This window comes from Haliotis cracherodii, unplaced genomic scaffold (genome assembly GCF_022045235.1).
Source record: "Haliotis cracherodii isolate W230 unplaced genomic scaffold, xgHalCrac1.p SCAF_1, whole genome shotgun sequence".
Lineage (NCBI taxonomy): Eukaryota > Metazoa > Mollusca > Gastropoda > Lepetellida > Haliotidae > Haliotis > Haliotis cracherodii.
In genome coordinates this window covers 5370744-5442832 of record NW_027266264.1, presented here as the reverse complement: position 1 = coordinate 5442832, position 72089 = coordinate 5370744, and the positions used below count along the sequence as shown (strand labels likewise).

General features: G+C 40.1%; 1 protein-coding gene across 1 annotated transcript; it reads right to left on the bottom strand.

Annotated features, from left to right (window-relative positions):
- Positions 1-21332: 21332 nt before the first annotated feature.
- LOC139459127 (calpain-2 catalytic subunit-like) lies at positions 21333-64368 on the bottom strand. The gene is made up of 11 exons (XM_071240581.1): positions 64039-64368; positions 46317-46439; positions 45986-46117; positions 38724-38917; positions 37884-38052; positions 37047-37210; positions 28646-28818; positions 28255-28368; positions 26452-26573; positions 24194-24411; positions 21333-24074 (listed from the first exon to the last, which is right to left on the bottom strand). The coding sequence occupies exons 1-11, from the start codon at positions 64174-64176 to the stop codon at positions 24041-24043; spliced, it is 1581 nt and encodes a 526-aa protein (XP_071096682.1). The 5' UTR covers positions 64177-64368; the 3' UTR covers positions 21333-24040.
- Positions 64369-72089: the final 7721 nt, after the last annotated feature.

Here is a 72089-nt window from a genome sequence, read left to right as displayed (position 1 = left end):
ATTGTGTAATATAAGATTTCAGAGACTATATGTTAGTCTAGCAAACACCCAGTCTCGCTCAATCTCACACTCATTTACAGTCACAGTGTCATTGCTACATCACAGTGGGCGTGGAGTCGATACAACAATACACTCATACAACAATACACTTTGTAGAGACAGGCATCCAATTGAGAGGATTGTAATTATCATTATTGAGTTGTCACATTACATCCTCAAGCACAATGGCCATACACAGTGCAGTGTTACATGACAATGCGATTTCTGGACAACAGCCTCCTTTCTCAATCAGGTCAGTACAACATCCCTTCAATAGAAATGCACTTTATTTAATGTTAGTGGTGAAAGGCATTATTTCCCTTAAGGCCAAAAATTACGAAACGTCGAGCGAATAATTGTTGTACCAGAACTTGTGTCGAAACCCACGAACACGATGGCAATTCCTTTTCCTAGAAATGGTAATTAATGCTACTGTTCGAGTGAATAACATGACTTGGTAACAATAAGTCATTGTTGTATGTAACGCTTTACATGTATATCCGGAGTTCTCGATACAATAACATCTGCCATCTCAACCTCACGTCGATGGCATTCGATTCTGAAAATGTTTACATACTCTTCAATACGTTAAACATGTGTCTTACATATTCATACCTCTTTCTCACAAACCAATGAACATTCAATTTCTTTTCATTTTTATGGTTTTGTTATTCGACAAAACCATTTGCAAAGCCACAACAAATCTCTGCTAAAAGCAGAGTCGATTTTACTATTCCGATAGTGTCATGAGTGAATTACTATCAATTAGTGATGATACATGGATGCTATCAATGAGGAGGTCCAGCATTTCACATATTGTTTTCTCATGCATCAACCAAGTCTGGGAGCCTGACCACCCAATCCCGTTGGTCGCCTCTTACGACTAGCATAGTCGCCTCTCACCGCAAGCATGGGTCGCTGAAGACCTATTCTACCCCGGGTCTTCACGGGATTTGGTGGTACATTTGTTGGACCCAGCATATATGTCTCTTTTTACGAATTATTGGGCTTTGGAATCACTCACCCACGAAGATGATATTATGCTATGTCTACCGAATGTACAAATATCGTTTTAAGATACCACCATTTATGTGTATGTGCTGTTGATGTATGTGTCATGGTCCACTATAAACGGTCGATGTTGTACGAAAAAACGAGAGAAACCGTTGATGAGTAACAGTAATTAATGACTCCCGTAAAACACACCGACTACAGTACATACCATACTGAGGATAAGAAGGGTGACAAGAAAACTACTATAAAGACATGAATATTTTGAAGCGAATCCATAAGAATGAGTGAGTATTGTTTTACGCCGCTTTTAGCAATATGCCAGCAATTTCACGGAGGGGGACACCAGAAATGAGCTTCACACATTGTACCCACGGGGGGAATCGAACCCGGGCCTTCGGCGTGAAGAGTGAACGCTTAAACTACTAGGCTACCCCACCGCCCGAATCCATAAGACATACAAGGGTTTATTGATAAGGTGTAAGCCTGACATACAACTTCGTAATAGTGAAATCATGTACAGTGTACGAGTCAACTATTTCATGAGCATGTGTTTGTGAATCACTATCAAATAGTAATGACGCCAGGTGTTCTCTTTTCACATTGTACTCATTTAGTTGACAAAAATACAGTGTTAAAAAGCAATTCGGAACATGTATATTTTCAACTGTTTTCGAAAGTATCAACTACAGATAAGTAAAATCATTCTGTCAAACACCTCAAAGGTAATGGTTTTAAGAGAATAACTTTCAGCAAAACAATTGAATAAATAGTAACGTTCTGAGCAGCAAAAGTCTTTTAATGCTGTTGCATTTCTATGTTGACATGTTTTTGTCCTACTCTGACTAAAGCGACTCTAAAGAAGGTCATATCTTTCGTAATTTGTCGTAATTGGAAAACTCTTGGTGATACACTCTTTGTCATGTTTCTCAATCTAACGGGGGAAAATTGGCCTGCCCTTTTTCCAGGTCAAGACTTCTCCACAAATTACTTTTTCTGTACGTGCTGTAGAACGTCTTCGATAGAGCAACTGTTCGATCCCAATTACGCATTCTGATTACACACCACAAAGAATCACATCCTTTCCGAAGAAAATGGAACGAAAGTGTAGCCAATAGATTGAACTGCTTCTTGTTAGTATGCATGGAATGGCCAGCCGACTGGGAGAACATCTAAAAATTACCATGGTAATAACAATAATAGGTCCGTTGCCCTTTGTTGTATTAAAATGTATTACGGTGTCGCGTACCTTGAGAAGATAAAGAGGGACGTAAATCCCCCATCGGTAAAATTCAATTTCAACGATTACCACAATGAGGGATACTTCACGACCTTTAATTAAACTCTAACTAGACCTGATTATAGGAAGCTTGGTCTTTCAGTTAAAATGCCATTGACCTAAGTCTTGTTTATACTGGCATAGTCTTAATTGTTAAAAACCGAAATAATATCATACCAATAAGCACATATTATTTTTTATAAAAAAAATTCTTAAAACCTACTAAGCTATTAACACGTGTGCTTCGTATATGTTATTAGTAAATTGCTCGTCTTAATTTTTAATAGGAAAGACATTTCTTAAAGGAAGAAATGACTTTTATATTGAATACTGAACGAGCTCCCGTTATGCGAAATTTTATGAAACGACTGAATAGTTCTGGTATCTGACGAGCGTAACGCTCGTCAGATACCATAACTATTCAGGAGTCAGACACCAGAACTCTTCACGCCCGTCATCTTTACACGGACGGGGAATAAAAATCATTCCGAAATTTCTTGGAGGAAAGAAGTCACTGCTTAGGGGGTGGGCGCGTCTATAGGCTAATAGGCTGATCCTGTGACATTGTCGGGCGGGGAACAGATATGGGAATCGGAAACTTAAAATCTTACCTCAGCGCAAGGCTTGTTATACTGTTTTACATTATGTATTTCTATAACTGTGAACTGTTTGGTTTACGTGCACAAGACGAACATATAAATTAAAGACTGATCAGTTTACTATTGGTGTGAACGAAAACGCCTCTGTTCACTTTAAGGGGCGATTTTTGAAGACTGTTAGTGGTGCCATTGACAGCAAATCCACGCCGAAATCTATCAGTACGCAGATCAATTTACCGAATGTCTAATAAGGAAGAAACTCTCTGTTTTTCGTCCCAGCTCGGGTGGCCCAGTCGTCTAGGGCGCCGCAATTCGCTGTGCAGAGTTGCGTCCCTTGGGCACGCCAGAAAGCTATGATTGTGTTTCTAGGTTTTCAGCACCATGCCCGTGCTCGTGGGTTTCACCGACGTGATAAACGTCTGCGACCTGCATCACTTGGGGCTTTCCTCCCACATTAAGCTGACACGCCATGATATGACTGGAATAATGTCAAAAGCGGCGTTAACCCCACCTCACTCACTCGTCACAGTATAGTCCTGACATGTTTAAGTATTTACATGTTTTACCCGTTTGCGGGAAAACGGTTTTGAAGAGTATACAATCACCTCCCGGAACGGTCACAGATCCTTCGCCCTCCATGCATGTAAACGCCCGGGTGATAAACTGCTTCAGGAAGTTTCTAACTACGTACAACCCCCAAAACCGACTGTTACCAATTATGCTAAACCACCAGTTAAGAGCATCCCAGAGTCCACATACAGTGCACCACAGAAAGACAGTGCCAATGTGTGAAGCCCATTTCCGGTGTCCCCCGCCGTGATATTGCTGGAATATTGCTAAAAGCGGCGTAAAACCATACTCACTCACTTTCTTAATCGAATCGGGGACGCGCAAATAAAATCTAGTATATGACACTGGCACAGGTCTTCAGCAACCCATGCTTGCCGTAAAAGGTGACTATGCTTGTCTTTCACTGCAATTTATCACTAAATTGCACTCAAATAAATCTAATCCAGCCTACAAGTGTGTGTTCCACCCTCAATATGAAAACTTGTTTCAAAATCTATCAAACCTGTTTCCACCACTTGGAATCAGAATTCAACCAAACATCACTGCAGCTAAATTGGATTTAAATATAATATCACCTGACCGTCTTCTGTCTTCTCCTCCCTGGCAGATGGTGAAGCCGGAAGTTGACCTCACTCTAACCAATCTAGAAAAGTCGGATACCAATCCTTTGGTATATAAACAATCATATAACCAATTACGCTCAAAATATAATTCTCACAGGTCCATTTTAACAGACGGGTCCAAGGATGGTGGCAAAGTTGCAAGTGCCACCATCATTGGATCCAGAACTGTCTCCTCAAGAATACCAGAAACAAGTTCAATTTTTACTGCTGAGGCCAAAGCTATCTTTACAGCTTTGACCTATATCAATCATCAAAACCAATCTTAAAATTTCATCATTTTCTCCGATTCATTGTCATGCCTTCAGGCACTTAAAAGTGTCTCCTCAAATCATCCTATAATCCTTGACATTTTAGAACTCTACAATGATCTTTCTACTGGCCAATGTGACATCGTCTTTTGCTGGTTACCAAGTCATGTAGGCATAACAGGTAACTCAAAAGCCGATACTGCAGCCAAAGCAGCTCTTGACAAACTGTTATCTCCACTTCTGATCCCTTACAGTGATTTCAAACCAACCATCAAATCTTATACTCGGGATCTCATTCAAAAGAGTTGGGACACCCAAGTAGGAAGCGATAAACTACAGGAATTGAAACTAACAATCGGTCATACCTACTTGGGTTGTCAGTCAAGACTTGACGAGGTCGTTTTACGACGGTGTCGTATTGGCCACAGTCGGTTTAAACACGAATATCTGCTTAAGACAGATGAGGACGTACCTCCTAAATGTATCCCTTGTGATGAAAGGTTCACCGTCAAGCATATATTGCTTGACTGTGTAGACTTTGCGATCGCAAAGGATTCACATTATCAACGTGTAAATCTAAAAGATCTCTTTTCCCGTGTCGGCGGGCATCTCATCATAAATTACTTGAAAGAAATTGGTCTGTATAATAAATTTTAAATATGTATGTAAATATTTAAATGCTTGTTTTTAAATTTGGTGTGATGCTATGAGCAACTGACATTATTAAAGGCTCTGTCCAGGAGGTTAACGTAGCGTAAAAATATTGTCCCCCTGTGTGACACGTAATCCTATAGTAATGGATGTAACTATCATCAACCAGTGTTTTAAGCCAACTCATTGATGAGTATTTTTTAATATTGGCTAGTATTGTGCACAACCATCAGTGACTAAAGTGATGACGTAAATCCTGCTGGGGTATCATGCAGGAAGCAGAGGTAGTGTAAGTCCCCATGATCCCCAGCGAGGTGGCCTATCTTTGGTTACTGATGCCTATAGCCTGTGTTTTAAACTGTATTAATGATATTGTTATGCTCCAATATGTTTCATCAATTGTTTTTAAATATAGAATGCTCCAATATGTTTCATAAATTGTTTTTAAATATGACATTGCATAAATAACAAAATTGTATATATATTAGCTTGGTCTCGTCGCTATATGGTTGAAATAATGCCGATGCGACGTTAAAATTTAACTCACTCACTCACTATGCTTGTCGTAAAAGGCGAATAACGGGATCGGGTGGTCAGGCTCGCTGACTTGGATGATACATGTCATCGATCCCAATTGCGTGGATCGATTATCATGATATCAATCACTGGATTGTCTGGTCCAGGCTCGATTATTTACAGACCGCCGTCACATAGCTGGAATATTGCTGAGTGCGGCGTTAAACAACACAAACCAACCAACCAATCATCTTCAGACAAGAGACGATAACTCTAAATGACTCTCGATGCCGTAAACTGCACGTGATCTTTTACTAGCTCTTCAATCATTTGCTACCACTAAAAATTAATTTACAAAGTCTCTACTGCCACATGGTGTAGTGTCAAAACCATTTTTCTCAGAAACATCCATGTAGTGCTTTCACTGTGAAAGACACTCACATGTTTAGCTTTTGTGAAATATTACACAATATGACACCTAACATTAATTTCTGCAGATGAATTGTTGAAATTTAGTTACATGTTTTATGTTTAACCATTCGTTCTGAATATTTGAATATTAATGGTACATCAACAAATATTGAGTGTCAGTCGTTGTTAACGATATACTCTGTTGATTACTAAAGCAAATTATTAATTGTGTCCGATTTTCTGACACTTCATTCTTGTTACTGAGCTTTAGTACAATTGGTGCAATAGATTCTGAAGAATGGGAAAATTCCTTGTTTCTGCAAAGTCGTCTAATGCGCCGAAGTTGAAGTTGAATCATAATGCTTTGAACAACTTCATAAGTTCAACTTTCTAAAACTTACGGTACTCTAGAATAGCTTCTGTAAAATTTAATGTGAAATTTGATTTTCCTTCAATATATTTATTAGGAAAATAACATGACCACTGAAATGTCAACAATCTTCGGTGCAGTCATATATACAGACATGCATTCCAAGCCTTCTTCATCAGTCCAGTAGTTTCAGAGAATGAGACCTCAAAGTACAAATTTCTTTATATTGAAACATCTTACAGCATGATTTTTATCTAGGTAAACCCTACGAAATCTACATATTGAATTATGTTTTGAAAAGAGATGACATAATAATGTCCTGAAATAGACATTCTCATCCAATGTATTTCACAGAGCTTTTTAACCAGCAAACACCTTTTACAATCTATTCTGATTTCATTTGCAGCCTGCATTGGGGATGCCCTTTTGCATAACTCACTTCAAGTATATCTTTGCAGGTGCAGTGTAATAAAAACTTCGCAGGTGCAGTGTAAAATAAACTTTGCAGGTGCAGTGTAATAAAAACTTTGCAGGTGCAGTGTAAAAAAAACCTTTGCAGGTGCAGTGTAATAAAAACTTTGCAGGTGCAGTGTAATAAAAACTTTGCAGGTGCAGTGTAATAAAATGAAAACATTTGGAATTTGCTTTTCTATTTTCTAACAGGACATCTTCGTAGCTCACCTTACCTGTAAATATGACTTTTCTAACTTCCTCTTCAGAACCGATGGGTGGGTTAAACTGAAGTGTATTGTAGGTGTGTGATACAATATGGACACAGAACAACTACGAAAGAGTGCTGAACGGGGGAAGATTGCTGACTGTTCGATTTCGTAATTTCATCCTTTCTCAAACATATATGGCCTCTGGCAGCTCACCTTAACAAATAATATAGGTAAGAGCATTTTATGACGCATAACTAAGATATTTCTTTCTCTAACAAGCAATAACAAACATTTGAAATCAGGTACAGCGCCCTTTGAAGTGTAATAGGCAATGATAATCAAAAGTATCTATAGCCCTAATTCGCGCAGATGAAAGTGGATCAGAAAATTTCTTGAATATTTGAAAGCATGTAAGGTTCGTTATCCGAAACTTTAAGTATCTAAACTATTTGTTTCAACACAAATATATATTTCTTGTGTGTGGAACTTTTAATCAAACGAGGATGTATACTTTCTTTTGCCCGACAGTGTCTACATGTTTGACAACTTGAAAAATTCAAATGACTGTAGATTGGTATTTATGTCGATGAATACTTCATGGATTTAATATCAAAGGGCAGCAATTGCTTTAAATAAGAACCGAGTTACGTAATACGTATTAGTTCTCATGTAACCATCTCATAATTTTGAACTGCTAATTCTCTCGTCACTTGTTTACAGTTACTTTCTAATATGGCGTTTGCAAAAATGAAATAAGAAAGTAGTATTTCCATGCTTGTTTGGAAGTAAATCGTTATTTAAAAAACAAACAAAAAAACATTTTCCAAACTTCAGTGGGTAGTTTTTCAAATTCCAAATTTCCACATAAACTGATTGATCTATATGAAAAAAAAAAATATTTTAAACACAATAATGGTTAAATTTTGCATTTTCACCATTTTGAATAATAGTGTGAAATATTCTGTCATAAGTTATTAAACATGCAATTACTTTTTAAAATGTAATTACGGCGCAACAAGCTATGTTATTTTTTGTTATCTCATATCAATCGATGTCAGGCAAAATTAGGATTTAAAATCTTTAAGAAATTACTTTTTAGCCAACACAAATCGGAGCAAGCTTTAGAAAGCTTCCGGAAAAGTAATGATGATGATGTATGGTGATAGAATATGTACTTCACGGATATTTAGCAGCTACCAGGCACTGAAGCAGTACCATAGCATAATTTGATGCTCGTTATCATGAACTACAATTGACCCCTTTTCCACGAACAGACGAGGCAGGGGGAATTGGTTCCAACATATAAGAAGTCAGAACGAAATGAAAACTATAATCATGTGAGCCAACCTAATGCTGGTGGAATACCGTCCCCTCGGGAACCTTCGTACCCGAGGATAGAAGATGGATTGGACTTTTAGGACAATTACAGTAATCTAAAGTAAAATACGCATCTTATTCGACACAGTTTGTTGCCGCGGGGAGAACCAGTGTATTGGTTACTGATATTGGAAATGCAACTGACAATGATCACTTTGTAAGTATCGCTCTTGCCTCGTCATGATCTTTGCACAGACTCAAGACCTGAACACATCAATTCGGTTATCACGCTATCTTACTGTCAGTGAAAAGCTATTCAATACCGGGGGGTAATACAAAAAGCTCAATATTGTGGTATTGTGGAGCAGTTTGAAATCTTTAGTGTTATTCGCTTGGTTTTATTCAAGGATAAATTTCGTTTTCTGACAATAACGAATCAAGTTTCTGAAGATTACAGTGTGTCTCAAGTGATGGGACTGAGAGACTATATCACGAACTAAACGCATCTGTTTATATATGTATAGACCCGTGAAGACCCGCGGTGGAATAGGTCTTCAGAACCCAAGCTTGCCATAAAAGGCGTCTATGCTTGTCATTAGAGGCGACTAACGGGATCGGATGATCAGGCTCGCTGACTTGGTTGATGCATGTCATCGTATCCCATTTGCGTGGAGAGCAGTGAAGATCCGGGGTAGAATAGGTCTTCTGCAACCCTTGCTTGACGTAAAAGGCGACTATGCTTGTCGTAAGAGGCGATTAACGGGATCGGGTGGTCAGGCTCGCTGACTTGGTTGATGCATGTCATCGTTCCCAACTGCGTGGATCGATGCTCATGATATTAATCACTGGATTGTCTGGTCTAGACTAGATTATTTACAGACCGCCGTCATATAGCTGGACTATTGCTGAGTGCGGCATTGAGCAACAAACCAACCAACCAACCCAATTGCGTGGATCAATGCTCGTGATGTCAATCACAGACCGCCGTCATATAGCTGGAATAGCGGCGCTAAACAACAAACAAACAAACAAACAAAATTATATATGTGTGTATGTCATGCTACTCGCGGGCTTCGTGGGGATTCCGAGAGGCATAGAGGTTGGACTACCCTGTGAACCGACTAAAAGCAGAACCTCTACTTATTTCCAGAGGCGAACCTCGTCTACATTTTCAGCGGGCATGGTGCAGGGTAGCACATGTGTACAAGGAGGCCAGTCAAAGAGATCTGATAATAAGGGTGTCTTCTAAAAGCATTTCGATAATTGATTAGTTGGTTGGTTGGTTTGTGTATATAAGTTTGTATAGTTTACTTTACTATTATATAGCAAGTTTAAATACTCTCGAGTTTGACCAGGAATAGCATGCATATATATCTTGTTGTTCTGTAGGCTTTGGACAAACAAGGCTAAAATCATATTCATCCTTTATGGTAAATTTTTATACTTTACTAGGCAGTGTTCCTTTGATGTATGCATATGCTTGCATGTTTCAATGGTTAATTTTTCTTTATTACATTATAGTTACAGCTTTTATTTCGTTTATGTTTTATATCAGTATATATACATGTTTATTGTTCTCGAATATACACAGCCCGAATGCTACCTTTCTCCATCAACAAATCTGCCTGAATACAACACACATATTCTGCTGTTTACAATGGATATGTGCTCTCGTGCAGACAAAACCATGCTAATACAACCTTTATTGAAATTTTGCAAGCAGGTGGTACTTTCTATTGGCTTATTGAACCTGAGAAACAATATGCAGTTTCAAATAATTTATACCAAAAAACGCACATGTAATATTTTCATTGATATACACCGGAAACCTTCTGTATTCGCCGTAGTGGTTTGAGGAAACATAATGATTCCAGAATGTTCAGAGAATACGTTCAGTTCTTATGCCCCCTATACATCTTCAACATAATTCAATGTTGATTATAACAAACGTGTCAAATTATTTATATTTTTTCTTCCAAAGGTCTTGTGATGTACAGTGTTGTCCTCAGGTATGCAATGAAAACATGTTTGGAAAAAAACTTATTGGCTTACAAACTAAAGAAATATAATTTCCGACAATTTCAATAACTCTGCGAAAGTCCACAAAAATACAAATTAAGTTAACTGACTCAAGTTAACTGACTCAATGATTCGTGAATCCGTAAATGTGAAGTTATCTGCGAGTTTTGTTGGGAACTCTGTCCTCCGGTTCAACCAGGTTTTATGGTACCCCTCAAAGTCAATATTTTGATGGCAGATGTCAACGTTTTGTGCCGTTTCCCAAAGTAATTCGGTTCCCCACCATATTAACGACATTATATTCAACTTTTGTTCAACTTTCTCAGGTAACCAAGTCACAAAATATTCAATTACCCATTTGACTTTACGCCGCTTTTAGCAATATTCCAGCAATATCACGGCGGGGGACACCAGAAATGGGCTTCACACATTGTACCCATGTCGGGAATCGAACCCGAGTCTTCGGCGTGAAGAGCGAATGCTTTAACCACTAGGCTACCCGATCGCCCCGCCATTGAGGGGGGATACGCTCACTTTGATATTGATAATCTACGTAAAGTAAACATGGAAGAAAAATACTCAATGCAGCTATAACAAGAGGCGAAATTATATACTGTGTGCAGAATTTAAAAAATAACAAAGCTTCTGGTCTTGATAATATAATTGATGAATATATTTCACACACCACTGATGTCTTTTTGATATGTATATCAAACTTTTGAACATGGTTTTTGATACTGGTACATTTCCAGAAAAATGGTTGGTAGGTGTTATCAAACCCATTTTAAAGGGTAAAGGTGACCCACAAAACCCTGAAAACTACAGACCTATCACCCTGCTAAGCTGTTTTGGTAATATTTTTACGGCAGTTTTAAATAACCGTTTGCAAACATTCATCGAAACGAATTCCATACTGTCGGAAGCTCAGGCAGGTGATCACATCTTTGCTCTATATAACCTCATGGAATTATTACAAGCTTGGAAAAAGAAATTCTTTTGTGCGTTTGTAGATTTTCAGAAAGCATTTGACGTAGTTTGGCGGTCAGAACTTTGGCAAAAACTATTACAAAATAACATATCTGAAAACTGTTTTAATGTTATTTATAATATGTACCAGATTATCAAATCATGTGTTTCCTGTAATGGTAATTTACAGGTTTCTTTTCATGAAAATCTGGAGTAAGACAAGGAGAAAACCTGTTGCCTGTCCTGTTTGCAATATTTTTAAATGACCTCGAAGCATCTCTTGTACAGGATTTATGTAGAGGTGTCCAGTTGAAACCAGATGAATTCTATGATGGAATCGGAAACATTCTCACAATGTTTGTATTACTGTACGCTGATGATGCACAATAGCTTATGATCTAAAACATATGTTAAATTCATTTCATAAAGACTCATTTCATAATTATTCTATACACTGGAGGCTTAAGGTTAATACTACCAAAACGAAAATATTAATATTTGGTGGATCAAAAACTGATTATAAACATAATTTCAAAATTGGTCTTGATGGTTTGGATAAAGTTTATTCCTATCAACCTAGGTGTTATCTTTCAACAACAAAATCAAAATTCACTTTAACAAAGAAAAAGCTTATAGAACAAGTAAGGAAAGCTATGTTCTATGTTTTATGCCAAGGACAGAAGTTAACTTTGTCACTTAAATGTCAACTGCGGCTTTTTGACAGTATGGTTGTACCAGTTCTTCTCTACGGATGCGAAGTATTGGGATTTGAAAACACTTCAGCTCTAGAAACTTTACATTTGCGTTACCTAAAATATCTTTTATGATTAAGAAAATGCACTCCAAATTTCATGGTACATGGGGAACTTGGAAGACTCCAACTATCAAACAAAGTTCTGGGGCAAAATTACTTTCCAGTAAATCATCTAAATTATCCTTTCTTGTAAACACGTTATTTAATGACGACTTATTTGGAAATGGATTGCATATATCAAACGAATTTTCGATTAATTTGGACTTAGCTACATTTGGTTTTCACAAATGTTCAAAAATCCCACATACCTAAAACATTAAGTACATGAACAATTAAATGACATTAACCATCAGTGTTGGAACAGAGCAAGCGAATAGTCTTCAAAAGGCATAATGTATAGTATCATAAAAAATGTTTGCCTAAATATTATTTAAACGTACTGCGGGAAAACGCTTGGCGAGTCTTACTTAAGTTTAGAAATTGTAATCATAATCTACCTATTGAAACTGAAAGGAAATGCCAACTTTGCAAAATATATATTGCATAGGTGATGAATTCCTTTTTTTTTTGTTCTTTGTCCATCTTTAGAAAACGAAAGAAAACATTTTTACACAAATTCTACTACATCAAACCCAATATGCATAAAATGAATTTACTTTTCAATAATTCACAACTAGGAACATTGAGAAAACTGTCCTAATTCTGTAAAATCATCTTGTCATTGTTTAAACCTATCAAATAACTCTCCCTCTTTTTGAATTGCACATATATTGCTACCCTAGTGAATCTGTATAAATATGCATGCATGCTCGGCCAAGATGTTTTTGTATATATTCTAAATTTATATGTATATGTATTATGTTGTTGAAATAATTTTGTACCTCTGATGCCGTTCAGTTCAGTCGCGAACACCAACATGTAGAATCATCACTAATTTTATATTAATTCATAATCACTTGCTCATGGTATGGTCATAATGGTAGAATTCCTTTTTATAATTTGTTTTTATTTTTCTAGAGCATTTACACGGTTTTGCATGACGATTCAAAGAAATAAATCATAAAAGCTTGACCAAAGTTTATTTAAAGTAATCTCTGTTACAATTAAAGACGGAAGCATACTTTGTCAACTTATAAAATTCGCTGAGCTCCTTTTATAAAAATGATAAGGTTTAAAGGATTGTTATTTTTCGATAAATAACCAAAAAGAACATCTTTGGATATTGTTACCAGGTTTTTGGTCTTGTGCGATATCCCAATGTCCATGTCTCGCCAGGTGGAGCTCGAAGTGTGGACTGTTTTAGAGAGATTTATTATGATTATAGAAAATATTTTTTTTGTTGCCTTTATTCACAAAACTTATAGAGTTGATTTGATGATAAATGGTCCCGACAACATATGTGAATATGTACATTAAGAACACTCGAAGAACTAGTTCCACTAACTGTAAGTTGACACGTAAACCCACTGATTCACTCACCCTTTAGCCCGTAGCCAAACTATCGATGCAAAACGCAGTATCACCGATATATTTTATGTGTCTATGGGTTTTATACATTGTCTGGCATGGAAATGCCAGGAGTTGTTTTAATGAGAGTGAAGCTATATATGTCTTGTGCAAGATGAAACCCAAATGAGCGTTCTGAGTCCACCTTCCCATGAGAAACACAATTGTTGGGGCAGTTTTAATATCACTAGTTCATATCTTCGTGCAGCTAGGATATCTTTATCATGTTTTAAGTATATTACCTGGGGCAGGTACTTTTTCTGTTTTATATATTCCAAACATGAGATGCATCGTTAAAAGATCAAAGGCACCGACAGTACTTCGTGACTAGACTATTGTAAGATACGTCCAAAGGGGATGACGTCATGACCTGTTCTAATTACCATCACCGTGATCTAATGTATCCTCGTTAACATTGTGCTGGCATACCTGTCAACCTATTGCATGATGGCGCATCTTCATCAATTATCGATCCGTAAATAGTTTATTGCAATGGATATTAAAAATAAAAACGACAAACACATCATGGCCGTGACATCGTCAGAAAGAAACATGATTATGATTAATACTTCGGTAAAGGTTTTCTAACTCGAACTCATGAAACAAAATCAAACAAATAATGTTTTCTTTCAGCATCCTTTTCGAGCACAAAGTCATGTTGTACTCTCATCAGCCCATGGATGAAAACAGGCTTACCCTTATGATACCAACCATCTCCCACTCCGCGGGGTTTCATCACACTAACCTCTGCGTTATTGACAGCAGTCAACAAGTTGTCCGCGGCGGGCGTTGGTTCCCTTGGAAATTATCATATCACTGGACACAGGAATGAGCAATCCTTGAAAGGTTACGTGACCACAACATCTGTTACTCAGCGTAGCGCAATGACCAATCCTTGAAAGGTTACGTGACCACAACGTCTGTTACTCAGCGTAGCGCAATGACCAATCCTTGAAAGGTTACGTGACCACAACATCTGTTACTCAGCGTAGCGCAATGAGCAATCCTTGAAAGGTTACGTGACCACAACTTCTGTTAATCAGCGTAGCGCAATGAGCAATCCTTGAAAGGTTACGTGACCACAACTCAGCGTAGCGCATTCAGCAACATACTTTAGTCAAACAACACGAGGATTGTTGCTCTTCCTTCGCCATGTTCTTCCGAATGCGCAGATCCGGGGTGGAATAGGTCTTCAGCAACGCATGATGGGTGTAAAAAAGCTACCTGCTTGTCGTAAGAGGCGATAACGGGATCGGGTAGTCAGGCTCGCTGACTTGGTTGATGCATGTCATCGATCCCAATTGCCTGGATCGATGCTCATGATATTAATCACTGGATTGTCTGACTAGGTTAGCCTAGTGGTTAAAGCGTTCGCTCGTCGCGCCGAAGACCCGGGTTCGATTCCTGACATGGGTACAATGTGTGAAGCCCATTTTGTGGTATCCCTCGCTGTGATATTGCTGGAATATTGCTGAAAGTGGCGTAAAAGCATAGTTACTTACTCACTCACTCTTAACGTGAGGGAGAAGGTACGGTTTGGAACAGCACATTATTTAGCCATTGTCGAGAACGTGACGGCGCCTATACTTTATTACACCTCACATGGGGGTGGAGCAAACTTTATTTCTCAAATAAATTATTTTTCCAACAGCGAAGCGATGTTTATATAAGGTACACTAAATCGTATTAACGTATACAAATAGGTTTATTATAGCACATCATTACCCAAAGCCCTTAACTGGAATATAAAACGCCAATGCCAATATATTGTGGATGCAGTGGTACTAAATACTAGGAGGTGGGGTACTGCCATTTAAGATCAGAACTATTATCAGGCCCAGGTTGAGATAAGCTTTTGTCAGGGCCTCTTTGTCTTCGTCAAATAATCTCATGTATCCCATCAAATGTCTCTGATACGTTGCGTGTACACGACAACGCTGTTTTGTCTATTTAACTTCCTTATTTTACATATCTAATATTAATGACTCGCAGCAAACAATTTCCAATTTGATCATACTGCAACATGGCGCCGTAGTCAGCTGGGGAAAACAAACGCAAAAATACCGTATTCGCAGAGACCAATAGTCATGACTTTGAAGCGCTGTGTAATCAGGAACGTTGTGCAATGTGTGAGTGACTTTACACCCTTTGGACCCTGGGGATCGTTCCGTTTTGCAAACTTACTTATACGTCTGTTGAATAGGAGACAAAGATATATATTAGAAAAACTTCATGAATAGAAGGACTTAGCTAGAACTTGTACATTATGTAAATCACCAGCTATTGCCTACGAATTCTATTATATTTTTCATTGTCAGGTTTTCAAAGAAGATGGAAATTTGTACATACATAAAAAGTACTTTTCTTAGCAAGATATGCTCTCTTTTGTACATCCAAGGATATATCACTTATATGCTCGAAAATAAGTTCTTAGAAATAGCCACCTTGTTGTCAATATTATATCACAATAAAAAGTGCAAAGATCAAAATAATGTCAGTTCCCCGCTTTTAAACGTACGATCACATATATAAAGTGGTATTGTCTAAACATGTTTGGGTTAGCCACATCCAGCAAATGAACATATTACTCTCAAAACGAATTGGACACACATTATCAGTCGCTAGATGCAATTTCAAACAAACTTTCAACTCTGCTCAACCAAATCTGTTTTTCCGATCCTGTTTTCGTTAAAATAGAGTGTGTGAGTGAGTTGGGGTTAACGCTGCTTTTAACAATATTCCAGTTATGTCACGAGGTGTCAGCTTAATGTGGGAGGAAAGCCTGAAGTGATGCAGGTCTTAGACGTTTACCACTTCGGTGAAACCCACGAGCACGGGTATGGTACTGACAAACCTAGAAACATAATCGGGGTGAACCGGAATTCGAACCAACAAACACAGGTTTCTGGCGTGCCAAAGGGACAGGGAATTGCGGCGCCTTAGATGACTGGGCCACCCGTGACCCAACGTTAAAATAGAAGCCTTAAGTAAATTGTCACGCCGATTTAGAAAAGCAACTAGTACCCGGTATAGAGTAAAATGTAGATTTTTTTGCAAGGTGATGTTGTCATAGCGACCTTGTAATGATAACCTTTGTCTGTAAGAACATTAAATTAAAAGGTTTCAATAATTACCATATATCCATGACGTTACTGTATGCCTACAATAACTTAAGTGTCATAAATTGAAAGATGCTAATCGAAACTGGTAATACTCCTTATATTGTACATTTACTGTTGGCAACCTTAAACGAGCAGTGTGACTCCTCATTAAATATGTCCTCCTACCTACAGTTACGTCATTATCCATGTCAAGTGTCCTCAGCTGTATCAGCCTTGGCCTAGAGGTGCTTCATACAGATCCGAGAGTCTTAGTCGACTGTGTTTCCGTATGGTAAATATCATACTTTAGGAATACATGTATATCTTTTTTATTCCTTATATTTACGATACAGAAACACATGAGGGTTCTAATCTCATTCTCGTTACATAATGATATTCTTACAATGTATCTTTAAGATCATGTAATTAACTCAATGAAGAAGCTATTGACCCGTGAAGACCCGGGATAGAATAGGTCTTCAGCAACATATTGCTGCGTTCGGCCTTAAACAGCAAACAAACAAAACGAACAAATAAACAAAGAAGCTATTATTAAGAAACAGCATATGAATACATTTTAGACTTGCGGCCGTGTTTATTGCAATGTTTCGGTGACACATTAGGCAAACACTATATACGCATATTGTAAACTTTAGTCAATAGTTTATTGTGAAAGAACTTCAAGGCACTGCATTAAAAGTAGTTTGCTTGAAAGAAGTTTCCGATAGGCGATTTGCGTATTTACATATTTATCGAAAAAAGATATCAATTTTATCGGATTGGTTTATCGCACCCACAACACTATCCATTGTAAGATAAATATATATCTATAAAGTGAAACGTGTATCTACAAGCCATCGATGTCAATTTCGACAGAGAACCGTACACTTAACACTTTGGACGTCGTCTACTTTCGCCAACAGTACTTCCCCGACCTTCCGCTCTCCTAGCAGACGCCCTACCCACCCTACCTCGGAGGCGGTCTAATACATGATAGAGGAGACAATATATTAGTTTGAACAGGAAAACGTAACAGACAGTACACGTGTGCCCTAACGTTCCAGGCACTGATTTAATCCCAATTTATCAAATGCCCTGCTGCATATGACTCCAGCAGTGATTTGAACCCTGTTGACAACTGGTCCTTCAGTCTCTGGCCCTGCTCCTTGTTGATCATCTTGCTAGAAGGAGGTCGGCACCATTCAGATACTGAGTGAGCTAGCTTGTTTCTGTTTCTAGATTTCCCTAGATTCTGGAGGACACGGATCAGGGCAAAGTTGTTGGGCTGTGCTCTCTGGACAGTCTTGTTGAGATGGCTGTTGGTTCTGCGGCTTGTGGGGTCGTGGAGAATCACAATATCATGGAGGAAGCGGGACTCCCGCTGATCAAGATGGAGACATTGTAATCTTTGAAGTGGGTGGCAAAACAAAATGATAGAGGCTAATCCGGATAAAGTGTAGTTTCTTTAAGTGAGTGAGTATGGTTTAAAGCCGCTTTTAGCAATATTCCAATATCACGGCGGGGGACACCAGACCAGACCACGGGCTTCACACATTGTACCCATGTCGGGAATCGAACCTGGGTCTTCGGCGTGACGAGCGAACGCTTTAACCACTAGGCTACCCGACCGCCCGTAGTTTCTTTTATAAACATCTAACAAATAATTGTTATTTTAGATCAGTTTCATTAATATCTTCATAATAACTTGTCTTACTTATCCATATATGGCGGCAGTGGTATCATGGTTTCAGAATCACCCTTTGAAGAACCCTTTGGTAGCCATACGGAGGAATATGACAGCCTAGAGGTACAAGGATGAAGTCGTGTCGCCAATGGTCTTCACTTTCTTACATCACCAACAGGGTGTCATTGACGTGTTGCCATATCCAGCCCGCTCTCCTGACATATCCCCATCAAACGTTGCTGGGGACACATGGGACGAGACCTCGGCGGCGACCAGAATAGCCAACCGTCGTCCAGCAGCTGAAACAGTCCCAACAGTGTGTGGAGACGGACCCATGGCTTGCATCAATGCCAGTGGGGTACACGTGATATTGAGTGATGAACTGCTGACTTTCAGAGACTATCGTGATTCCTGTTTCAGTGTAATCTGTTGTCATACACTATGTGTTTCACTGCAGCTCACTGGAACAGGGGCGGTCCGGTAGCCTAGTGGTTAAATATATAAAGCGTTTGCGTTTCTGGTGTCCCCCGATAAAAAGTTCGGCTGTTAATACCCTTCTGATAAGACAAAGTCGGGCATGTACTTTTTTGTCACTTCAGATGTATATACAATTCTCTGCCGCTAAAATATTAATTTCGTTGCCAACCCCAAAAGAAAGAATTCCTTTTCTACTCATTAAGTGTAGCTCGATGTTGAACGGTATGAACATGCAATTATGACATTATCGGTGCGAAAATGAGACACGCAATTTGATGGTTAAGTTATCCCCTTTTGGTTTTCATCCTGGTTCTGACGTCGCCATGTCACACATGCTGTTATTATGATGGACGACACATGCAGCAATCACGCAAACAGTTCAACCTCTTCTGGAAACATTTACAATGTGTATACTTAATGCACCAATAGTTGTGGCTAAATCCGTAATTGATACAGTGCCGAGCATAAAAATTATGTTCTACTTTTGTATTAGACAGTACCATGGCCTTAATGTCTCAACAATCAATTCAAGGTTGTCAATGACAGGACAATCGCTGTCATATCTGTGATCCTATACACATCAATGAAGGAATTCTAATCATTATCGTTGATGTAATCCTCGGGATTTGTGCTGGAATTAATATTTGAACCAGCAAAGACTTGTGACGTTGATAACGTCTTCCCATCACCTGCTTCTGCAACCCTACAGAGCACAGACTATATCTGCAGCAATCAAAAAGCACAGCTGCAAAGTTCTCCGCAGCCAGTAAGAGCCGAACTGACGGCACTGTATTGTTTCTTGGGGGTGTTAGACAGCACTGCACAAATAATTGAAACGTTTCATTCCCCGTGTGGAAGGTTCTCTCCATTGCTGATCTATGGAAGAAGCATGACAGAGTTCTCCCACTGGGTCCACATCTTACCTTCCGATAATCTAGTCTTGTAGATCATCAATCATAGCATCCATCTTGGGGATAAACAAATATCAGACAGGAAATATCCCCATAGTATTGCATATGCGATCCACATAAGCACGCCATTTGGGATTTCTAGGAACAATGGACCACTCATTCATAGGTTAGAGCCCACAGACATCGAAATCTTCAGGTCCGCGTGTGTCCTGTCATCGTAGCCCAAATACGTGGAGACCCGTGAAAATCAGGGTAGAACAGGTCTTCAGCAACCTATGCTTGCTGTAAGAGGCGAGTAACGGGATCGGGTGGTCAGGCTCGCTTACTTGGTTGATGCATGCCACCGATCCCAAAAGCTCGTGATATTAATCAATGGATTGTCTGGTCCAGACTCGATTATTTACAGACCGCCGTCATATAGCTGGAATATTGCTGAGTGCGGCGTTAAACAACAAACCAACCAACCAAATGCGTGGAGCCTGGTCATTTTGATATAATCATCTGCTGGTTGCATCTTTATCCGAAATATGTGATTGACAGGACATGCTTACCCTTTTCGCGAACACCTGGTGTCATCACTATTTTTCAGTAATCCTTTTATTTAATTAAGCTGGCACGCCGTGATATAACTGGAATACTGTTAAAAGCGGCGTTAAATCCAACTCACTAACTCACTTTCGTTTAAATGTTACCACTAGTTTGCCTTTTACCCCCAATGATATCTGTTTCCGAAAACAATCGAGAATGACGTTGACGTTATATTTTTGCATGACCCTAACTCGATTCTTTACATGTCACCACATATACCTCGCCCACTTACACACACGAGCAGGTCTGCATGTGACTTCTATTTGCATTCGATGTTCATGAAGATTCAGGGTAAGAAAATTGGTCCACGGCAAAACATGCTTGTCGTAAGAGACGACTAATTGGTCAGGCTTGGTGACTTGGCCGATAGGATGTCATCGTATCCCAAAAGCGTGGATCGATGACTATCAGGTCAATCCCTACATTGTCTGGTCTAGACTCGATTGTTTAAAACCAACTTTCATATAGCTCGAATCTTGCTATATTGAGTTCAACAACAAACAAACAAAATTTTACGCTATTGCAAAGCTTAAACGCTCTTTAGTCGTGTATGTTCTACTGCTGGTATATATCTGGCGTTGGTGTGGTTTTGACACATCGTTCTCGTTAATGTCAAACAGTACCATCTCGTTACACTAATGAAGATCTATTATATCAATCTCTACTACCCTATGGAAAATGATTGATCACTTCAGCTATTGAGTATAAAAGCTGTCATGTAAACTTGAAATGCCATGGATAAGATAGCGCAGGGGATATCAGTCTTTAAATATGCGTCCGCAGCTTACTGGCCTTCTCATTGTAAGGAGATACACGCAGTCGACCTCCTCCCGCTTCGTCACAGTGTTCATGTTGAGTTTGTACAACAATGAATCATTGTCATGTGCACTCGTTGTTCTGTACAGACGTAACGAGGTTTTAACCAGAAGACGAGCGATCCAAATCGTTTTCCCCCGCATCTCATTAGAACAGAACTAAGACGCGTCATCAATTCTGATAGAAAAGTGTTTATTATCATAATGTTCAACGATCAAAGTGTAGGGTAATATGAAAATATTTACATTTAAAACATGATATACACCACCGGGCAAAAGGAAGTATACACTAGAAAATTAGATTTGACCAAAATGTTACAAACGTTATCAAAACGTTACTAGGCTGAAAACAGTCCCCGAACAATCCAAAACACAACTATGATACCCGTATCAAATATATCACCATTGAATAAAAGTAACTATTTCTTATTTGTTAAATGTTTAGCCACCGTCAAACATGGGTGTATACTTTCTTTTATCTGGCAGTTGACAATAAAGAAGGCGACAAAAAGTTAAATCGAAGGATACAAGACTAAAGATTTCAAAAAATTCTTTATGTTTACCCAATACAACTTTGAATCGATTATAGTTTTCCTTGTTTTAAATGTCGCTATTACAACATTCCCATGATGTATTTAAGGCTTATGTGTTATTGTATTCCACAGAAGGTCTTCACAATAAAGTATCATTGCCCAAGTACGACAGTCTACCGCATGGGCGGATTGGGATATTTTACGAGTGCTCCAACAATGAATTACGGATACCAAAACTCGCAACGTTGTTCTGGTGTGTTCTTTTTGTGTTAATGTGTATGATTTTCTTTATGAAAGACTAATATGTTAATATTGACAATGTACAGATCATTTATGGATAATATTGTAACCCGTTAATATTGAAGCGACATGACAGAGAGCGGTGACAAGAAACCCCTTCACATAAACCAGGTCTGCCATGTGGTAGCTGTGTGTCAGAGATATGTCGGAGGATCGTGAACGCAATGGTGAAACCAGAATCTGAAGATGTGACAGTGACAAAAATAGTTGTGTAGTCCTTTATGTCCATCAGCTGAAAGTTTTGCACAGAAGTATTCCAAATTTTACAACATTAGCTTATGTACTAGTAGGTGTTGTCATCAATCCTCCTTGAATCGCAGATAATTGTGTTTGCTATACAATATATATAGATATCCGATCGAAAGACATCTACTTAAAAGAGATACAGAAAGAGAGAGAGAGAAAAAGAGACAGAGAGACAGAGAGAGATTTCCTGTGATGCAGTCACATAATTACACCGCTATTTTGCCTCTTACGTCCAGTGCAATCGATGGATAATCGAAAATGGTTACACCCTGGCGTTGACTTTTCATATCTAAATTGCAAACGGTACGACCATGGAACACTTGCGTTCAAGAAAAATACAAAAAATTATATCTTTGTATATCTTATTGTGATTCATTAGATACGAATTTTATTAAGAAAAACTAAAGCCTTTTAAATACGTTATACGATTTCATGATGATGTTTTGAGTGCTATTCCAGAAACGAAATAAAACAATGTAACTGATACCTGGAATGTTCCTAGCTGTGTTAGTTCACGATTTTATGAAGTTTTTATAAATGCGAGTGTTTTTCTATTCTGGAAATGATGGACGGATCATGCGCATATTAATAAAAGCATATAGAAACTTGTGGTTGATTAATAGTGGGAAAGTAGTAGCGTCATTTTGGGAAGGAATATTTAAGAGAGGTTACTTAGTCAATCACGCAAAAGAAAGACTTTAGTAACACCAGTGTGTTGTGATAGATGGGAAATAGTAAATGTGGTGATGGTTGAGTGGTAGAAGTAAGATAAGTAAACAACAAATGTAAACATGTACACTACATACAAATTGTCGGACATGTCAATTGTATTTACATGGCAAGATACAGGATATGATTGTACACTTGAACACTTGATTTATGCGAGAGTAATAACGTTAAATACAATTCATTTCATCAAATAGTAAAATATTACATCATTAAACATTTGGATTCACAAAGAACGAATACCAGGCTTGAAACGTGCTGGTTAACACGCAGTGGATTCCAGTTCATCCTGATGAGATTCCAAATAAGATGGCCGTGATATAGTTTGAAGTTAAAAGCCGTTAACCTTGACTTCAAGCGTTGTCATACGTAGACTGACATAATTTGGATGTTTCACGTTACGGCTGTCGCCCATGATGGACAAAGATTTAAATGTTAAACTCAATTTTTAAATCTAAATGGTATTTTTTGTATAAGTGAGACATTCGCATTATTCTCGTCCTTTTCTATATGGCTGACGTTCAGATATATCAAATGTTGATTAATTACAAATTCAGGGAAATACCATGACGTTAGCAAGGTTAGGCCCTTATCATACAGAGGTCCATAAACAAACAGTCCGATTTCCCTATGACTTCTTCAAAAGACATCATTTAACATCCTGAGATATATAAGGCATAAAGGTCCTTGATATGCAAACTTTCATCCATGGCAATGTCGCCAGTCATGTCAATATATAATGCCTTCAACAGAGATTGTCTTCGAGCAGTAGACGCCATTTTCGTACACTCAGCTCACATAAATCCCATTATATGTAGGTAATGGAACAAGCCGAAAGGATCGAGTGGTCTGGGTGACCATGAAAGTTCATACAACCCACAAGCATCATGAAATAATTCGTATTGTCTCGTTATTGTTTTGTCTGCGTCATAGGTATTCTTCCAAGAAACAAACTTCTCGACCAAACATAGACGCGTGTTAGACAGCTGAGTGTTAAACCCGAATTTCATAAATAACCGAGGAAATACCAAGCCAGTCTGTTCTAGGGGCGCTTCGAGTCGCCACAAATTCATCAAGGTTTTACACTGATGTCCTGTGTTGTCGACACAGTCGTGTGCTCACGTGTCCATGGGTATACAGTGTGCCAGGGGGCTGAAACATGTCCAGATTTATATTACAGAAACACCATACGGAAAAACACTAAATGTTACAGCTGTAACTGTAAAATGCCCACGAAATATTAACAGCTTTGATTGAAACATCTAGCTTACCTGCATTCCATTTTACTGACGGAAAATATACGCAGCAGGTAATCACGTGACTTGTTGGGTTGATGTGTACTTGGAACAAGCAGGTACTCGCCCGGATCGAGGAAGAATCGCCCGGATGTCTCGCGGTATTCTGCGTATGTTTCTTCATTTTCCGGCATGAGGGGATCCGAGGATTGGAAGAAATCCTGACATAGAGCAGCAGTCGGTCTCTCTCGTAACTGAAACAACAGCCACGCACACTATATCCTCTTTTACTCAGATTCAAATTCTTTATTTTTCCATAGACCACCGACGGTGGTACAAGAGCCTATATAAAGTGCAGAGATAAATATATCTGTACATCAAGAAGGCTGTGTGCATTTAGATTTAGCATTCAAAGTGGTAAATACAAATAATACATATTTTGATAGACGTTTTAGCTCGTTTAGTTTGGACGTTGAAAATAGGCTTTTAAATGAAAACATTTAACAAAGTTAAAAATCTCCTAGGAATAAGTGGAGGTCTTTAGTTATCAAAAGCTTGACATCGAAATATATAATGGAATTCACCTGCTATTGCAGTGAACATAAACGTCGTTCTCTTGGTACCGTGTGTTTTTTTTTATATTGTAATAAATGCCCTCCATTCGTTACCGGGGAATTGTCCGTCCAATCAAACTACACGGGCATGCGAGAGAAACTGTTAGGAATAACTGATAAATGCATTAAAGATGCTGATGTCACTTCCCTAGAGAATGGGTCCAGGGTGTTTATCAGAAAAGACTGGAATTATGGACACATTGGTTCATTTGTACAATTTAAAACGTTAATGCCAGAGAATAACCAGTCTCGACTGTCCATTGAAAAATTGCGCGTTATAGTCTGGATGAATAAGAATCGAACAGAGAGAAGTGGTCATTTTCAGACTTATGACGATGAAGACGGCCGAAAACGATATTTCTATGTCCGTAGATACCGGAAGTGCAGGCGATAGATACGTTCGGAACGTTTTCGTGGGACTTCTATTTCCCAGATATTCTCACATTATTCACGTCGATTCTCTGTACAGCTCCTCATACCGATTATCATATCTCTCCCACTTTTGGATGCGATCGTTCGGTCATTGCCTTATCTGCGGTGTTAGGGGCATCTATGGGGAACAACTCACTACCCTCTCAAAAATAACGTCGTCCAATTTACGACCGCATGTTCGAATCTCAAGAAATGACGCCATTATAAAACAATGTTTTTTCGTGAAATAAACCAGGCTTCATTCTTCATTGTTCTTTGTGATTTATCACGTGACTATCCTATATACTGATATTTTGTATCTGGCAGTATAGAGTACTTCTTTTCCAGCAAATTCACCACCATTTCTGGATTCTGGATACAAAATGTATTTGCCCCCATATTAATTGTGGGGGTATCACATTTGATGCGCACATAAAATCATCCCTCCTGTGTACTCCCGGACTTGCGAGCATATGTGCTGGTTCCCGCTCAGGAACAAAACACTCAAATTTTAAACTGATAATTGTTCTTTGGTATTTGCTGTAAAGATGTTAATATCACTCAATGAATAAAGTGGATTCTGGGCATTCTGTCGCAAGCCGTATCAGGCAAGGAGAAAATAATTAGCAAAGTAAGATATGTGAATTCAAAACCAAATAAATATTTCACTTGGCAGAAAAGGTAAAACATCGACGTGTGTTTCTTCGCTTAAAACCACGGTCTCGTAGATTTCAAAAATACTTTTTTTTCAAGTTTTGTCTATATTTTTAAGATGTCGCAAATACAAGGGGTGGTGAAATGCCCTGTGTGTTAGGTAGGGAGAAGTTGATTATTTAAACTTCAAACACTAAAGACACTACTAATTACTGTTGAAATGATGAATGATTTTGGGTAATAAACAGAATCTTGCCCACGTGTGTGCTGATATCAATTTTTTCAACACTCGTCCTTACACGTTTTAAAGTTTTATAGACTCCCGTTGACATATTTGCTATCAAAAGACACTCGGTGAGCTTCTCCATCTACTTTTCACAATATGTAGAATACGTCTAGATATTTGAATTCCTGTTATGTGTATCACTGATATTTAATCTTTGTTTCCGAATATCATCCAAAGAAGACAAAGCTTCATTCGAATAAGAAGCATTTACAATCCACACTCATGACACTGCATAATTTCAAACTTGTGCGAGTGTGGTAAGTAGGGTTGAGCTGAAATGTTCGAAAGAAGCTTTTTCGTGCTACCTTCATTAGTGATTTTTGTGTTACCTGGAATATCTCAAACCCAACCGCATGTATCTCGCCTCCCTCCAGCGTCTCCTGGCGGCGGTAGACTTGAAGAAGCGCCACAGCCAAGGGCAGACGACCGGAGTACCGCCTCTGCACGCTCGCTGTAAGACGAGAAGTAAGAGTTCACTGAACAACACACGCCCGTCTTATCGACAATAAGTCGCCTTTAATTCTGTTCCTCCTGACATGAGACCCGTGAAGATTCCGGGTTATAATGGGTCTTCAGTAACCCATGCTTGTCGTAAAAGGCGACTATGCTTGTCGAAAAAGGCGACTAACGGGATCGGGTGGTCAGACTCGCTGACTTGGTTGATGCATGTCATCGAACCCAATTGCGTGGATCCATGCTCATGATATCAATCACTGTATTGTCTGGTCAAGACTCGATTATTTACAGACCGCCGTCATATAGCTGGAATATTGCTGAGTGCGGCGTTAAACAACAAACCAACCAACCAACCTCCTGACATAATGTACAGTAACACATCACACCATCTCCCTAGTGATATCCTATAATATCTAACCACAATCGACATGCACCAGTCAGTTTAAGATCTTAACAGTTTAGATGAGACAGACAGCTGGAATGTGCTGATGAAGTGATAAGGACTTACTAGTTCTTAATGCTGTTCACATGCCCTAAATACTCAGTAAAATATAAATTCAAGTACAATTTATGTACAATCATGAACATAATCACGTGATGTGTTTCTATTTGCATACTTTGTAGCACCTAAAAATGACATCATTCCATTTCATACAACAACAATCACCCTACCTTGTCTTCGCCACTGTATTTATTACCTTGTATTATTATGTTTGTTTATTTGTTGTTTAACGCCGCACAATATTCCAGTTATGTGACGGCGGGCAGTTTATAATCAAGTCTGGACCAGACAGTCCAGTGATTGACATGATGTGCATTGATCTACGTAATTGGGGTACGAAGACATGCATCAACCAAGTCAGTGAACCTGACAACCCGATCCCGTTAGTCGCCTCTTACGGCAAGCATGGGATGCTGAAGACCCAGATCTTCACGGGCAGGTCGTATTATTAACCCAACGAAAATTTCCGATGTTGTGATGACTAAAGATGCAATGGCCTGTCGCAACCTGTAGTGATGTCGTTAAGATTTATAATATTATGTTGAAAATGGCGCGTTACCAAAAAGGATTTTGTCTCGAGTCAGTATGGAAATCTCTGAAACAGTCTTTAACAAAATTTGCTTTGAAATATTTGTTTAATCTGGCACCAACCGCTTGTCTGTGGTATGTTGTGCTTTGTAAGGAATGTCGACCAACGGAATCATTCGTACTTACATGTGTATTTTACAAAAACAGAATTGGTTTCGAGTTCACATGGTTCAAGTGGCGACATGTGTTGGCCATTTTACCGCCGCTTCTTGTGAAAAATGAGGTTTGGTCTCTTGCGGTTTGGTGAGACAGGCTTTCAGTGGTTTTGTTATCATAGAGAACATTGTCGAAAGTAATATAACGTCCCAGAGTACACTTACAATCGCATACCAGCATTTCATAATTAATGTCGTGTACCAAGTTAGTAGGGATACATTTTGTTACCGGGTGAAATATGTAACAATATTTAATTTATCTCATTCATCTGTACAAAAAATCCTTTTCTATAGAAAACAGAAACGCATCACGCAAACGCGAATACAGGCACACTTACGTACGAACACCTGTTCAGCCTGGTCCCTGGGTATGCTGCGCGGGCGCTACACTGCCCAGGGAACCAGGCTGTGACTTGGTACAGTCTACCTACCATCGGAGTACATGGTGAGAAGATACTGGGGGTTGGTATTAAACGACTCGCACTCCAGCCACCCTCCTGCGTTAACACCGCTCCGCCATCGTCCTTTCATGTACCTCTGGTACTCTGTTACAACATATATAGTGATAGTGATAATAGACGAAGGTTGTAAAATACAAGAACAGCTTAAGGGAATATTTAGGAAATAGATAACCCTCTTTCTAGGGCACACAATTGAGTGCACACAGATTGGCCGGAGTTTAATGTTAGCGTTTGGAGCATGCGCCTTACGTGTGGAATAATGTAAATACAATGTAAGCACACACATATTATGTTTATGTCGGTCACAACTTAAGCCTGAAATAACCATCAACCTAAAGAAACAACAGCTGATTGTTCGAACCTGCTTTGTCACTGATGCCGTCGTGGTCGAAGTCAGGGGATAAATTACAGATGATCATGTTACAATACTCTCGCCGGAAGTCCTGAAAAGACATCCAGAATTCCCCGTCATCCTGTGACGTCAGTTCCAGTTCCAGCTTGACGTCATCGGGTACACGATTCCACTCATCACCTCTGAAATGTAGGCGTGTATAGTAAAATGGTGACGAGCATGGTAATGTACTAATCTAGAAACACACATGCAGGCTATTATCGAAGATCAGGCTGATTGAAAGAAGTGCAATGAAGACTGATGGACCCGTAAAGATCCGGGGTAGAATAGGTCTTCAGGAACCCATGCTTGCCGTAAAAAGCTATTATGCATGTCGTAAGAGGCGACTAACGGGATCGGGTGGTCAGGCTCGCTGACTTGGTTGATGCATGTCATCGTATACCAATTGCGTGGATCGATGCCCCTGACATCAATCACTGGATTGACTGGTCCAAACTCGTGTATTTACAAACCCCCGTCATATAGCTGGAATATTGCTGAGTGTGGCGTTAAACAAGAAGCAAACAAACAAACAAAACAGATTGATGGTGACTCAATCCAAATGAAACAAAAAGTGTTGATACAGTTAGAGTCAGTAGGTGGGCTTGTTGAAAGGTGTTTTAAAGGGTTTTTTCAGTTGTGTAACGACCCCAGGCATTATGGTGTCAAACCAAGGATCATGATTATGTCTAATCTGGTATTCGAACCCTCAATCATATGATCATATCACGGGGCGCAACACTAGCGCAGTCCTATGCTTTTGAGAAGGGCAGAATCCGTTCTTTACGTTTTTGTCAAATATTTTGCCAAATAGGAGAAAAGAGTGCAATGTCCCAGTTTTTCTACCACTTTTAAAACCGCGTGAGAGAGTAGGTTCAGGAGGACTTGTACATATATGATTTCATTCGCATATACACACCGTGTCGTCTACTATACATCGTGTAAATTTAGATATGTATATTTTGTTGTGGTACCCGTCTCAATTAATTCAATTCAATATAGTTACCAATTCCCGAGGATGAATACTAACACTAAGTCCCCGAAATGAATATAATGTAAAATATTTAAAAATAAAAGAAGAAAAAAAAAGAAGATATTTAAAATATTATAATTTAAGAATCTTTTAATAACATCTAATATAAAATTAGCCCAGACAATCTCTTCATTTTCAGGTCATATGAAAGACTTAAAGAGCACGATGATAAACGAGATTTTAGTGAGTGAGTAAGTTGGGATTAACGCCGCTTTAAACAGTATTCCAGTTATATCACAGTTGTCAGATTAATGTGGGAGGAAAGACCGAAGTGATGCAGATCTCAGACGTTTATGATTTTGGTGAAACCCACGACAACGGGTAGGTTGCTGTCAAACCTAAAAATACAATCGGGGAGAACCGGGATTCGCACCCACCATGATAAGTTTCTGGCGGGCCAATGCATATTGCGGCGCCTTCGACGACACTTAAATAAAAAAGGTGGCTGATTCATGAACGAGTCTCAATTTAATGCAGCCTTAGAGTCCAATTTGCTGTTGCATAAAGTTACTGATTAGCCTACGACTAAATAAAACATTTTTTTCTATGTAGTTAGTGATGGAATACTGCATTTATATGGGTGAAAATCGATATCTCACTCGAGAGAAATAACACTTAGTGCCTGAACTACTTTCACTCTCCTTCAGTGCCACCATAGTTTTAAGACTGAGATCGGCAAGATCAGTAGGAAAATATACTGTATAAACGAATATTAGCCCTTCCTTGTTAAATAGCGACCGCCTCCGTGGTCTAGTGGTAGAGTGTCCGCCCGGAGAGCGGAAGGTCCGGGGTTCGATCCCCGGCCGCGACGTTTAAAAGACGTTTAAAGATGGTACTTGCTGTTACCCTGTCTGGCGCTCGGCATTAAAGGGCTAAAACAAGGACTGGTCGTCTCGGAGTCAGTATACTGTGTCTGAGTGTGGTATTCATGTTAAACTGCGGCATGGTATCTCAGTGAGCTAGCACTATAAATCGGCATCAGTCCAGACTAGTACAAGCAGCCACACAAACACACACACTTACATGCACGTCGCTATATAAGTGCGACGTTAAACCCCATTTCACCTCACCTCACCTTGTTAAATAGCATCTTTATATCGCCTATGATTTGAAAAAGTTGACATATGTCTCTTGGCATGAATATATCAATATTGTCAGGTCACTCGATGAGATACACTTGTTATTTAACCAGAAAAGCCAAGTATGCTCTACATATCTTAAATATCCCAACGTGAAACAACGGCCTACACACTCCTCTCTAAGCCTTTCATCACACCATGATGATCTTCCATATAGTTCTTAGACGCTATTCTAACAAGTCATCCAGTAATACCGTCGGATCGTGGGGTTTCTACTTGAAGAATGGTCTAATCAGGAGATGTTATATTGTACAGTGAAAGAGCTCCAGTCGTGTATCATTAGCCTCCTCGTACTGAAATATACACAGTCAACAACACACATGAGATAAAGTCACGATAATAACCTATACAAGCAGCTTACGACATTCTGACCTTTTAATCACACCATGACTGGGTCTGGAGACGTCATTCTGTTACTGGAGCGTTGTTTTGCGCATATCACTTCTTATCAAGTTATCGTCGTCATGTCAAGCATGCATGTCTGCCGTTATCGATCTCGGGATACAGTGAGTTCTAATTACACGTTTAATGCCACACCTGCTTCGCGTCGATGGATGAAGACGGGTTATAACCTTGGCTCAATGGAGAATGTGAAGGTGGGAAATTGAGCGTCATCATGCTGATTATAAGGAAGTGGAACTGGGAGAGCGTTGGGTACATGTAAATCTCTCAAAGCCAATTACTATAGGGCAGACGGGAGCGGCGACACAGCTGGGCGTCGTTAGAACAGACACTAACATTCTTATCGTTGTTAACACGCGCGTTTGAAATAATAAATAAGTAGCATATAACGCTGCTTTGTAAACAGTATATACGTTTTATCATGGCTTGAAACTTTGATGTAGGAGGAAAGCACAAGTAATACAGTTCTTAGTTTTTACCACGAGCCCGGACAAACATAATCTGATTCGAACTCCCGATCATTGCATTCTGGCACGACTAAGGGACGGAACTCTAAACAGCACTTTGCAGCTCGTTAGACAATACGGGTGATGATTGCATTAGTAAAGAGATAGGCTATTTATTTTTGCTAATTCCTGAGTCAATGTATACTTAAATGATTTGATCAGTGCCCAATTCACAAGCACAAATACGCGTACTTTTTCTACCCCGTATCGATACACTCCGCTTACCACACACATGCTATTATTATTCAGTGGTAAACTTGCATTGGATGGCTATCCATAGAGGTATACTGTGCGGTTCAAAATACAGCTGTATTGATTAACATTAGCAATGGATACGCGTTGTAGCTTCCTCGGTGTACACTTCTATTGACTATCACTAGTGTAGCTATAGACACACGTTGTAGCTTCCTCGGTGTACACTTCTATTGACTATCACCAGCTATAGACACACGTTGTAGCTTCCTCGGTGTACACTTCTATTGACTATCACTAGCTATAGACACACGTTGAAGCTTCCTCGGTGTACACTTCTATTGACTATTACTAGTATAGCTATAGACACACGTTGAAGCTTCCTAGGTGTACACTTCTATTGACTATCACTAGCTATAGACACACGTTGACGCTTCCTTGGTGTACACTTCTATTGACTATCACTAGCTATAGACACACGTTGTAGCTTCCTCGGTGTACACTTCTATTGACTATCACTAGTATAGCTATAGACACACATTGAAGCTTCCTCGGTGTACACTTCTATTGACTATCACTAGCTATAGACACACGTTGTAGATTCCTCGGTGTACACTTCTATTTACTATCACTAGCTATAGACACACGTTGTAGCTTCCTCGATGTACACTTCTATTGACTATCACTAGCTATAGACACACGTTGTAGCTACCTCGGTGTACACTTCTATTGACTATTACTAGTATAGCTATAGACACACGTTGAAGCTTCCTCGGTGTACACTTCTATTGACTATCACTAGTACAGCTATAGACACACGTTATAGCTTCCTCGGTGTACACTTCTATTGACTATCACTAGCTATAGATACACGTTGTAGCTTCCTCGGTGTACACTTCTATTGACTATCACTAGCTATAGACACACGTTGAAGCTTCCTTGGTGTACACGTCTATTGACTATCACTAGTATAGCTATAGACACACGTTGTAGCTTCCTCGGTGTACACTTCTATTGACTATCACCAGCTATAGACACACGTTGTAGCTTCCTCGGTGTACACTTCTATTGACTATCACTAGCTATAGACACACGTTGAAGCTTCCTCGGTGTACACTTCTATTGACTATTACTAGTATAGCTATAGACACACGTTGAAGCTTCCTAGGTGTACACTTCTATTGACTATCACTAGCTATAGACACACGTTGAAGCTTCCTTGGTGTACACTTCTATTGACTATCACTAGCTATAGACACACGTTGTAGCTTCCTCAGTGTACACTTCTATTGACTATCACTAGCTATAGCTATAGACACACATTGAGCTTCCTCGGTGTACACTTCTATTGACTATCACTAGCTATAGACACACGTTGTAGCTTCCTCGGTGTACACTTCTATTTACTATCACTAGCTATAGACACACGTTGTAGCTTCCTCGATGTACACTTCTATTGACTATTACTAGTATAGCTATAGACACACGTTGAAGCTTCCTCGGTGTACACTTCTATTGACTATCACTAGTATAGCTATAGACACACGTTATAGCTTCCTCGGTGTACACTTCTATTGACTATCACTAGCTATAGATACACGTTGTAGCTTCCTCGGTGTACACTTCTATTGACTATCACTAGCTATAGACACACGTTGAAGCTTCCTTGGTGTACACTTCTATTGACTATTACTAGTATAGCTATAGACACACGTTGAAGCTTCCTCGGTGTACACTTCTATTGACTATCACTAGCTATAGACACACGTTGTAGCTTCCTCGGTGTACACTTCTATTGACTATCACTAGCTATAGATACACGTTGTAGCTTCCTCGGTGTACACTTCTATTGACTATCACTAGCTATAGACACACGTTGAAGCTTCCTTGGTGTACACTTCTATTGACTATTACTAGTATAGCTATAGACACACGTTGAAGCTTCCTCGGTGTACACTTCTATTGACTATCACTAGCTATAGACACACGTTGTAGCTTCCTCGGTGTACACTTCTATTGACTATTACTAGTATAGCTACAGACACACGTTGAAGCTTCCTCGGTGTACACTTCTATTGACTATCGCTAGTATAGCTATAGACACACGTTATAGCTTCCTCGGTGTACACTTCTATTGACTATCACTAGCTATAGACACACGTTGTAGCTTCCTCGGTGTACACTTCTATTGACTATCACTAGCTATAGACACACGTTGAAGCTTCCTCGGTGTACACTTCTATTGACTATCACTAGTATAGCTATAGACACACGTTGAAGCTTCCTCGGTGTACACTTCTATTGACTATCACTAGCTATAGACACACGTTGTAGCTTCCTCGGTGTACACTTCTATTGACTATTACTAGTATAGCTACAGACACACGTTGAAGCTTCCTCGGTGTACACTTCTATTGACTATCGCTAGTATAGCTATAGACACACGTTATAGCTTCCTCGGTGTACACTTCTATTGACTATCACTAGCTATAGATACACGTTGTAGCTTCCTCGATGTACACTTCTATTGACTATCACTAGCTATAGACACACGTTGAAGCTTCCTTGGTGTACACTTCTATTGACTATTACTAGTATAGCTATAGACACACGTTGAAGCTTCCTCGGTGTACACTTCTATTGACTATCACCAGCTATAGACACACGTTGAAGCTTCCTCGGTGTACACTTCTATTGACTATTACTAGTATAGCTATAGACACACGTTGTAGCTTCCTCGGTGTACACTTCTATTGACTATTACTAGTATAGCTATAGACACACGTTGAAGCTTCCTTGGTGTACACTTTTATTGACTATCACTAGCTATAGACACACGTTGAAGCTTCCTCGGTGTACACTTCTATTGACTATCACTAGTATAGCTATAGACACACGTTATAGCTTCCTCGGTGTACACTTCTATTGACTATCACTAGCTATAGATACACGTTGTAGCTTCCTCGGTGTACACTTCTATTGACTATCACTAGCTATAGACACACGTTGAAGCTTCCTCGGTGTACACTTCTATTGACTATTACTAGTATAGCTATAGACACACGTTGAAGCTTCCTCGGTGTACACTTCTATTGACTATCACTAGCTATAGACACACGTTGAAGCTTCCTCGGTGTACACTTCTATTGACTATCACCAGCTATAGACACACGTGGTAGCTTCCTCGGTGTACACTTCTATTGACAGTCACTAGCTATAGACACACGTGGTAGCTTCCTCGGTGTACACTTCTATTGACTATCACTAGCTATAGACACACGTTGTAGCTTCCTCGGTGTACACTTCTATTGACTACCACTAGCTATAGACACACGTTATAGCTTCCTCGGTGTACACTTCTATTGACTATCACTAGCTATAGACACACGTTGTAGCTTCCTCGGTGTACACTTCTATTGACTATCACTAGCTATAGACACACGTTGAAGCTTCCTCGGTGTACACTTCTATTGACTATCACCAGTATAGCTATAGACACACGTTGAAGCTTCCTCGGTGTACACTTCTATTGACTATCACTAGTATAGCTATAGACACACGTTGTAGCTTCCTCGGTGTACACTTCTATTGACTATCACTAGTATAGCTATAGACACACGTTATAGCTTCCTCGGTGTACACTTCTATTGACTATCACTAGCTATAGACACACGTTGAAGCTTCCTCGGTGTACACTTCTATTGACTATCACTAGCTATAGACACACGTTGAAGCTTCCTCGGTGTACACTTCTATTGACTATCACTAGCTATAGACACACGTTGTAGCTTCCTCGGTGTACACTTCTATTGACTATCACTAGCTATAGACACACGTTGAAGCTTCCTCGGTGTACACTTCTATTGACTATTACTAGTATAGCTATAGACACACGTTGTAGATTCCTCGGTGTACACTTCTATTGACTATCACTAGCTATAGACACACGTTGAAGCTTCCTCGGTGTACACTTCTATTGACTATTACTAGTATAGCTATAGACACACGTTGAAGCTTCCTAGGTGTACACTTCTATTGACTATCACTAGCTATAGACACACGTTGAAGCTTCCTCGGTGTACACTTCTATTGACTATCACCAGCTATAGACACACGTGGTAGCTTCCTCGGTGTACACTTCTATTGACAGTCACTAGCTATAGACACACGTGGTAGCTTCCTCGGTGTACACTTCTATTGACTATCACTAGCTATAGACACACGTTGTAGCTTCCTCGGTGTACACTTCTATTGACTACCACTAGCTATAGACACACGTTGTAGCTTCCTCGGTGTACACTTCTATTGACTATCACTAGCTATAGACACACGTTGTAGATTCCTCGGTGTATACTTCTATTGACTACCACTAGCTATAGACACACGTTGTAGATTCCTCGGTGTACACTTCTATTGACTATCACTAGCTATAGACACACGTTGTAGATTCCTCGGTGTACACTTCTATTGACTACCACTAGCTATAGACACACGTTATAGCTTCCTCGGTGTACACTTCTATTGACTACCACTAGCTATAGACACACGTTGTAGCTTCCTCGATGTACACTTCTATTGACTATCACTAGTATAGCTATAGACACACGTTGTAGCTTCCTCGGTGTACACTTCTATTGACTATCACTAGTATAGCTATAGACACACGTTGTAGATTCCTCGGTGTACACTTCTATTGACTATCACTAGCTATAGACACACGTTGTTGATCCCTCGGAATACGCATCTATTGACTATCACTAGCTACAAGATACATTAGGAGGTTCTATCGGAATACACTTTTATTGATTATTATATATCATTATCAATAGCTACACGTTGTTTCTCATTAGTAGAATTGAATTCTGTGTCCCAAGCAGTGGTTCACCGACCGTTGGCGTTTATCAATTGCACCCAGCATTAGCCATTGAGTAGTAATCTCACATGAAAACATTTGTATTGCTTGTTTATTGTCAATAATAACAGACAAACTAGTGTTATGGGCAACCGCTTATTTCTTTTTCTAATATCTGTGTGTTGCTTTAGAGGAATCGATATTTTTCAATTATTAGTAATGACAAATCTCTGTTCTGAACACTAACCCGTCACACCAGGCTCCCTCCCATTCGGTGTCCCCCCAGGGATTTCGGACCCGGATCAGTTTGGCTGTTGAGTCTTGGTGAGGTATTTCCTCCACACCGGTTATGACGTAAGAATGGTTGGATATCATCCCCTTCCGGTCCTGCTCAGCCCGCTCCTCCTTGTCCTGTATTACAGTCACGACAAGTTAGCAATAACTAAAGTAAAAATTTAATCAATTACTTGGCGTAATTTGTTATTGAAATCGATCTACGGTCGTATGCTTACATGTGACCTTGTTTGTTAGTTGTTCAACGCCGCATTCAGCAATATTTCAGCTTTATGACAGCGGTCTGTAAATAATCGAGACTGGACCAGACAAAATAGTGATTGATATCATGAGCATCGACCTACACAATTGGGATACGATGACATGCATCAGTCAAGTCAGCAGCCTGAGCACACGATTTCGTTAGTCGCCTCTTACGACAAGCATGGGTTACTGAAGACCTATTCTAACCCGGATCTTCACATGTAACCTACCAACGCTAGAAGTGTCGCGGTTCACCGTACAATCTATAATGGCGATATTCTGTGACGTATTATAGAAATACACGATATGAGTACATGTAAGGGTGACATGTAAATGGTATGATGTATATCAAGACACTGTTTTATAAAATATCTTTTATCTGCTAAATGTGTTTCAGTTCGGCTTCTATTGATATTCATGGATGAACGAAATATTTCCTTAATGGGGCAAGTGTTCATTTATCGTATCGTGTATTTCGCGACACGAAGTTAATCGTTACAGTTTTATCAATCTACAACCTATTTGCTCCATGAGACTGGTGACTTACAACACTGAGACAACCAATCACAGCACCGCACTGGAATGCAGCCCGGATGAGATAAAATTCATGTTCGCGGAGATCAGAAGGGTTGTACCACTCGGCCAAACCCCCAGTCAGGTCGGTGAAGGCGTCGGCTTCGAACCCGTACTCCAGAGCCTCATAGGACTGGTTCATCCTGCAATGAACCATTACGTTGTGACATGTTTTACCTGATGTAACCTTTTTTCTTAAAATAGGGTTGCCCCGAACTATATACATACAATAGAGACCAAATAAAACTAAGCAATAGATCAATTGTGTATATTTTTCAATATATACTTGAATATTAGATTTGACCAAAACATGACAAACGTTATCTAAATGTTACCAGGATGAAAACACAGCACAATTAAGGTCCAAAACACAACTATAGTATGAAATACATCACCAGCGAATGACCATTTTCTTGTTTGTTTCTTTTGTAACCACATTTAAACATTGGAGTGTACTTTGTCTTTTATCATGACGTCACTAACATTGGATGGTTACAAAATAATATGTGTGGTTAACGATGTTCCATCCTACCCCGAGGTGTACATCACTGTTTATGTTATCAGCAACAGGTCTGCCTAAACATGACACATACCGTTGTGATATAGCTGGCATAAAACTCTCTACTGAGTGCAACAACGCTTATTCACATATACCCGTGAACATGACCGAATACATAATCAGATATCAACAATATGTCGCAAGATTTGAAATTTTCAAACATGGGTCCTATCGCATATTAAATAGATGTCTTGTTTCTTAGACCGTTTTGTTGCCATGTTATACGTCAAGCAAGACCTTTATAAAACTGCTTACTTGGCATAGGCTTTCTCCACAAGAGATACCCAGAATTCGTCAGGGTCTGAAGAGTGGGCAAAGAGGATCTTGCCTTCCACGGTGGGGAGCAGGTCGTCAATGTACACGTCCACCCACTGGCCGAACTGCCAGAACTTGCAATGGAACTTTCCGTCATAGCGAGATGTGCCGAATGTATTGTCTTCAGGGATGATCTGAAACAAACACGACAAAATGTACGTTTTAGCGCAATGTAAAAATATCAATGGAAGAAGATATAGCTTTACTAATCTTCAAAAGTGAGATCGTATGTGACTGTGTGTATGCACGGTAGTTCGTTTCCCGACCATAGTAACGACATGGTATCCAAATTGCGGTGTTTTCGTATGAAATGTCAAACATGCTACAAAGCCATTTTCTGAAGTCCCAAAGTCAACGTTTTGGATTTGTTACCTCTATTTGTAGCAATTGCTATGAATGTTATACCGCGTGTAGCCAAGTCTTGAGGAAAATAAATCAAATTATATTTTATGCATGTATTTATATGGTGGACATTTCCGAATTTGACGCATCAGTGACAAAATTACGTCCGATGCAATTCCCTATTTTGACGTGTACCATATGTTCCCATGCTCTAAGGGGCGGTCGGGTAGCCTAGTGGTTAAAGCGTTCGCTCGTCACGCCGAAGACCCGGGTTCGATTCCCGACATGGGTACAATGTGTGAAGCCCATTTCTGGTGTCCCCCGCCGTGATATTGCTGGAATATTGCTAAAAGCGGCGTAAAACCATATTCACTCACTCACTCACTCACTCCCATGCTCTAAGATGAACAGTTTACTTGCCTGTGCATGTGTTTGTTATGTGTACCACCGGTGAGACAGGATATACTCACCTTTTCGCGAACACCTGGTATCATCATTATTTGATTCATAAAAACATACTTATTATTTTGTCGGAATCGTAGAATTTCCTATGATTATTGAATGAGAGTTTGGTTGCCTTAAAACCAAACTCATGGGAATTTTAATCGTTTCATTTCTGCATAGGATCTGTTCTTAAGAGTGTTATTAGTGCCAGGCTATATAATTGGCTATGAGTAAATAAACACTGGAACCTGTAACGTCATGTTAAACGCACCTTGAGTTACATAAAATTCACAGATTAAGAGGTCGCAGAGAACACGAGTAATTCCTACATTCTATAAATATATTTGTCTCATGACAATGTCTTCACACTGGTTTGTGAGAGAGCGAGGTTTTACGCCAACTGCACACATCTGCAGTGTTTGTTATCCAGAAAGAGAATGTACACAATAACGGTTTCCCCATAAAATAAACACCCTGTACTTTGTTCTTTTTTATTGTTTAATGATGGTTTTCATTTTATGATTCAATACACTAATATTCTGATAGAGACTCAACCGTCAAGTTGTATGTTTAACGGCAACACAAACCAAATAAAATTGTTAAACAGAATGTGAAAACGGATAGCTTCTGTGTTGTTTCCATGGATCACTAAAACGATTACTTCCTGGTGCTATATCATATTGGTTATGTTTAATATCCGTAATTGACGTTTTCTGCGTCGGGTGCAGCTGGCGCATGGCTGTCTCTGTTTGTTTAGATTTGTCTGGTGTTGACGTTGGGTTATTGCAGAGCAGTCCACACACTACATGTGTTTAATGGGTGGTGTAATCACTGGCTCACGTCAAGCCATCAACATGAAATTGTGTTTCATGACAAAACAATGACTATGTTCACATGGCAGCAATTGAAAAACAATACTTCATCCGAACCATGGACAACACCCAACTGTCATTGTATCGATTCTTACACAACACTGTAATTACCCATCTTTACATACATCGATGAAAACACCATCCATGTAACCAAGACTGCAAGTCATTGCTACCAATGAATGACATCAAGGTATGTGGACATCAGTGTGGGCAGGTTGATGAGACAGACACTGTACTGATGTGCCTCGCTAACACATGGAGCCGAGCTATGACGAGCCGAAATCCGAGTTTTGCCTCCTCGAAAGGTTTTCAGCGTAGGAGTTTGATTAGGTTCCAGTGGGAGTCTGTTGCTTTGTTTCCAATGCATTCAATCTCCGGATCAGTCCACAATATGTGTCATCTCTAATCAAGAACTGTTCCTGTTCTGCTTGTGCTTAACTATATGCGTCGTGATCGGCAAGTTTGTTAACACCACCCCTCGACTATTGCGGGAAATGTATCCACTAATTATTATTTACTTTCAAATCTTGAAATAACCATTCATAATGGTCTTGACGGATAGACGTAGCACGCTCATTACTCAATGTAGACGCTATATTAAAGCATGTAGCTAAGGGACCGACCGTTTGAATATTCGAAGATGGGTAGACTGGATATCTTTGCAGCTGCAAAAACATATATGGTTTTTTTTAAATTAAAACTATGATTTAAAACAAATTTATAAAAACGTGCCACACAATGTCTTTGTATTCAGCACTCTGAGGTATAATTTTTTTTTTGAGACAGTTTATTTTTCGGTAAAATTCCAGCATCCTCAGATATGGTCTCAGTTCCGTTAAATCCTACTCCCTCACCAGTCAGTTGTTCCACTGTGGTTTTTTAGATATATGTGAAATATGCAGTGACTGTTAAAGTGCAAAACGTCACTACACTATCCGGATAAACTGTGAAGAGCAAAACAATTAATCCGTCTGACTTCTACCACAATTATATAATTGATTTATACCTGATTCCTACAGTATGAGACTAAAGGAGAGACGGGAAGCTAGTGACTGATGTAATGTTTCATTCCTTGTTACCAATTGTGTCTACCAACGTTTCAAGACTAAACAGCACTCCATTCTTTGCATGAAAGGTATCAGAGCAAATATACTATCCATCTAGTGGCATTAGATGCAGTCGACATTAAAGGATGTCCAGAGAAAATATACGCATTGGCCATCTTTCAATGAAAGGATGTGCAAACTTAAATAAACTGAGTCTGTTTCCGGTATCCCAAAGACGATTCCGGAGCCATGGTCACAAGAAAGGAAGAAGGCCAACTGATATCTCTGATTTTGCAGATCTGTTGCCCATCTCCTCTAAAATCCAGACTATATTTTGTGTTGTCATAAGAAATCAAGCACCCGTCTCTTAAATGAGTGTACTGTACTTGAACTTCTGTATTGTTTTAGTCTCTTAGTTTATCATGTTAGTTATTTTTATGCAGTTGGAATCGTACACTGTTATTGTCGCTTTTATTTGCACTATGGATCTTTTGAGTTAACTTTGATTACTAAATTATGTAAAACAACTTCTGGCGCGGTTTTGCTTTGAGTATGGCGGATTGTTGAAGTCCACATCCTTAAACACTGAGAGGACTCTTGCCAGTTACCTGTATGATCATTTCATGGCCCTCTGACATTTAACGCATGAGGGTTATTATCGTTAAAATGTCATCGCTTACTGACTGGTTTGTGTTTTAAGTGCCATTACTTTATATGAAACATAAAGCACTCCAAATGTCAGATGGCTTAATGATAAAGCGATAGAGAAATCGGGTAATACAGGGGAGGTAGTTGTCCAATAGTCATGTAGATGGAGGAAAAGATAAATGGAGTGGATGAGGCCGACCTGCCTGTTATCTTCTAATCGTTTGTCAAGTTCTTGGTCATAACTAATCTCCTCGGAAGGATGCTCTACAATAATGGATTCAAAACTACAGCTTATTATGAGACATGTATCCCATGTGACATTTTTTCCTGTATCATTAGGGTGAATATGGATAACAACTACAACATGGAATAGTCTAACTAAACCATTGTGTGAGCTCATGAATGAATGGCGTGCTACTCGGGTCCTTGGTGCTGAAGCAGACAAACCAGCGGTTGATAACGCAATGATCTGTCCCAACCCTTGTGTTTCTGAGACAATCTGTTACAGCCAGGATGTGTGGGATTTACCGCTGAACTAGTTACATTCCGTGGGTTTTTGTTTAATGTGGGATGGAAGCCTAAAGAAACGCCGTTTTATCATTTATCATTTGAATTTACAAACAGGATTAGGCACACGTTTATGTAGATGTTGTAGTTCTCAAAGTGAGGACACGGAAGGCGAATGGCAGTGTTTTGGTATTTCATATTTCCCCAAACCAATAATGATTTATCGTTATATGAGATCCCATTCTGTTGATCTAGCGAGTATATTGTTGCCGTTAATGTCTTTGCCGAGCATTTGTAGAATGACGTGTGAATAAACCTATTCCCGGTCTGTAAATGAAATTGAAATAGATATTTTACATAAATAATGATAATAACACGTGCCACGAGCTCTCTGTTATGCTTCTGCAACCCACGCTTGTCGTAAGAGGTGATTAATGGGTACAGGTGGTCATACTCGCGGATCCCAAATACGTAGATCGATGCTCACGTGATGTTAATCACTGGATTGTCTGGTCCAGACTCAGTTATTTACAAAATGGCGTCATAAAGCTGGAATATTGCTGAGTGTTGCGTTAAACATCATACAACAAACAAAACTCTATCATGACTTATATAAGCGACTTTTAAGAAGAAAAAGAAGTAATGAAATATTATTTAAAAAGGTCGTGATGCACTAAACACTGATATTTCAATGGCATTTACATTGACTTCACAACACAAGACTAACTTGTCGTGTAGGATTTACACGTAATACATAACATGGTTTTTTTTTTACCAACTACCATCATCTCTTTGACAAACAAGTAGGTGTACAGCATCTCCCTATGCGTGCCTTGTCCAATCATGCAACTTCGTGGGAGGCCAAAATATCAATAATACAGTAGAGAGAAGGTCGCCTTGCCGAAGGGGTCTGTATTGATTATGTCCCTGGTAATGGTCATGTGTACGTAAATATAGCAGTGAATCCCCCACATTAAGGTGAAATTGGCATCCATGTTGTGCTTTAGTTTTGGTAACAGTGGAAAGAAAATCGCCCGGATTATCAAATATACCGATTAACGACACATGGATACGGGTAATGCTCTTTTGAAGGCGTTCGCAGAAAAAATCGTCCGACAGGCACGGCTTACGGACTGTCGGTGTCCGAACCAGCTATAGGCTTCACTGTGTGTAAGAGTTAATTCTTTGATAAAAAAGTGAATGAATAAGCGTTTCATCTAATCATCCTTTATGCCAGACATTTCCAAATTTGACGTATTCATGCCAAAATCATTGTCTGAAACAATTCCCTATATTTGAGCATATGTTCCCGTCTTCTTTACAGTTGAACAGTTGACTTGCAGGATGCCACCAGTGGGGCTGGATGCGCACACCTTTTCAAGAACACTTGGTATCGGCACTATTTCATCGGAATCGTACAATGGACTCTGTTTTCAGTAAACACTTCTGGTGATGGTGAAAATGGTTTTGTCGCTTGTATTTAGAGTAAGATGTCGCTCAGCTTTCTCGCGAAATATAGTTTAAGTTTATATTACTTCATGACCCCGAGATGCTCCAAAAAAGGCATTAACTTCAAATTTCGGCAATCCATTCGTCTTGAAGAACACCATATAGTCTGTACGTACAAACGTGCTTGACTTTGTTGTATAAAGGACATCATACAAGACACAATGCAACCCTCCACACATTGTGCGTCCATCATGCGACATTTATGCAATTGTTTGATCAAGGCTGCAGCACAATTCAAGGCCTCCGTAATGTTTTCATAAAGATTTATGGCAGACATGTGAAGGACACTACCGAATTTGACGATCAGTGACAAAAATTATGTCCGATTCAATTCCCTATTTTGACTTGTACCTTATGTCCCGGGTGATTTCAGGTGAACAATTGACTTGCCTTTGCATGTGTTTGTGACGGGTGCCACCTGCGGGGCAGTATGCGCTAACCTTTTTGCGAGCACATAAATATCAACACTATTTTATTGTGATTCATAAACAAATACACATGTAGTTGGAATGGTACAATAGACTGTTTTTCGGCAGAGAGAGCTTATGAATATGGAAACTGCTTTGGCGTTTTTATTTTCAATGAAGCATCAGTCACGTCATGTTTCAGTCCACAGTAACACTGTATTATGTCGACAATGCAATATGTCAACTATGTCATATGACGAGCGTGGATATGTCAGAGTCATTTCAACCATGTTATGTGCCACCTACGCCACTTGCCAGCTTCATGCGTCAAGTATATTGCATGTGAACCAAACTTTCATGTACTATGCTAACATTGCATATCTGAAAACGTGACTCTAGTTTGTTTCTGTTCCTAACTAGGAACAAGTATTCAAATATCTACTAGCATGCAACCAAACAATAAATTCCACTTATGAATACAGTGTGGTAAGCAAACTCTCGCTGCCACCCGCCGCGAAATGCGTGGTTGTTAAAAGTGAACCTAAACCCTATTCACTCACTCGTTAACACGGCTCTCGTTCAAGAATAGTGCTGTATGAATATTGAATGAAAGATGTTGTTGGCACGATCTCACGTCGACAAGAAATCAATGCGATAACTTGTTTACATGAAATGATGAAAGCATTTTATTTTATTTTATTTTTGCTATTTCCATGTTCTGCAAGTTTGCTTTAACGATTTGGGCGTTTAAATTCTAATTTGGGTGAAATAAACCCAATATGATTTCTAAAGATTCATTTTGATTTAATCCAATTTTAATCAATATTACTATTTGGCCAAACAATTTGAATGTTCATTACACATTGTTTGAGAATGTTCTGGACAACATTTGAAGCATAAAGTAAAGTAGACACTTACGAGGGGCGATTGATAAATCCTGAGCCTCTCATAGGAGGTTTTGACCTAAAGACATGATATATGTTTCAACATAACGCCTTCCAAATTGATACACTATTGCCAACGATGTTGGTCGGATTTTATCTCAGTTTCATAGGAGTCTTTCTAGAAGCCCCAAAACGTTCTCAACACCTGCTATGACGTCATCGTTCGAGTCGAGGGGGTTCCAGCTGGAGCATGTTTCGTGTTTGGGAACAGATAGAAGTCTGGTGCTGAAGAGGTTTGGATTGTAGCCTCGGCAATGACTGATTTTTCCTGAATGCATTGTCCTGATGAAAGAGCACACCTTTTCTCAGGTTCCCGCGTCTCCCCGTAGTCTTATTTGCACAGAAGAGGAAGATAATATGCTTCGTTTATTGTCTGGCCTTGCAGACGATAGTCCCATGCTGACACCCTCGGGATCCCATACACTTTCCAGCTGATGGGTATGTACCTTCTTTGGTAATGGTGATGTCGAATGCTACACTTACCTTGGCCATGAGCTGTGGTTTCTCTGCAATGGCAGACAGAGTTGAGAGGAACCAGCAGTCGTTCAGGTCACCCTGCTTCATGTCATGGCGGCTCGTGCCATCGGCTATCAAAGACGGCTTTCTCGAAAGTTCCTGGAAATAATCGTGAATGTGATACTTGTCAGTCAAAAAATAATTCCATGTATATATTTGAATCTTAATCTAATTTAAAGCCACAACAGCCATTTTAAAGCCCATGGTATATTTATGAATGATTCTGTATCCGTTAAAGTGAAATCATATTTGGTCAATAAACATATATTTGAATGTAGAGTATGTAATTATGACGTACCGATGGACGTTTCCAAGTAATCTTCTTTTCTAGTTTCTTTTTTCGGAAGACTGATTTTAAGTTAGGGGGGAATTCTGGGTCGACGAACAAACCGCCTGAGGAAGACTGTGTAGATACAGGAACCTGGGAAAATAGAAAAATGGAAATGAACCAATTATATGGTGCACACACTATGTAACTGTATGTGTACTTATCGATCAGTACCATATACAAATGGGTTCTATTAAGCAGTGCGGTTATAAATAAATAATGTACGCAACAATTATCTGTTAATAAGCCATATCTTCAAAATGCTCCAAATATTGTTATTATATTACTATTCAGTGGAACAGCGCTACAGCAGTACATTTCGCGAACAGCGGTGTTCGTTCCAGCATTTCACGCATATAAGTGTAGGGTGACATAATTAGGTCTTAATATGGCTACGGTATCACGGTGCATTAACCGATATTCACCAGTTGATGTCATTATAAGTGCAGCTAAGTGATATGTGTGCATGGTGGGATGGGAACTGAGTAGTCCAACAATATATACGTGGGGGGTAAGGCGGCTGTTATTATGGATTAATCATGGTTGTAGTCATAGACGGTGATCACATCGGAGGAGAGTACTCATGTGGACCATATGAGCAGCATTAAATTATTTAGATTAAATTATTCATTTGTACAGCGCACTTTCATATTCATAAATGCTCAAATCGCTAAGACCATGACATATCTACTTTATTAGCCCGGTCAATGGATCAGAGTGCGCTCGATCTTCATCCTCGGCTCCGTGGGGAGTACACAGGATCGCGTGTCAGAACCCAGGTGGTCAATGTACCCCAATGCATATTGTATCCACCTGGAGAACGTTACCTCGTGGGCAGCGTACCCATGTGTACTCCACACCAACACGTTTGACGTACCTATGTGTACTCCGCACCAACACGTTTGACGTACCTACGTGTACTCCGCACCAACACGTTTGACGTACCTACGTGTACTCCGCACCAACATGTTTGACGTACCTATATGTACTCTGCACCAACACGTTTGACGTACCTATGTGTACTCCGCACCAACACGTTTGACGTACCTATGTGTACTCCACACCAACATGTTTGACGTACCTACGTGTACTCCGCACCAACACGTTTGACGTACCTATGTGTACTCCGCACCAACATGTTTGACGTACCTATGTGTACTCTGCACCAACACGTTTGACGTACCTATGTGTACTCCACACCAACACGTTTGACGTACCTACGTGTACTCCGCACCAACACGTTTGACGTACCTATGTGTACTCCGCACCAACACGTTTGACGTACCTATGTGTACTCCGCACCAACACGTTTGACGTACCTACGTGTACTCCGCACCAACATGTTTGACGTACCTACGTGTACTCCACACCAACACGTTTGACGTACCTATGTGTACTCCGCACCAACACGTTTGACGTACCTATGTGTACTCCAAACCAACATGTTTGACGTACCTATGTGTACTCCACACCAACATGTTTGACGTACCTATGTGTACTCCGCACCAACACGTTTGACGTACCTACGTGTACTCCGCACCAACATGTTTGACGTACCTATATGTACTCTGCACCAACACGTTTGACGTACCTATGTGTACTCCGCACCAACACGTTTGACGTACCTATGTGTACTCCACACCAACACGTTTGACGTACCTATGTGTACTCCACACCAACACGTTTGACGTACCTATGTGTACTCCACACCAACATGTTTGACGTACCTATGTGTACTCCGCACCAACATGTTTGACGTACCTATGTGTACTCCACACCAACATGTTTGACGTACCTATGAGTACATACGAGTATGGAGGGCGTACCCATGTGATGGGCGTACTCATATGATGGGCGTATTCACGTGATGGGCGTACTCATGTGGACCACATACCGATATAAAGACCGTACCGATGTGGACCACGAACCAACACGGACGGTGTACTCATGCAGACAACGTATCTATGTGAAGGGCGTACCCATGTGGACCATTTACCTATGTGGAGAACGCACCTATGTGGAAGTGGTACCAGCAAGAAGGGCGTATCCATGTAGACAGCGTACCAGCTGAGAGGACGTACTAATGGCGATCCATATGCAAAACGTATCCATATTCACAGCTTATCCATGTGGACAAAGCACCTATGCACAATACGTATCCATGTGTACAACATATCTACGTGGAAACATGTACCTATGTGAGCAACGTACTCATGTACCATGTACCCGACGGTGTGAACTCCTGCAACTGTATCAGAACACTGTCTGTAACACCTTTTCCTAATCCTATTAAGGACATTTCTCTGGGAAATATATATTCTCATTGTCTCATTAATGCAACTTGAATGTTTTGTATCAATAACCTATGCCTCTTAACGTGCCTGGCGACACATAATCTAAATACGACGCACAGAAACAGAAGCTAAAAACGATTAAATTAACGCTTGTCGTATTTCAAGAAGAAGTGCTGGCAATCAAACTATCAATGTTAAAGAATGACTTGTTTTGAAGTTGTTTATCTCTATAAAAATAACATGGTTATAGCTATTTTCCAATAAGTCATATTTCAAATGTTCCCGTCCTACGACCGTGTCACCAAGGTACTCGTTCCACACTACTTGGAGAAAGATCAATATTTTATTGTCAATATTTAATATCCTTCCAGGGAGGCTGCAACCATTTCTAAAATCAATATCAAAACATTTTCATTTCCTCGGGGCCGATATCACATCAACATGGAACGTCATGTATGACATATTCTCACATTGGACATGACTACAACAGTTTTCAAAAACAGCAAATTAAATAATATATTGGCCAAAACATGGTGATATAAGATTTCATATGAAATGATAAAGACTTCCGGTGTCTCTTATGACCTAGAGTTTCTTAACGATCCTTTCCAAATAAGTTGCAAGCGCTTGTGTGATTGGATTGTCTGCGTCTGTAGGCCGCAAGATGCTCCATGACAAGGAAGAACTAAGTACCGTAGTGCATACTAAGCACCATATATCACATCGTACACAGAATATGTGTGGCCTATAGAGTATTTGCTACTACTATAGGCCTAAAAGTACGAGAGTTGTAGGGCATGTTTACTCAGAACACAGGAGAAACACAGATGGCCACGATCAGCTGCTTCTTGGTCGAATCCAAGAATTTGTTCCGAGTGAGAGAGCAAGGTACACAAAACGTTAGCGATATTGCAGCAATATCTCACTGTGTTCGTCCATTGTACTGTAGTATATAGAATCAAACCCAGGTATTCGGTACTGACACTTTTACCCTCTCTATGTATATATGCAAGCATATAGTACTGAGGCTTTAGCATACACATACAAAATCAGTTTGAACAATGAAGTATATTCTTGCAAAAATGCGAGCAACATGCAACTATGTGTAATGCATTTGCAGTTATCACAACGTGAAATAGTAAATGAATTATTTTCTATTATCTATGTACACTTTGTAGGATTTTGAAAATATGAGATTTCATTATTACTGAAAACAATTTGGGAAGTCCGCTGTCTTGATGTCCCCTATTATGATAATGCTGGTATGAAGTAAACAGCTTATTTACCTTTCTAAAATAACGTCCGTACATAACCAACATGCACACATGTTTGGAACAACAGCAATAAATTGTGTCTTTAAGAGTGTACATATGTCAGAACACATGCAATTACTTCCTCTACAGCCCATAACGTCCCATATGAAACCTGCCTAGGTTACAGTGACTTTGGAACTGACACATTGAACGTACAGTTCGACACAAGGCTATCAGTCAACTTCCTGTAATAGTTTTTAAGAATGTATGATGTCAGTCTGATGGTTAGGATGTAATAAAACGAAACCCCTGACATTAAACTACTGGTGTACAATTACGCTGCCAACATTTACCGTTCAAGGATTCTATATTTATCAGTTAAGGCAGTGTTATCTCAACATATGACAGCATGATTGCTTCTAGTTCCCATCTAACGTCTGTCGAACATTATACAGAACGAAGCCGAGACCTCCTATTCCACCTGTTCGATCCATGCGGCGACCATCATTACTTCAATGCAATGCTCCAATACGTGAAGAAGTCATCACTCGAATCTGTTCCGGAATATACAGATTCGAGAGATGGGAGTGGGGGAGTAGGTTTTAACGCCGCTTTGAAGAGTATTTTAATTATGCCACGGCTTATCAGCTTAAAGTGGGAGGAAAGCCCGAAGTGATGCAGGTTCCAGTTTACCACACGAGCACGGGTATGGTGCTGACAAAACTAGAAACATAATCGGGGCGAACCGGGATTCGAACCCACAAACAGGTTTCTAGCGTAATGCTTTACAACTAAGCCATTTCAGACTAAGTGCGCATGTACCCCGGGGTAGGAATTATCTCATACAAACTTACTTGAGAACCCAATGTAACATGAGTGAAATATGTATGTGTTTACTCATCAATTACTTATAAATACTCAGACATCAAGCTTTATCAACCTATGTTATACCCTTGTTCTTAACATTACTGCCCATCGACGTGCCAGTTGATTAACCGTTTCATCAATATTTCAGTGTTTGGCAATACCAATGTGCTGATATAATTAATTGGAAGGAATTGTAAGGAGCTTCTCTGTTCTCAATTCTTGTTCATAAATACGTAAATCAGAAAAGGTTACGTCGTGTTGTGTATACCATCTTGACCAACACGTCACATCATTACTGCATGTCACGCTTTCATCATTCTTACTTTTCTAATCCAGTGTGGGCATTGGTAGCTTCGCGGTTACAGGATCTCTTTCATACCGAATGCCCGGTGTCTTCAGATCACACAGTCCCCCCAACTCAATATCCGGCGGACATTGTTTACTGGGATAATTAGCCCCGGACATTTATACCGGATGTGTCGAATGTCGTAGAACTCGGTGACAATGTCCCAGGACCACTAATCCTTGGGTACCAATGTCAGGGGCTAGGAGCTATAATATGTTATCAATTTCGTTTTTCTGTTCCAGTATACAATCGCCTAGTCGTTTTGAAACAATGCCAGGCCAAACAAAACTAACACTTCGAGTTATATTATTCTCATGTACATAGAATATAAACACACGAAGTGATGTTTGTCTAACTGAACTCGAATTAGACAGAACTGGTCTGTGAGGCAATCTTTTCACTAATATTTTTTACAGTATCTACTGTCATTTACTCCTGTAGATTTATTTATAAAATCAAAATGGCGTACCCATTTTTCAGTCATCGATTGAAATTTAACTAGTCGTGTATTTGGGCGTATGCTGTTTTTTTTTTCTGACGGCGTTACATAGTACGGCACCATAACAACAACTCTTACATGACATAGATCAGGGTGCCGTTGTACGAAACAACCTTAGCACTACGACTGTTAAGGTTTGGGAGTTACGATCACCTTAGCGCTAAGATCGCGTTGCACCCAGTACTGATATACGAAGGGTACACAGTATAATACTTTTTTAATTTGACGTTTACACGATATACGGCTTTTCCATTGGACGAGAGGTCGGTCTCATGACCGCGAAATTGACGTTCCATGGGCGGATACAGCTTTTTTTACCGTGTTCTTGAAATGACTAAACACTGACTGACTACTTCCACATTCCTGGGGAAACCCCTGGAAATTCCCTAGCACAAAAACATACATAAACATTATTTCTGATCATTTAAAACCTTTAATGTTGGTCTCAGCATTTCAGTATACACTGAGAAACTTGCAGAGAAGAGAGCTAGACTTGCATGATTGTTCACGAATTTCCTCGCTACGGCCAATCCTAATGAACAAACGAAAAAATGCACATCCAAACTATCGTCAGTATCGACTCGATCTGTGTCTAGGCATACAGTGACCGTCTCCAGCAATCTACGAATTTACCTTGGTGTCTGTTTGACGCATCTTTAATCACCTTTCAATAATCGATCTGTTGATCAATGATAACTAACACATGTAACCACCACAGGCTCATTAACAACTTCGGAAATCCTGCCGTCACGTTTATCGTGTCGGCCATTTTGACGTCTTGTACTTGATGTAAATGTATTACGACGCGCTGTCATTGTGGCTGATTTACTGACGTAGTTCATTAAAGACCTTTCTCATCTAATGGGGATATTATATGAACACATGTGTCGCGTAAGATGTTTCTGAAGAGCAAGTTCTGCATCCATACGCTCATGTCACCTCTCGTTTTGGGGAACTATTTTATTCCGCGATATAGCTGGTTGTTGTTTGACTGTCAGTGTAAACATGAAGCTACAAGTTCTAAATAAAATTGTGTTTAGATCTTGGCTTACATCCTTTGAGGTAAGAAATTGTGATAAAAAATTATAAGAATTGACTTTCACTTTGTGTGAGTTCATTGGAGTATGAACCTTCATAGAGTGAGGGCCAAACATTGTATGAACGTCGTCGCAATCTCCGATCTTTATACAGTTTGTCCCTCACTCAATTCTTAAATGTGACTTATTATACAGAATCCTGATGCCGCTATATTTTGTCAGATTATCGCTATTTTAGTTCCCCGATACGTCCAGGGAGTGAGTTAATATTTTACACCGCTTTTAGAAATATCCCAGCAATATCATGGCGGGGGAGACCAGAAATGGGCTACACAGTTTGTACCCATGTGGGGAATCGAACTCGGGTGTTCGGCGTAACGAGTGAATGCATTCACCACTAGGATACTCCACCGCCCCGATATATCAAAGTATATTTATCAACTCAGTAATCCTTTCCTATTTTCTGCACACATTTATGCGACTGTGCACAAGAAAAATAATTGCGAAAAACCGTGTATGATTATGATAATAAACATAATTATAATAATTCAATGATTATGAAATTTTGGTTTTCCTTTACTATCAACTTTAATTAATTAATCGACCTTTACCCTCTCTTTTTACTAATACGTACCCAAGCTATCGAAAGAGAAGACGATCCGCATATATCTAAAATTCTGAATCATTAAAATTATAAATCATTTTATTTTAATTCCTACCTTGGAAAACAAATTTAACCGGTACAAACCATTGTCACCTCTTTATTTTACCCGAGAACAGCTGGTGCCAGTCGTGTCAAATCTCCATGGGCCACTCTCATTATAACAATAAAGTCAGAGTACATATATCGCCCGGATATTAAGTCCCAGGTCTGCTATAGAAGGACACAAGATCCGCCAAGGGGTATAACTGCTGGATATCAGGAATCAATGTCCAAAGAAGGACAATGTAAGCTAGGAACCATTGTCTCACGGCATAAGTTACAGGACAATTGTTCCACCGGACGATGTAAACCACACACGAAGCCCTTTCATGGCACAATGTGTGCAACCAGCCTTTATTGCTAAACGCGGCAAACGCACTCTCACTCTATAATAAGATAGTATATGTCGATGTAATCAATACTATCATTTACTTACCCAACAGTAACTAATGATTTGTAAAAAATTCTAAATGGCGACGCAATCCTTCTTGTGTTTAATGATTATCAGTCATGTTACAACCTAATAGTCATTCAAAAATGAGTCACTGGTTTCTGCATTGCATCAATGCGGTAAAGGTATTCGTAAACGTATTAGTCTTGTAAACCGGGTGTATGATTGTTGAATACGCAACGTCTTCTATACAGGGACAAACTCATACTGAATTCTGTTTGCGTTAACACCACGCTCCGCGCCCCTTCACGCCATGTAACCCCATTGTGTCGCAATTATGAAATAGAGAACACAATCAATGATAATTGCTACTGAGTAGGATAGTAATTCCCCCGAGAACCCTCCGCTACACTATTACAATAAATCAGAACTACATACAGTCGTTGAATTAATAGTTTTCCTATCACGTAAAGATCGATGTCATCTTGTTGTCATGGCGATTCTCCCGCGCGCATCTAACGAACCGGAATGCGTTTATTGACCAACCATGGACACAAAAGACGCTGGATAGGCAATAAACCAGTTACTATGTGTTTCATCAACAATCCATAACATATTCTAACTATTGAGCATCACTAGTCGGAGTATATGGAAAAGTAGTTGTTTTACATCAAGGTGTCGTCTTGAGGCGACATGTCATAGTTATTTACCACGGTTCAAAAGGAAATTCCCCTTTGCAGTTTACATCACAGTTCCTCATGCAAAGTCTACCGTTAGGTAGACTTATTTTAGTTTTAACCATGTTTTAAATTTCCAAGGATATTTGTATCCACGTTTCATAATGAACCCTGTCCAAGCGCTAAGCTAAGGATGGTATTGTTTTTAGTTCTATAGACTTCACGGTGGACGTCTTACGTACACAAAGGTTGCATCAAAAGTGGGATTTTTTAATACGTGAAACACCATCTGAGTCTTAGTCATTCGGTATATGGGGACATCTATTCAGTGTAAATTTTAGAAACAGATTCATGTAGAGTAAACTACGTTTATAACGAACACGCATATAACGAACTGACGGGTATAACGAACTTACTTTTTTGTCCCGACTATTTGCTGTAGTTATGCTGTATATATGCTTATAACGAACCACGGTTATAACCAACTAAAATCAGGTTCCCTTTGAGTTCGTTATAACCGTAGTTTACTGTACATCGAAAATGTTGAAATATTTGTCACATATGCGTATGGTGTCATTTGCCGTGTAAAGCAAAATGGAAATTTATTTAAAAAACCATTGGAGAAATACTTTTCTGTTACTATTTGATAAAAAACTGAGTGTTGTAGCATATCTGATTTGTAATGGCGGCGATAAACCAATAACGAATTATTCTGTGACATTTCATTATGACAGTAATATTATTTCATTCTCAATTTTCTGTTCAATTGCGGAAGTTCATCCAGGCACTTGACTTGACTATCATCAAGTCGCTATCATTTGCCTAGTGGTCAAAGCGTTCCCTCGCTTAGCCGAAGACCCAGGTTCGATTGCCAATAATGGTACAATGTGCAAAGTCGATTTTAAGTAAGTCCCGCAGTGAGATTGCTGCAACATTGCTCTTTAAGCAATAAAACCAATCTCACTCACTCAGTCACTTACAAACAGACATGCCGCTGTAAAATAACCCATTCACTCACTCACTCTTTACAAACAGACTATATTGATCCATTGGTACTATTTCTGACCTGCCATCGCCAATGATGAATGTCTTTATATAATGTCTTTTTGTATTAACGTCTCGCATCAACTTAGCCTGAATGCCACGTCGGCCCTTGACGGAATGGTTATCAATAACTGACACTAGCGCCGCTCCAAGAGACTCGTGTAGTGACGTTACATTGTATACATAAATGTGTAACATTCATTCAATGCTGTTAATCTTGTGTTTGCAATGTGTTCAAGGGTAGCTATCTTTATCATTCCTTACAATGACACAGGTCCAAATTAGTCCATTGTGGGTGTATTTGTTAGGGAGCCGCGTGGTTACCAATGTATCGCTATTATTCTGTTATACGAACCTTTTTGAGTAATTAAGAAAAGTTCACAATAACTGGATATTTATTCATTGGGTTTATCTAACGTTTCAAAAGTGTGAATGCGATGGACGGAAATGATTATATGATATCAACGATTTGATTATTAATAGATAGAAATCATTGGTGATGAGTTTGGTAGGGACCGATGTATATCACTATTTTTCCACACATTGAGACTGTTGGGGACCAATGTATATCACTATTTTTCCACACCTTGAGACTGTTAGGGACCAATGTATATCAGAATTTTTCCACACCTTGAGACTGTTAGGGACCAATGTGTATCTAAACAATTGTTCACACTTTGAGACTGTTGGGGACCAATGTATATCACTATTTTTCCACACCTTAACACTGTTAGGGACCAATGTATACCCCTATTTTTCCATACCTTGAGACTGTTAGGGACCAATGTATATCACCAATTGTCCACACCTTAAGACTGTTAGGGACCAGTGAATATCACTATTTTTCCACACCTTGAGACTGTTAGGGACCAATGTATATCACCAATTGTCCACACCTTAAGACTGTTAGGGACCAGTGAATATCACTATTTTTCCACACCTTGAGACTGATAGGGACCAATGTATAGCACTAATTGTCTCTCAAATAGTCAATTCATATTTAGCTAAATGCATAAAAACAAGAGGAAAGAAGAATGAACTCAGCTAATGCTGAGCAATAATCCAGCAGCTCCAACTTTCGGCATCTACATTTCACGCCTTTTGACGAACAATCAACAGGTAGCACCCAAGTCCGAAATGGCGTCCGATTCAAATCTCTGTTGTGATTTTTTCCGTGTTTGTTCAGCTGACTTGGCTTCACTTGACTTGACTTGGCTTTTCACGTGTTTGTGATGTGTGCTTTCATTGAGACAGGATACGTTCACCTTCATGTGAACACTTGGTATCATCAATGTATGATTGATAAACACATGCTTATAATACAGTCAGGATTGTACAATGGGCTCGTGATTTCGAATGATAATAGAAAGTTTTCATTTACTGCTTATATCAACAACATTCCCAACACATTGCTTCAATAAGAAAAAAAAAATTTTTTTGAAAAGCGGAAGGTCGATGGTTTGTTTCCGCGTCATACCAAAAGGCGTGAAAATATTATACATGTTGTAACCCTGCCTGGCGTCCGGCACTAAGGGGTCGACTCGAAGTCAGTTTACTGTTTACTATGCGTAGGGTACCCAAATCAAACTCAGGTATGGCATCACAGAGTAGACTAGCACTATAAAACCGGCATTAGTCCAGACTAGTACAAGAAGCCACACACACCCGCACACGCGAGAGAGGAGCAATGTTTAGTATTTACGTAAACATCACTAACACGACGTTGTCAGTTTCTACTGTCCGACATCGAATTTTGTGAAGCAGTAAATATGTTATCAATGTTTGTGGTAGATAAGCGCTATATGTTCTCTGACAACACTAAATTGCGGCATTGTACCCACATTTAGTAACGTATCTCTACAATTACTTAAAAGCATATAACTGGGAATCACTAAGCGGGACTTTATTCAGTAACTGAACTCCTATAGATAGCTGAGCTTGTGTGGCAGTACTTCCCACGGGCTGTGGAAATTTAAATTCTCTTCTGTTCCAAATGCGTATCCCACTGAAGCTAGATATAGACGATGACTTTGTCGAGAAGTCTTCGGAATCAGTCGTACAACCCGTAACTGACGTTCGGAATGTCCCGTGTTACTCTTTTCGAGGTTGCATGATCAGAAAGCGTATTCGGACGTAAGCGACTATTGATCGGATGACAGGTCGTTCTGACGTAACCTGTAATGGGATGTCCTCAGACTCTTTGTAGCACTAGCGAGCTCTGAGATCTGATTTTAATTAGTTTGATATTTAAATAACCTTGTCTTACATACTATTCTCAGTATACGTAAACCAAAGGTTTTATGACTTTTAACTATCCTATTTAAAGGTTACTCGTGAAATTGTTGCTGGAAAACTGAATAAGCATATAACATAATATGTGGCTCTCTGGTGATACAATGAAAGGTGACCGTATGACAGTGTGCCCTTTGGGTACAACCAGAGTAGCCTCTTTAACGGTCAATATTCGTATGCCTACATACACTGAAGATGTACGACATGACAGGACCACAGTCAGTAGATATTAAGGGTTAACAAACGTCGTGCCAAAACAAACAAACCAAAAAAGGCAACTACTCTGCTGACAAAGACTTATTTCAAAATACAGTTCGGTGAAAGATCTTGTAGAATCTGAACGCAAGGTTTCCTATCCCTGTCCAGTGTATGACGAAGATTATTCACTTAACCACACACAAGGACACGCAAGCACAAGAAAGCACACATTACCTGTTCCATAGCGGGAAAACAACTAATTCTGAGGTCACTATGGTTTTGCCAAAAAAAAGGACAATTTACTCTGTTAACTTGGCACTTGTGACTAGTTGGGCACTTTATTATCATATCCGTGCAATATTGTTATAATTGTACATAACGACAATTACCCCATTAAAGCTGTTGCTGGTTGGAACAATATGGCGCTAATGGGATTGTTTACATCAAAATGAATATTGTGTCAAATTATTTCAGAACTTTCATATGTCCCTTATACACTGACCTCAACAACCCAAGGTAAGAACTGTCATCCCCTCCCTCTACACTGAGCTCAATAAAACCCCATCAGAACTGTCAGATCCCCGCTCTCTACACTGGCCGCAACAACACACGATCCGAACTGTCATCCCCGCTCTCTACACTGACCTCAATAACACGCCATCAGAACTGTCACCCCCCCCCCCCCCCCCCCCCCCGACCCCCTCTACACTGACCTCAATAACACGCCATCAGAACTGTCACCCCCTCCCCTCTACACTGACCTCAATAACACACCATCAGAACTGTCACACCCCTCTATACACTCACCTCAATAACACGCCATCAGAACTGTCATCCCCCCCCCCCAACCAGACCCCCTCTACACTGACCTCAATAACACACCATCAGAACTGTCACACCCCTCTCTACACTCACCTCAATAACACGCCATCAGAACTGTCATTCCCCCCCCCCCCCAGACCCCCTCTACACTGACCTCAATAACACACCATCAGAACTGTCATCCCCTCCCTCTACACTGACCTCAATAACACACCATCAGAACTGTAATCCTCCCTCTCTATACTCACCTCAATAACACGCCATCAGAACTGTAATCCTCCCTCTCTATACTCACCTCAATAACACACCATCAGAACTGCAATCCTCCCTTCTACACTCACCTCAATAACACGCCATCAGAACTGTAATCCTCCCTCTCTATACTCACCTCAATAACACACCATCAGAACTGTCATCCTCCCTCTCTACACTCACCTCAATAACACACCATCAGAACTGCAATCCTCCCTTCTACACTCACCTCAATAACACACCATCAGAACTGCAATCCTCCCTCTCTACACTCACCTCAATAACACACCATCAGAACTGTCATCCTCCCTCTCTACACTCACCTCAATAACACACCATCAGAACTGTCATCCTCCCTCTCTACACTGACCTCAATAACACGCCATCAGAACTGTCATCCCCTCCCTCTACACTGACCTCAATAGGACAATATCAGAACTGCCATCCTCCCTCTCTACACTGACCTCAGTAGGACAATATCAGAACTGTCATCCTCCCTCTCTACACTGACCTCAATAACACACCATCAGAACTGTCATCCCCTCCCTCTACACTGACCTCAATAACACACCATCAGGACTGCAATCCTCCCTCTCTACACTCACCTCAATAACACGCCATCAGAACTGTAATCCTCCCTCTCTACACTCACCTCAATAACACGCCATCAGAACTGTCATCCTCCCTCTCTGCACTGACCTCAATAACACGCCATCAGAACTGTCATCCTCCCTCTACACTGACCTCAATAACACACCATTAGAACTGTCATCCCCTCCCTCTACACTGACCTCAATAACACGCCATCATAACTGTCATCCTCCCTCTCTACACTCACCTCAATAACACACCATCAGAACTGTAATCCTCCCTCTACACTCACCTCAATAACACGCCATCAGAACTGTCATCCCCTCCCTCTACACTGACCTCAATAACACGCCATCAGAACTGTAATCCCCTCCCTCTACACTGACCTCAATAACACGCCATCAGAACTGTCATCCTCCCTCTCTACACTCACCTCAATAACACACCATCAGAACTGTCATCCTCCCTCTTTACACTCACCTCAATAACACACCATCAGAACTGTCATCCCTTTCTCTCTACACTCACCTCAATAACACACCATCAGAACTGTAATCCTCCCTCTCTACACTCACCTCAATAACACACCATCAGAACTGTAATCCTCCCTCTCTACACTGACCTCAATAACACACCATCAGAACTGTAATCCTCCCTCTCTACACTCACCTCAACAACACACCATCAGAACTGTCATCCTCCCTCTCTACACTCACCTCAATAACACACCATCAGAACCGTCACACCCCTCTTTACACTGACCTCAATAGGACAATATCAGAACTGCCATCCTCCCTCTCTACACTGACCTCAATAGGACAATATCAGAACTGTCATCCCCCCTCTCTACACTCACCTCAATAGGACAATATCAGAACTGCCATCCTCCCTCTCTACACTGACCTCAATAACACACCATCAGAACTGCAATCCTCCCTCTCTACACTCACCTCAATAACACACCATCAGAACTGTCATCCTCCCTCTCTACACTGACCTCAATAACACACCATCAGAACTGTCATCCTCCCTCTCTACACTGACCTCAATAACACACCATAAGAACTGTAATCCTCCCTCTCTACACTCACCTCAATAACACGCCATCAGAACTGTCATCCTCCCTCTCTACACTGACCTCAATAACACACCATCAGAACTGTCACCCCCCTCTTTACACTGACCTCAATAGGACAATATCAGAACTGCCATCCTCCCTCTCTACACTGACCTCAGTAGGACAATATCAGAACTGTCATCCTCCCTCTCTACACTGACCTCAATAACACACCATCAGAACTGTCACCCCCCTCTTTACACTGACCTCAATAGGACAATATCAGAACTGTCATCCCCTCCCTCTCTACACTGACCTCAATAGGACAATATCAGAACTGCCATCCTCCCTCTCTACACTGACCTCAGTAGGACAATATCAGAACTGTCATCCTCCCTCTCTACACTGACCTCAATAACACACCATCAGAACTGTCATCCCCTCCCTCTACACTGACCTCAATAACACACCATCAGAACTGTCATCCCCTCCCTCTACACTGACCTCAATAACACGCCATCAGGACTGCAATCCTCCCTCTCTACACTCACCTCAATAACACGCCATCAGAACTGTAATCCTCCCTCTCTACACTCACCTCAATAACACGCCATCAGAACTGTCATCCTCCCTCTCTGCACTGACCTCAATAACACGCCATCAGAACTGTCATCCTCCCTCTACACTGACCTCAATAACACACCATTAGAACTGTCATCCCCTCCCTCTACACTGACCTCAATAACACGCCATCATAACTGTCATCCTCCCTCTCTACACTCACCTCAATAACACACCATCAGAACTGTAATCCTCCCTCTACACTCACCTCAATAACACGCCATCAGAACTGTCATCCCCTCCCTCTACACTGACCTCAATAACACGCCATCAGAACTGTAATCCCCTCCCTCTACACTGACCTCAATAACACGCCATCAGAACTGTCATCCTCCCTCTCTACACTCACCTCAATAACACACCATCAGAACTGTCATCCTCCCTCTTTACACTCACCTCAATAACACACCATCAGAACTGTCATCCTCCCTCTCTACACTGACCTCAATAACACACCATCAGAACTGTAATCCTCCCTCTCTACACTCACCTCAATAACACGCCATCAGAACTGTCATCCTCCCTCTCTACACTGACCTCAATAGGACAATATCAGAACTGCCATCCTCCCTCTCTACACTGACCTCAATAACACACCATCAGAACTGTAATCCTCCCTCTCTACACTGACCTCAATAACACACCATCAGAACTGTAATCCTCCCTCTCTACACTCACCTCAACAACACACCATCAGAACTGTCATCCTCCCTCTCTACACTCACCTCAATAACACACCATCAGAACCGTCACACCCCTCTTTACACTGACCTCAATAGGACAATATCAGAACTGCCATCCTCCCTCTCTACACTGACCTCAATAGGACAATATCAGAACTGTCATCCCCCCTCTCTACACTCACCTCAATAGGACAATATCAGAACTGCCATCCTCCCTCTCTACACTGACCTCAATAACACACCATCAGAACTGCAATCCTCCCTCTCTACACTCACCTCAATAACACACCATCAGAACTGTCATCCTCCCTCTCTACACTGACCTCAATAACACACCATCAGAACTGTCATCCTCCCTCTCTACACTGACCTCAATAACACACCATAAGAACTGTAATCCTCCCTCTCTACACTCACCTCAATAACACGCCATCAGAACTGTCATCCTCCCTCTCTACACTGACCTCAATAACACACCATCAGAACTGTCACCCCCCTCTTTACACTGACCTCAATAGGACAATATCAGAACTGCCATCCTCCCTCTCTACACTGACCTCAGTAGGACAATATCAGAACTGTCATCCTCCCTCTCTACACTTACCTCAATAGGACAATATCAGAATTGTCATCCTCCCTCTCTACACTGACAACAATAACACACCATCAGAACACGTCATCTATCTACACTGACTATACTATATTTTATATAACAGTCAGACCAGAAAAAAACATCTGCAAAGGCTGCTTATTTCCAAGTCTCCGTTATTAATATGTTTACACGTGATATTTTTGCTGTTGTATTACATTGTATGCATATTTTAAGAAAATGGACGATGTTAATATTAACGAAACAAATAGGATTGTGAAGAATAATTACACCGTTACATACTCTTCTTTGCAAACTTGAACGTGCATGAAATCGACACAAACGTCATTTAATTCTGTTCACGTCCATTACTGAGTAAACACCATAATCAATTACTAGTTTACCCTGACATGAGAGTCATTGACATCATTTAGTTACCTTCCCCAACAGATGAAAGCACAACACAATTGCCATAATAAATGAAAACTGCAAGACATTTCGGTCGATTTCTGACATTTTTAGGTATTCGCCTGCTGCAGCACTAGGTCCCGGTTTCTACTAAAATATTCTTTCTTATCGATTCAACTAGGACTGAAGTGACCTGTTTCTTTCTATGCTGTGTTTCATGTTACACAGTCGCAAACAGGACAGGAGCAAATTCAGTGCGTGTATGCGGAGGCGTAAGGTGGAGGCTAAACATTTCAGGGTTAATTGTTCGATTTCATAATGTCGTTCCACGGGAGAAAATGGTCTTTTTCACACATGTGAAATTTGATAGGGATTAATTTGTCACCGAACTGTTGAAATCTCCAGGCATGGACACACTTCGGGACGTGCTTCGCAGTAATGGCTATGTAAGCTAAGCATGAACGTGGATATGTGAATGGAGGTAGCGATGGTTAAGTGGATCTATCATCGTACCAAGAAGCGAAGATATTTGGCTTTGTAGGATTCAATCATGTAGGAATCGTGTACTTTCTTCTCTTTTTACACCATATGGCATCGACCATTCTTATGGGGAGAGGAGTGTTACCAGTACAAGCTGTTTGATGGACATGGTCAATGTCCTGGGAGAATGTGTAGTTAAAATAGATAAACAATTTCGGCTCCTTTTTTTCAAAGAAAATATTGCCTGTTTTCATGCAGTGGCCCATCTTCCCGAGGAATGCGTATCATAGTCTAGTTTTTTATTTAGGCTGGTCCACTCGTCTATTTCAAAGCCTAGTGAAACTAGAGTCTGATATAGGCTAGAAGACACGCTCGTCTCGGTAAAAATTCAGAGACCGAAAATAGGTCTCTTACAAACCTCCCCGCATCCACCCGCTTCCCATACACATATGGTCGGTCCCTAAGCAAAATACAACTATGAGAAGGTTAACGTCCTTTGTTAACGCTTTCGTCATGTATCAATGTAACTGGCTTACACAGATCTGAAATGTATGTCAGGCCTGTTTAATACATATATAAATAATTTACCTTACTGCCAGCAGCAACAATGCTGGTCCACTTCCGGGGAGCTATCCTGTCTTGTTTGTCAATGATGTTTGGGTAGATAAGCTTGGCTGGTGGCCAGGCTAATGACTGATCTGCTTCCATTGATGCTGAGCATCCCATGGTACATCGTCCCGGATCTTTTCATTGCAGGTGACTTGTCACCCCTCTACACCGGGGAGACACCTGCCTTTTAAAATGCTGAAGTATTATGCACATACGGTGTTAATTATGTCTTGGAATTAGCTCTCAGGGCGTGATCGGGGTAGTGTTATTTCCTCTCATAATTTCATTCCATCAGTCGACGTCCAAAGACTGAACCATCCTGCAAAGAATATTCAGACTATTGGAACATGATTGTGAGACAAGAAAACCATTTCGCCACACCTCAAATACTAGTGAACACCCCCCCCCCCCCCCCCCCCCCCCCCCCCCCACACACACACACAGTAGCAGACCAGTGTCATGACGGCAACTTGTTTGTGTCTATCTTTATGGAATGACGAATATGTCTTTAACTGATGTCGCTATGCTGGTACATATATTAACAGTGCACAAGCTTGTGTTCATATATTCTGGCCACCCTGAATATTGTTTTCACCCGAGCATCCTCGTAGATCAGAACCATATTAATGATGTAACCCTCTTCCGGACGATCGTAGGAACGAAGAATGGAGTTGAAGGAACTGTATTCTCAAACATATTTCGTTAATCCGGTGGGCGCCCTAAACCCAATTGCTACTACTACTACTACTACTACTACTACTACTACTACTACTACTACTACTACTTTGAATATCCGGGTTAGACTTAACCTTTAGCAATCCATGCCTGTCGTAAGAGGCGACTAACGGGACCTGGTGGTCAGGCTCGCTAACTTAGTTGATGCATGTCACCGTATCCTAATTGCTTAGATCGATGCTCATGATATCAGTCACTGTATTGTCTGGTCCAGACTCGGTCATTTACAGACTGATGTTATACAGAAGGAATATCGCTAAGTTTGGCGTTAAACAACAAACTACTGGCTATTGCGCAAATTTGAATATCAGGACGATTTGACCGGAAACGGTAGCGTCGGGATAACCGTGTTCCATTGAATTCATTGTATTTTCTATCATTATGGATTACTAACGCAGATTTTCTTCGCTGATATGCATTGTTTTAAAACAAGAGGATGTAGTAATACAATATGACACTGGAATTTTATTCGTGCCATCAATCACTGATTTGCATGGTCCAAATTTGATTATTAACAGACCGCCGTCATATAGCTGAAATACTGTCGAATGCAGTTTGAAAAGATCCAACAAATCAAACAAATACTGATTCATTGCAACACTGGACAATGATTAGCATTTCGCTCTGTCAAGAACTTGCTGCACACCATAGCACCGTGTTTTACTGTTTGCAAACAACAACAGGAACATAACATGACCATCCACGTACCTACACACATGAGACACCGTGACAGAAACATAATCTACACATTGTCAACTCTGTGTAACGGTCTGTTTCACACACCATTAATACACTAGCAGAATATAGTAACAGTGAAAGATATTTAGATTAAATAAGAACGTAAAACTTAATAACAATACTGAATTCAATGACTTCTTAAACGCCCTGTAGAATGACACTGAAAGTAGGGCGATTCATATACAATTATGTCACCAGTTTTCGGTTTCCGTATAAAATTAGAAACATAAACGACAAGATATGTATTTTTCAACATGTCTAATGTGTACAACATTCATTAACTTAAACAATGTAACACTTCAAGCAAGTTCTCTTTGAATTCAGTGTAGCAATACATACTTATACAGGGACTGTGAGTTTACAACATGTAGTAAATTATGTTTACTTTGAATCAAAGTTTAGTGTATTCCCATTTTTTATGAACAATGAACATAATCATCGTTTCTTCGTCTTCCGAATTCCAATGCATTATTCATTTCAGCGGCAACCAGATAGTGCCTATCGTCTTCCATATATGTCAACGTATCCATATTTGCCTGGAGCCAAGTGAAATGTACGAACACATATAAAAGGCCATGGAGGCGAATAACTAACATTCTCCAGCATTATGATGGTTTCATCAAGCAATATATAAGAAGGTAAGCTACCTTTTCTGAACGTGGTGACGGCTATCAGTCCCCTGAAATCGACTCCTCTGGATTCCGCTGTGTAGCGTACCTGTCGTCTGCTCGTATGCCGTCTGCTCTGCACGATGCTCGCGCCACGCGCTGTTGGTCGGATATTGATTGTGGTTGCTACGTCATCTGCTACTTTAGCTGTTGGTGTTAACGGGGAAAATTGCTGTTACTGTCAATCAACGCCTTTAGTTTTCGGGGTGAAATGTAGCTTATGTGAAATGGTTGCCATGGTTCGATCGTCACTGGATATGATCAGCCAAATATTGTTCGTATGATGGCATTAGAACATCCAATGTTAGATTTGATTAAGCCTAACCCATTGTTATCCTCGGGCCATCATTGTGTTGGGCCCAGTCGGGCAATTAATCATAACTACCCTTTACATTTTACTGGTGTTCTGTTCTTTTCAGGATTCCCGAATTTTGAAACCGTGCATCACCCTGCATCACCCTGCATCACAAGGTCTCTACATCTCAGCCTGTTTCTCTCTGTATGCAGATTATGCCGTTACCAGCTGGGTCAATACCATACAGCACAGATAAAGTAACTAAATGTCCTGGGTTATATGTTGTACATGCACATATTACTTTCTGTAAAACCTTGTCTTGCAACAACAACCCCCGGCCTATTGTTACCAGTTTATATATTCCAATGCCTAGTCGAAGAAAAGGTAATGACTTATAATGCTGATCTAACTGTGAAGGATATCGTATAGTTGTAGATATGTTTGCAAAACCGAAAAATGTGCCGTCAGATTGTTGACTTAATAAAGTCACACTTTGTGTAACTAATAGCAAGGATCAGACAAGACCGGATATCTAAAACAATACAGTAATCTTGTGAGACAAAAGTGAGAGTGCCATGACAGTACCTTAACTTATACCCGAGTCAAGACAGTTAGTATCAGATAGACTGGTTATTATATAACTCAGAAGCGGTGTCTCAGACCAGTGGTTAAAGCGTTCGCTCTTCACCTGGGGTTCGACTAAACACATCGTACATTGTGAGAAGTACATTTCTGGGGGTGGTCCAGTCATGATATTGCTGGAATATTGCTAAATGAGGCAAAAAGCTACACTCATAGACACAATATGAAACTCAGGATACTTACAACTCCAACTTTGGATAACAACAGTATCAACATGGTCACCAACAAATGTATTCCGACAAAAATGATAACCTTTTCACAAAGAATCGACTATGCGCGTAGAAAGTGGCGATTAACGTGATCGGGTGGTCAGGCTCGCTGACTTGGTTGATTCACGTCATCGTATCCCAATTGCGTAGATCGATGCTTATTGATGCTCACTGGATTGTCTGTCCAGACTCGATTATTATACAGACCGCCGTCATATAGCTGGAATAATACTGATGTCGGCGTTAAACAACAAGTACACATTTTATCATTAATCCTAGTTTGCCATCATAGTGAGGGCATGCGTGGCGCAATCCTCTAGGCGTGCCAGTAACGGGTGATGGGGGGTTCGAATCCCAGATTCACCCTGATTATGTTTCTATGTTGTAAGGATCTCGACCCTGGTACTGGGTTTTTCAAGAGAGGTCAAGGTCGAGCTGGCACGCCTTGATATAACTGGAATATATTGGTCAAAGCGGCAATAATCCACTTGGTCAGTTAATCGGAATTTATTCGAAAGCGGACTCTATCGATTTATAGACTGTACTTAACGACAGGATATATTAAAATCGACTTTTACCCGAGAATGTACGGTATCTACCAATTTTCTTTGTATTTTAGAATTTGAGAAGTATTTGTTTCTCTTCGTGCACCGGGTGCATTAGGATGCGTGTGTTACTACTCCCTCGGCTGTTTAATGGGCATATGCAATCGATTGATAATCGAAATTTCCTATCAATTAATCATCCTAGTCGACATTCAGTCGGTGAATTCAGATGCTCATATCACGCCAATTTAACGTTAAGATTAACCGAATCAGTACTCCTATAGCATTTGTAAAGATGTGTTCGTGAAAAAATACGAATCAAATGTTTTAAGCGAGAGGCAAGCCTTACTGTCTGTGGTAACCGTTACATTGTTTCTAAGAGTCCACAGTCTTAGATTGTCTGATTAACATTAAGTCTGCAGTTCTGCTGGAGTTACAAGAATTGAGGCATAACCAAAAAAATGGATCATAAGTGAACTCCGAGCAAGGGAAACAAGACGTCAGTTCCCTTGCCTTCAACGGGATCTGGGTTCGGAAAGGGTTCGTTGATCATGGTCTGGCTACTAGTTTGTCTGAACAATCCGCTGTGCTTTAGCTGGAATATTATTTAACAAAGCGAAATCTACAAACAAACACACTCCACGATAGGACCAACACCATATTTTGATAGTTGTTTTACGTTTGTTCAGTTTAAGGTGAAAACATGCGACAAATTTCTAATTTTACTTAGTAAATGTAGGTATTGGACTGTCCTGAGTATTGCGAGTGTAGCTCTAGAGAACAAACACTTTTGTCATGAACCTTGTAGGAATTACAGGTAGAGCATAACAGGTAGAGCATAACACTTACCCTTTTAGCTAACACCTGATGTCATCAATGACTTTCAGTGATCCATTCATATATTTTTCATTTCGCCGCTTACAGCTAAAAGATTGTTGATACGGCGTTAAGCAATAATCACTCACTCATGTAATTGTTTATCTAAGTGTCCATCTGGTCGCATTATTGAGTATTAGGACTACCATCGGACTAGTTAATATCGTATGTAAGACAAATGATGGAATGTTTACTAAGAGAAACATATCATATAAACACATGTAAACAACTAAAGAATGTTTTGTCATACTAGTCTACCAACATAAATCGCCACAGTGACAAACGTCTAATATAAGACCTTGAGGCGTTGCACCGACAATAAGCAGACACCCTGTTATATGACCAAAGCCTGTTCAGGCGTTGAAAAACAAGTCACTCAATTTCGCAAAGAAAGCACAGTCACAATACAAACAGACCACATGTCAAAAAGTAGAATGTTTATTCTCTGCTTGGTAGCCCACTTAAATCAGACTTGAATGTGGTGTCGGCGTCGCCATGTGTGTTGGCTAATGCTAATTGATAAGGTTCTCGATACAGTTCCTGTGGGCGTCCTCGGACAACTGGTCGAGTATTGTCCAGGTATCGACCAAAACAAAGCCGCTGGCATCAACCGATTACCAAAATGAGAAGTGAAAGCAATCAATACACATGCTGAACGTTTTAATATATTAAGAGCATTTACATTGATCAGCATGTAAGTCGTTCTAGCGTGTTTAACGCTACAGTTTTAATGGACAATAAAGGCCTTAGCCGACATGATTCATTTGCAAGAGTTGAGTAGAGCGATGTCGTTTCCTCACATGTAAATGTATTGAACACACGGCTGGCAAAGACTTGATCTGTGCAAGCATGAATGCATACTAACGTTAGCATTATCTTGTGAATCTGTAAACATCGCAGACGCAGTGTTAACAATGTCTTATAATAAGTAAGCATTGCTTTTTATGAAGCGAGGTTATGTACGGAATTAAATTATAGTGGCTAGATTAACATAGATCATGGAGTTTCGTTATGCAATTTCTCAGCTCCATTATTTCCTATTACAAATGTACAAGTGAGTAAGTTGGGTTTTACGCAGCTTTTAGCGATATTCCAGCTATATCATGGCGGGGCGGTCTGTAAATAATCGAGTCTGGATCAGACAATCTAGTGATTTACATCACGAGCATAGATCTACGCAACTGGGATACGATGACATGCATCAACCAAGTCAGCGAGCCTGACAGACAGATCCCGTTAGTCGCCTCTTACGACAAGTATAGTCACCTTTAAGGCAAGCATGGATTGCCTAAGACCTATTCTACCCCGGATCTTCACGGGTCGCAGCACAAAAATGGGAAACACTTATTGACAACTGTTGGATACAAGTGTAATACTGGCTGAAACCTTAGATAGAATGTTGTTCCCATTGCAAATATTTCAGTTCCCTTGTTCAGAATGAGGAATATCGGAATATATAATTCGTCTACCTTGAAAACGAAACCAGGGTATGAGCAGAGAGAGAGAGAGAGAGAGAGAGAGAGAGATTGAGAGAGAGAGAGAGAGAGAGAGAGAGAGAGAGAGAGAGAGAGAGAGAGAGAGAGAGAGAGAGAGAGAGGTAAGTCTTTTGGGGGCACCATACGTATTTTATCCAAACGATTATTTCGTTAAGAAAACAACTTCAGGTTGTTTGCATCGAAACGTCGCTATATAAAGTTGTACGTTTTCTTACTTACTCACCAACTTCCAGAACGCCAATCAAACAGTTGATTTTCCGGTATCACTATAAATTGTTCGGCCTATGTAACCTACATTGTATACTGAGTGACAAGGAAACGATTTCCAGATCATGTTGCATTATACTTAACCCTTAAATTTGTTACTTATTGCATATTGTCTTCTTTAAGAATCAACATAAGGACGATATGACTACGTGTCAGCTTGATGTGCGAGGACAACCAGAAGTGATGAGGGCCTTAGACGGTTAGAACTTTTTGAAACCTAGCAACTTCCGGCGTGTTTGACGTCGCGAGTCATTCGTCACCATTCGCCCCTTTCCGTAACCTGCAAGGAGACTCGTCCCCCTATCTATGACTGTTTCGTGCGAAAATACGACAAAATGATCAAAATGCGCTACAAGTTCTTCGGTCCAGAATCCCTCAGGAATAATTTTTGATTTTACATATGTGTTGCATCTAAAAATAGACCTGATATACAGTTCAATGTTTTCAATCATACTGTATAGTATTAATACCGCATGGCCCGATGTGCTTTGACGTGCAACTGAAATATATGTAGTATACGGGGAAATATACGTGAATCATTACGCAACAATTCTTATAGCTAAGCACCTTTGCTCTAAGATGAACCCGGTCGCAAAAATGGCCACGAGAGGGTCACGAGTCGCTATTCGGCTTGTCCCTGAATAACACGAGTTGGTCACGAATGGTCGCGAGTTAGACTCGCAGAAGTCAACAATTATTCCGAAGTAACTGCATCACGGTTATATGACATACTCGTGTTGAATCTGTGAAATGGTTATTTTGCGACTGTCGGTATGTAAATATATGGTTTTGATCAGTCATGATTGAGTTTGATGAGCATGTATGATTTTATGAATCAGCTTTGCACTGACCTATGAGGGATTTTACGATGTTTGTTTCAGTTCCTGTACACGTTCCAGGGCCTAATTGTCCCATTCCCAAGGTTCACCCCATTGTAGCTGTTACTCGTTAAGTGATCAAGACAAGGAAGACGTTCAAAACAATCATACATTTAATCAAGGCCGTATCTCATTGAGAGCAATCATGAATTTAATCTCGTGAAACAATCAGCAGCCAGCAACCAACATACATACTCTCCACAATGTGGCCAAGAGCAGATAAACAGGATACAAGGCTACGCTCGCAGAGCACATATTCCAGTCCAACTCTTTCAAACACAATGTCTCTGTCAACCTACTCCTTCCTGCATTTAAATGGATGTTTGCCATGCTGTATGTCCAGCTACGGCCAGACTTCAGTGATTTATACTTGTGATTTATACACTGCAATAAGATTGCCTCTGTCTTCTCCTACAAAGTCTACAGCAGCATCCATCTTTCAGGAGCAAACTGAACTACACTTACTTACTTACTTTGGAGATTTAACGTGCGCTTTCCGACTGATGCGTATTTCGCACACGGGCTGAACTACACCCAAAAGTATCCTTTTATAAGACACTTCTCCAAGCTCCTTCTTTACTGAGAGTCTCAAATAAAAACTTTAAAGGCTTTTAAACATACGGACATGGTTTAACAAATTCAGTCAGAACAAGAGCAATATCCTAACAGTAAGCAGTAGCT

What these genes read in the sequence shown, in the direction of transcription:
- LOC139459127 (XM_071240581.1), bottom strand. Translation starts at nt 64,176, where the DNA reads ATGGGATGCTCAGCATCAATGGAAGCAGATCAGTCATTAGCCTGGCCA. An exon ending in CGGCATCAGTGACAAAGCAG is followed by an intron (nt 28,369 to 28,645) that starts GTTCGAACAATC and finishes ATGTTGTAACAG; the next exon opens with AGTACCAGAGGTACATGAAA. An exon ending in GTCAGTAAAATGGAATGCAG is followed by an intron (nt 24,075 to 24,193) that starts GTAAGCTAGATG and finishes GACATGTTTCAG; the next exon opens with CCCCCTGGCACACTGTATAC.